At 41.3% G+C, this 53999-nt stretch overlaps 1 protein-coding gene across 1 annotated transcript; it reads left to right on the top strand.

The window, feature by feature from the left end:
• The first annotated feature begins 9688 nt into the window (after positions 1-9688).
• On the top strand, positions 9689-35159 carry LOC120023241 (potassium channel subfamily K member 10-like). The gene is made up of 8 exons (XM_038967285.1): positions 9689-9713; positions 10133-10545; positions 30563-30680; positions 31336-31496; positions 32439-32631; positions 33142-33284; positions 34473-34937; positions 35076-35159. The coding sequence occupies exons 1-8, from the start codon at positions 9689-9691 to the stop codon at positions 35157-35159; spliced, it is 1602 nt and encodes a 533-aa protein (XP_038823213.1).
• The last annotated feature ends 18840 nt before the right edge of the window (positions 35160-53999 follow it).

Raw genomic sequence — 53999 nt, 5'->3', positions numbered from 1 at the left:
AAGCTAATCCCACCCATCCTAAGAGAAATTTCATTGTGAATTCCTTTATTGTGAAGTTACTGTTTTTGCGGCAGTTTCCCAAACACCTAGTCATGGACTAAAAAGCAAGCTCAATCGGGAATATTAATAAAAAAAAATGTTTTATGACTAGGATTAATGTGTCCAGGAAACTACCCCTTAATGTACTAAAAATAGCTTGAGAATGTTCTCCTAGGCACCTGTAATGTGACTATGTTGATGTTGGTGAATTCCTGGCCTTATGTACCTATCCTGATGACAAAAGTTTGTTTTGATTAATTTAAACTGTGATCAGTGATTGAGACTTCCTTGATGTCCTTGACTCATCATGACCGGTTGTGTTGGTGTTAGTGTTAGTAGTGTTCATACAGAAGGGTGCTAGACAGTTGTTTCAGGAACATAGTATGTGGTAGTGTAGTAACTGTATAATATAGTGAAATACACAGAAAGCCTACAGTGTATATTGAAAAATACAATTCTTTACAAATCATGCATTTTCTCTCAGGTATGCTGACACTACTGTATTAAATGTACAAATTACATATAGTATGCAATGTATGAGATATATACTGCAACCAAGTCGCACAGTCCCCCACCTTGGGTGACCTCCCCCATCTCCCCGCTGGCGTGCATTTATGACATTTGGAAAGCAAGGACCCAGAGTGGCATTTATCCCCCTCTCTTACTGGCCACGCTCGTCTGTTAGACAGATTGAATCCTTCTTTTTTCTATTGAAGAGGGTGGTTTAGCACCTCTCGCCAATGCTCTCCGAGTCTCTGTGTATCAACAACACCTTGTCCTCCCCTTGATATCAAAGCACCCACCGCATAAAGTTGTTTAGATACGGCTGTGGAAATTAGAATTGAGGCTTGAATACAAAACAATTCTCACTGTTATAGCACTGTGGTAGCTACTTTTATGTCTGTTATAGATTATGGGGATATTATCTACATGCATGCTACGGCATCCACACTTTAATCGCTGGATGCTACTTATCATTGCGCACTTATGTTTATTACAGGTGATAGCTACAGAACTCACCACTGTGTTTTATATCAAAATGTGGGTTGGAATTCGCTGTCCATGAGACGAGAACAACATGCTCTCGTGTTTGTCTATAAAGCACTTCTGAATAATCTACCTTCTTATTTATCATCACTTATCAATATTAGAATTCCTAAAATCAGGTCTCAAGCATGGATTACACTTGAGGCCCATGCGATTTCCACAGAGTTGGGTATGGCTGCCTTTTCCTGTTACGCTCCTTGCCTATGGAATAGCCTGCAGACTAAACTTAAACTTGAGACTCTTGTCCCCGTTGCCCATTTAAAATATTTATTGGAGGATTTTAATTTTTATATTGCTTGTAATTGCTTCGGGTAATGCAAGTTCTTGTGCTGTTAGGGGAATAACCTGTGTGTAAATGTAATAATCTGCTACTGTATTTTTTTGTGTTATGTGATCGTTTTGTTTGTCTTGTGTAGTTTCTTAATCATTGTACCTAAATTGTATGTGTAAACAGGTATACGCAGGGCCCAGCTGTAAAAGAGACCTTGGTCTCAGTCTGTGTTCCTTGTGGAAATAAAGGTAGAATAATAATTGTCACATGGTGCCTTCAGAAAGTGCCTTCAGAAAGTATTCATACCAATTGACTCATTCCATATTTTGTTGTGTTCCAAAATGGATAAAAAATATATTTAAAAATAAATCGGTGAAAACATGGTTTTTGAAATATGAAATACAGAAATATCCAATTTACATAAGTATTCATTCCCCTGAGTCAATACTTTGTAGAAGCACCTTTGCCGGCAAATACAGCTTTGAGTTGTCTTGGGTATGTCTGTATCAGCTTTGCACATCTGAATTTGTAGATTTCATCCCATTCTTCCTGGCAGATTTTCTTAAGCTCTGTTAAATTAGATGGGGAGTCTTTTCAATGGGATTCAAGTCTTCAAGGACTTTCACATTCTTGTTCTAAAGCCACTGCAGCGTTGCTTTGGCTGTATGCTTGGGGTCATTGTCCTGTTGGAACGTAAATCTTTTCCCCATTCTAAGGTCGTTTGCACTCTGAAGTAGGTTCTCATCAAGGATTTGGCTTAGAGCTGACCCCATTTAGTTGACTGGTTGATTGTTTTGTCAATAGGCTGTTGGTTGACCAAGATTTGTTTTTGTAGTCGAGCAGTGGCAAATATATTTAAAAAATCACTTCACATGAGACACCTGTCCGATTTGCGCCCGTCTCAGTAGACGAATCCGTTCAGGAGACCGTGGCATTGGTCTAAGAAGAAGGGGAGTGTGGCTAAGATCAACACAGTCTCACATTCAATTCGCGCATATATGTACAAAATGTATTTCAGCAGATTTCGTGCGTTTTTGTGCGTTTTCGTCTGGCTTAATTCGTGAGAAAAGACACGAATTTATGTGCTTCTTAATTCGTGCGAAAAGACACAAATTTAACCAGTAGGCTACACAAGCCTTTGCAACAACCATATAGACGCGATAATTTGTATTTCATTTTTGTTCTTCTTAATGGCTAATTCAACGTCATGAATATACAGAAATGTTGTCTTTGTTTAACCATGTTTTAAAATGTGTCGTTGTATGCCTATATGTACTGTTTTAGACTTGCTGAACAGAATTTTTGAGAAAAGACGCACATTTACGTGCGACTTAATTCGTGGGAAATATTGTTTTATTAATGCCAATGCTGTTTTCTGTGCTTGATTTCGCTTAATACTTTGGATACTGGTGCACTTGTAATCAGAACGCCTTTTTGTCATGTAGGCAACCATACACGATTTTCTTCATAACCCATTTCATATTTCGTGGAGCCTAAATTACACAATTTTCTTCATAATGCATGTATTACATGTTAATGTAAAATAATGAATTATGTTGGCTTACACTTATGGCCTTTCCAAGGCCTTTCCATACCTTAAGGGAACATTTAGCACTCGCCATATGGTTAGTGAGAAACGCCACATTGCAAATGTACGGTCCCTTACTAGACGTCCGGCGACGTTTCTAAAATTCGCGGACGGCGTCGGGCCGTGCGCGGGGGAGAGATCTTTCAGGAAGTCATCAAACGAAATCTTTCGGACGTTCGGTTTCCGTTTTATAAAAATAACAAATTTTGGTCATTTTTCCGCAGTCTCGGAAATTCCCACCAGAGGGAAAATAAATAATATTGCAAATGCACAAACACATTGCAAATGCATGTGGCCTTTTCTCCTAAACGGAAAATATTTCGAAGACGTAATGGACAGTTGGCCCCGAACAAGATGGCGTCGAGGCCTCAACGCTTTTTGAGTTATGGCCATTTTTCTGGGATTAAAGGTCAAAAACGCAAAGTAGGGTGCTAATTTGACCGCTTCACGTCAAAGTACATAAGCATACAGTGTCAGGAAAAAAAGAACCAGCCATTTATCTATCGTAATTTAAGAGAAATCGTACATTGACAAATTGGTAATGTTCACAAAAAGGAGTTAAAAAAAAAAAAAGTTCCAGATCCAGTTGCAGTGTGTTCAGACGAACATTTTTTAAGTGGGTCTCGAAGCTCTGCCAGAATTCTGTGATTTTATGTGATTTTATGAAATAACACACACTCATTTAACCCTCTGTAAATAAGTCAGTTCTTAACATAAAGACTTAAAACTCAATATTATATAAGAGCCTACCCCAAGGAGTATATGTGTTCACTTTCAGCTTCCTATGTCAACCGGAAGTACCTTCAAATGGTGCCATAGGGTCAGTTTCGAAAGTTAAAAAGGTCAGATCTGCCTCCCGGGTGGCGCAGTGGTCTAGGGCACTGCATCGCAGTGCTAGCTGCGCCACCAGAGTCTCTGGGTTTGCGCTCAGGCTCTGTCGCAGCCGGCCGCGACCGGGAGGTCCGTGGGGCGATGCACAATTGGCCTAGCGTCGTCCGGGTTAGGGAGGGTTTGGCCGGTAGGGATATCCTTGTCTCATCGCGCTCCAGCGACTCCTGTGGCGGGCCGGGCGCAGTGCGCGCTAGCCAAGGGGGCCAGGTGCACGGTGTTTCCTCCGACACATTGGTGCGGCTGGCTTTCGGGTTGGAGGCGCGCTGTGTTAACTTCTTCTGGCTGCAAGCCCGAGGTCGGTACACTTATGACAACAGCCAGCTCAAGTGCAGGGCGCGAAATTCAAAATATATTTTTTAGAAATATTTAACTTTCACACATTAACAAGTCCAATACAGCATTTGAAAGATAAACATCTTGTGAATCCAGCCAACATGTCCGATTTTTAAAATGTTTTACAGCGAAAACAGCACGTATATTTATGTTAGCTCACCACCAAATACAAAAAAGGACAGACATTTTTCACAGCACAGGTAGCATGCACAAAACCAACCTAACTAACCAAGAACCAACCAAACTAACCAAGAAACAACTTCATCAGATGACAGTCTTATAACATGTTATTCAATAAATCTATGTTTTGTTCGAAAAATGTGCATATTTGAGCTATAAATCAGTTTTACATTGCAGCTACCATCACAGCTACCGTCAGAAATGGCACCGAAGCAGCCAGAGTAATTACAGACACCAATGTCAAATACCTAAATACTCACCATAAAACATTTCTGAAAAATACATGGTGTACAGCAAATGAAAGACAGGCATCTTGTGATTCCAGCCAATATTTCCGATTTCTTAAGTGTTTTACAGCGAAAACTGAACTGGACCCGCAGCTAGAACATAACTACGTATTATTTGTTTTATTATGGTTTAAATGGAAGGCGCTGTGAATTTTGGGCCTGCTCTGAAATATGTGATAGTTGGCTTCTAAACGAGTTGGAAAAAGTGAGTTTGGAGTCAGATGGTATCAGTTTGGTGTCTGAAAATATCTAATTGACTGATGGACACTGACTTGCTAGTTGACTTTTGTGCATTTGCAATATGTTTCAACAGTGAGGTACCATCACCAAAATCGACATGATGAAATTTAACACAACGAGCGATGGAGAGGAACCACTATCACTGCCCGGCCATCCCGAGGTCATCAGGCCATCAGGCCGAGTTCAACGAGATGCCCCGCTTGACCGTAGCTTGCTCGGTCTGAGCGCAGCGACAATGACAAGAAGATGACCCTTGACCTACATTTCAAGTCTTTTGCTTTTGGGAGACAGAGAGAGAACTGTTAAGGTTTAGAAGCACAATTTGACCTCAGGAACGTTCCTAAGGTCTCTGTGCAAGTCTAACCTTGACCGTGTGGCATTAACCCTTAACAGTTAAAAGAAGGTGTTTACATCAAACAGTTTACAATGACATCTCACCCCATAGGAACACATTGCCTGCACCCCTAAATTCAACCTGAAGCCTATGTGGGTTATGAATGTCTTATGAACCTGTCTTCAATGACAATCCATCAAGCCACTATGAGGACTACTGGTGTTGATTCTAAGCTTCCTGGAGCAACCGGAAGTGATAAAATCACCCTAAAAGTGTTTTGCCATACCCAACCAGCAGTTTGTGATATATAGTGCATTCAACCCTGTGTAAATCAGTCAGTTCTTAACGTATAGACTTAAAACTCAGGATTCTGTAAAAGCATACCCCGATCAGGATATGTATTTACTTATAGCTTCCTGTGCCAACCGGAAGTGCCTTAAAATGGGGTCATAGGTGCTGTTTCGAAGGTTTAAAAAAAGTCAGATCTTTCCAAAACTTTAAATGTGTGAATCGGTCAACCCTCATGAACTGTAAATCAGTAATTTCTCTAAACAGATGTCAAAGAAAAGCTCTCTCTCACACACACACACACACACACACACACACACACACACACACACACACACACACACACACACACACACACACACACACAGCAAGGATGGAGTGAAAAAGTATGGTGCTTAAAGACACACAGAGCCTTAAATGCTTTTAGGGGGGATCCAGACTTCCATACCCGCTCTGGGAGCACTATACTACCACCCCAAATCAATGGGTGCTGGCCTGAGTGATTTATGGAGGTTTTCAAAAAATATTCTATGTTTTTTCTTCTGGAAATATTGATACAAAAATATGTTTTTTCTTCTCGAGTCAATGGCCTGAGTGATTTATGGAGGTTTTCAAAAAATCCAGAAAAAATCCAAAGTCCAAACTTTTCGTGCACCTGGTATTTTTTTGGGGTTACCAGGCGTCATTTTTCAAAACGGTTGAAATTGCTTTTAGGGGGCATCCAGAGTGTCACATGACCGGATGAGGTAACTATTCTTGTTCTTCTTGTAACTTTCCGGTAGGCTAGAAGCTTTCCGGTGTTTTGCTGCTCGACACAGGTCGACGCAGGTATTGCACTTGATTTATCGTTATCGTAACCGTAGGTGCAGCCAAGTGGAAATACGAATGCTTTCTAGCTATTTCGTACTGACGGTAATTTGAACACAAGAACGTTTCTAGTGAAAAGGTGCTTACACTCAGAGCCATGTATTTACACTCAGCCACCCTAGCCTTATTACGGGTTAACGTTTTGGTAATTTTGGTTGGCCAACAAAATGTAAGACTACAATGACTGCATACGTTTCCCCAAATGTTATACGAAAAAAAAACGTTTTGTTATTGATGGACAATGGCAAGGCTGCCATTGTATTTTCAGTTACATTCTGGTCAATAAAAATGGTTTACACGTTTATTTTTTAAGAAGTACATGGAACTACAACCGAATAAAACACCATTAACCATCATGCATTGCTTACATTCATTCTATACTGAAAAGTCTGTTCAGAAAAATCGAAAACAGTACATATAGGCATAAAACCACAATGTTTTAATAGGGATTAAAAAAAGACAATATATATATATATAACCTCTTATGGTTATATGGTTAAAAAAAGACAAAATATCTATATATTCATAACGTAAAATAAATAAATACAGGCGATCGCGTCTATGGTTATTGCAACGGCTTGTGTGTCGCCTACTGGTTAAATTCTTTTTGACGTACTTTGACGTGAAGCGGTCAAATTCTTTTCGCACAAATTAAGTAGCACAGAAATTAGTGTATTTTCAAACGATTTGAACCACCCCAAAAATGCACAAAAACGCACGAAATCTGCTGAAATACATTTTGTACATATATGCGTGAATTGAATGTGAGGCTGGGCTGCTAAGATGCACAAGGTACATCTCTCTCCAGAATGCCATTTAATTGTTTCATAACTTCCTTGTGTGAATTGCTTGCCCTTTGATTGTTAGTGTTGTCGTGTCTTTGGCTATGCCAGATTAATTGCTATGACATGCTATTCTATAAAATAATTTCTCCGTAATTAATATTACCTGATTGAACTAATCATGTAAATGTTAATTAACTAGAGAGGGACACCACGAAAGAATATTTATAGAGCTGTTATCTTCCGAATAAACTCTTAAAGATTTAGTAATATTTTACTAAATAGCAGTCACATTAATCGTCATTTTATTCAGTCTCATCTGAAAGTGGTAAATCCTTGGTTATCTGCAAGAATCCTGTCTAACAAGTTGAATCAGCAATACAAAATTGGGTTTAATTATTTATTTACTAAATACCTAACTAATCACACAGAAACACACATACAATTAAATCATAACTTGATCACAAAGTGCCGTCATAACGGAAAACGTCCCTAGCGGGCAGAATAGATATGACAGCTTTTTACACAAAGAAAAGGGCCGGGATTTTAGTGAAAGAGCGGGAGACTGGAACAGGGCCGAAGCTGTGCTATCGTAAATACAGTATCTTATGCATTCTAAATTACCGCCCATTTGAAAAGGAAAATGCAATAAATATTTACTCTGAGCTGCACTTCAGTAGGTTGGTGGTAGATGGAAGACCGTATCGCCAACCCGAGTCCTCTGTCCTTTGAAGAATGTCTCTGGTGATCACTGGATACGTTGGTGTAACGTCGTGTGTAGTAGACGGGATACTCTGACTGTCCTTCCTAACCTACGTTTGTAGCAGCTGTTGCTAACTCAACGGCTAGGAGGTATCACTTCTGTAGTAAATACGAGTTCAAAGTTCATACCATTTACAACCAAAGTCCATGCTGATGTTGGCTTAGTTCTGTAGTTATTATCTGAACCATTCTGACATCGGATCGTCATCCTAAATGTACCCGGAACAGGAAGTTATATTTTTGTCAATGGCTTTTATAGTGGAGGGAGAGGGGTGTGTCTGAAAAGTTTATCACCCATGTCTCTTCACAGGGGCGGGCCCCTAGTTGAGCAGAAGCCCAAATTTATGAAAATCCAAATCTCTCATTTGGAAGCTAAAATTACATTTAATCTCTTCACAAATAATTTCATATTCAAACATTTGAATTAAACAACAATTCCGTGTGAATGCGATACCTCTGACGTTGAACCTTTCCACAGTAGAGTTTATGTCATTCTATCATTGATGAGAATGTGTCAGAGGGCAACCGAACTGACATAATATACCTTAAGTACCACCGCATATGTTCAGTTGGTCGGATTACCAGAATATAGTTCATTTCCCCCCACTTCTGATGTTCCCAGAATCTCTATGTTAAACAAGGGGTTTTCTTATGTCACATCAGTTATAGTAGGGAGAGAGAAAAAGGGGGAAAGAGGTATTTATGACTGTCATAAACCTACCCCCAACCCAACGTCATGAGTGTCTATCAATTCGCCATTACATATATCACCAGTAGTAGCCTACATTTAATGTTAATACCCATGATTTCTAATCGGCAATGTTTGTTTGGTTACGGTAATTAATGCATTCAATATATTATTATTATTACAGTCGTTTACTGTTGTCATTGTCGGAGTGGACACGCTATTTGCAGAGCTCACAACCCATGCTACACTTGTGAGAAACACGTTTCTTTTTTATTTCATTGCATTAACGAGTGTTTATAATTTATTCATTGTCTTTTGTTTGGAGCACTCCTGTCAATGTTGAGAAAGGACGCGCACCTGATTACGCATATAAAGTAGGTCTAGGCTACCTGGCCTGCGCGCAAATGTAGGCCTATAAATGTGCTCATTTGGGGATGTCTGATAGTATCTCTGATTGGGTTATCTCACCAGCACTAATGACCTGTGGAGCTTCTCAAAGTAAACAGTTTGTTTTTAGAATCCATTGAGAATGACAATAGTTCCTCAAGTATTAGAAACATAACTCCAGCTCTCTCTCTGATAACAACTCAGCATGAAAAGGAAACATGTAAGGTTCTGATCCAGTGGAAATACCTGATTACTTATTATCCTGTGCACAAATTGCATACATGTGCAGAACACTGAGGGCCAAGAATATTTTATACAATGTTGCAAGTTTGCTAGTGTTTCAAGTTCATTGCAGACAGTCCATCCACGAGGAGGGGGGTTGGAAAAAGTTTTTTTTCTTCTGGTTGATCTTGATCTCTTTATAAATACATTTGATTTGATATTATAACACACATAGTGTCTCTATATATGGAAGACTCGGTCAAGATTTTTTGTTGTTGGGTGGACAGCTCTAAACTTACGCTATTCATTGGTAAACGTTAATCAAATACAACCACCGACTGTTTCCTCATTGCTGTTGCTCTAAAATGGCAACTATGTGCTAATCCACATGTGCCAAATGAATCTCAACAAGTAAACCGTGAGGGGTTGTATTTGATTAACGTTTAATTAAAAAGTATGGATTTCAGCAAACAAAGAAAGGTATGCAACAACAGAGAACAAACCTAGGTACAGTGTTTCAGAATTTACGTTTTTTAAGTATCATGCAAAATGAAATAAAAGGAGTCTGAGGTTCATTTAAAAAACCAACTCTGTGGAGGTGTTTAAGTGCTTGGCAATGCTACTCCAGGCTATATGGAATGGGGCATCTGTCCAGGGCTGCAGGCTGGAGTAGCACACAAATGGCTTGTATCATTAGTCTGCTGGGATAGATGGATACAGTTATCCCATCTGCGTCTCTGTTAGTTTCTAGAACTTTGATACTGAAGTTGCAGAGGACCATGCCCCATACTGTAGCTGTTTTTGAGTATTATTCAGGGATGGAAAGGTGAATGACAACATTTAAGCTCCTAAAGGCTACATTCTCAGACGTTAATTATGAAAATAGTTTGCTAACTTATACTTTATACGCTCTCTACTTCGTTTAGTGGCGGTCCAGACCAACTTGGCCCCTCCCAAGAAGGTCCAATCAGGGATGATCCAGTCTAGCCTTGTCCAGGCCAGTGTGGCGGCCATGCAGAACCCCATGGGCTGTAATTCCAAGGGGGCCAACGGCCACTGCCCCTTACCCCGGCTCTCCGTCTCCTCCCGCTCCGCCAGCGTGGTGGCCAGCATGGACACAACCGGTGACCTCTCGGCCCTCCACTCTGTGATGAAGTGGAAGACAGTGGTGGCGGTTTTCGTGGTGGTTGTAGCCTTCTTGGTGGGGGGCGGCCTGGCCTTCCGGGCCCTGGAGCAGCCCTCTGAGAGCAACCAGAAGGACAGCATCACCCTAGAAAAAGCTTTGTTCCTGCGGAAGCACCCATGTGTCACGCCTGCTGAGCTGGAAGCACTGATCAAGGTGAGTGTTGCTGGGGATGTGTGTGAATGTGTGCATTTGTGTGTGCGTGTGGGTCAATGGCGAGTGGCACGATGAATGGTGATGGTTATCATGCCCATAGGGGCACAGGGATACGTGCCCCCTCAGATTTATCCTGTTTGTTTTTCTCTGTAATACACCTAGCCACCTAGCAATTTTTAAAACTAGATACCAAGAAGCCATTTCAGGTTATCAATCAAGTTAGAGTAGCTAGCTTGTCTAATTATCTTAGCTGGCATGCCTACTGGCATGGTTGGTAGACTTTAAAAAGCAAACAATAACTAAATAAGACTCACCATCTTTGACCCAGTTTTGAGCATAGATGCAGAGAAGCATATTTAGTTTATGTTTATATGAACACTAACCTCTTCAAATTCGATTCTATGTTCTGGAGCAATTTTGAGTACCCATGTCAATGTAAATGGACTTAGGTATTGGCACATCTCAAAAGTTCTAGATGTGCAGCAGTAGTGCAGATGTACATAGATCTGAGGAGTTATATAGATGCCCAGCTAGTGAAATGTAAAATAGGGTTGTTTGTATAGATGTTACATTATTAATCCTGCTTTAATAGCTTGTTAGAGTTCCTCCAGTGGTGCCCATGAGTCAGGATGAGTTATGAGCTAGGAACTTCCTTCCTATGAGCCTACCATGGACACACACACACACCCCACTGACTACACACTGGCCGGCTGTGTGTTCTAATTAATATGTATATGTCATGTGCCCTTCTTAAAGTAAACACAATAAGAGCCCCAGGGTTTGTCAGTAGCCATGGTATTAATCATGGTAGCTACAGTATAATGAACAATGACACATCATGTATATAAACATCCACTTCAGGCATCATGTTAGTTAAGTGGCATAATTGACCAGCCGTCTTATGTTACATAACTGTCAGCTTAGAAACAGGACTTGGGGGAATAACTGAATAGCTGATTGTCTGGGTAAGAAATGCAGCCTTACTTAAAAAGTTGTAACTGCTGCAACCTCTAGAAATGTCCTTGGGCCTGATATTGTGAATAATTAAGGCTATGTATTGATTTGTTGCTCTTTATCGACGCCCACATATAGGAAAATAAGCTGGTGGTCACTGGTCATGGCAGAGTTCATGTTTCTTTTATGTAACAACAAGATGTAGAAACAGAGCTTTGTTTGTGTGGGAAAAAGGGAAAAATTGTAAACAATGACAGAGTATTATTGGAAGTTGTTGTTTATATTGTACATACCAGTAAGCACACATCTCTAGCAGAACCCTCCAAGAATATACCTTAGACTGACCAATGATGCAAATCAGTCTCTAAGATTAACCTGGATCTGAGGACCTGCAGTTGATTTAAAGCTAGAATGATGTTTACTGCCTCCAGTAAACAGTGACCTACACAGAAACTGATTAAATGTGTCGGTTGGGCCTCTTTCTGCAAGGACCTAGGCTCATGAACCTTTCAAAGCGGTGAAAATAACAAGCAGAAAATACCAATCACAGACTGGCTCTAAAGGGCCATCCACACCAAGGACGATAACTATAAGGATAAATATAAAAAATGTTTTTTCTAATTCTAGTGAACAGGAGCGATCACACTACAACGATAACTACAAAAAGAGTGGAAAATGATAACGAGAGCTATCGTTTCGATCAATTTCAGTGATCTACCCATCTACCTACCTACCAAACAACCAGAGTGTAATTGGGATTTTAGAAATCAAAAGCGGACCAAGTCACATCAAGCTCTGAAATGACAGCTAATTTTCCCTTTTAATTTGTTTGAACTGTTTTCCATTGACAACTTCTTGTCAATATGGGGGCGCTGTTTTCACTTTGTAAAAATGTTGTTCCCAAATTAAACTGCCTCGTACTCAATTCTTGCTCGTACAATATGCATATTATTATTACTATTGGATAGAAAACACTCTCTAGTTTCTAAAACCGTTTGAATTATATCTGTGAGTAAAACAGAACTCAAGTTGCAGCAAACTTCCTGTCAGGAAGTGAGAAATCTGAAATCGGGCACTCTGTTCCAGGGTCAGTTTATTAATTTGCATGTAATCTATGAGTCGACATGCACTGCATACGATTTCCCCTAGATGTCAGTAAGCAGTGAGAATTGGAATGGCGTTGCTAGGCAGATCTGAGGCCGTATAAAGGCTCTTGGAACCGGGGGTGCACTCTTTTCAACGTTCGCCATGATGCAAGACAGACCTCAGGAATGCATTCTGAAAAGCTCTCGTTATATGAGTTAGATTTATCCGGCTCTGATTTTATTCGATGTAGGTGTTAAAAACATCATAATGTAGTTATTTTAAACCGAGTTATATCAGTTTATATCAGTATATTGCGATTTTCGGTATTTCATTTGTGCTGCGTTATAGTGAGTTGGGCACGTCTTCGCCACATGGCTAATGTTTACTGCTAATTCCAAAGTTGAAGACGACAATCTACAACCGAGCAACGATTCTTCTGGACAAAGGACAATTTGCACAAGATTCTGATGGAAGCTCATCAAAAAGTAAGAACTATTTATGATGTTAATTCGTTGTTCTGTTGAAAAATGTTACACTACTATTCCGCCATTAATTTCGGTGCGGTCTCGCTTTAACGCACGCTGTATGTCGTAGTAACGTTAATTTTAAAAATCTAACACAGCGGTTGCATTAAGAAGTAATGTATCTTTCATTTGCTGTCCAACCTGTATTTTTTAGTCAAGTTTATGATTAGTTATTGATTAGATTAGGTGCCTCTCCCAAGATTTCTCCCGACATTTTGTTGGCAGCTTGGCTACTATTCTCATTGTATAACCACGATTTGTGCCGCTAAATATGCACATTCTCGAACAAACAATATATGTATTGTGTAATATGATGTTATAGGACTGTCATCTGATGAAGTTTTGAGAAGGTTAGTGAAAATTTTTATATCTTTTGCTGGTTTATTCGCTATCGCTAACGTGCATGAATCAATGCTGCTGTGTGGTTGGCTATTGTAGTAAGCTAATATAATGCTAAATTGTGTTTTCGCTGTAAAACACTTAAAGAATCTGAAATATTGGCTGGATTCACAAGATCTTTGTCTTTCATTTGCTGTACGCTGTGTATTTTTCATAAATGTTTTATGATGAGTATTTAGGTAATTCACGTTGCTCTCTGTAGTTATTCTAGTTGCTTTGGTGAGAGTTGTGATGGTGGCTGCAATGTAAAACTATGATTTATACCTGAAATATGCACATTTTTCGAACAAAACATATGCTATACAATAAATATGTTATCAGACTGTCATCTGATTAAGTTGTTTCTTGGTTAGTGACTATTTATATCTTTATTTGGTCGAATTTGTGATAGCTACCTCTGCAGGAAAAAAATGGTGGAAAAAAAAAAAGTTGTGTCTTTTGCTATGGTGGTTAGCTAATAGAAATACATATTGTGTCTTCCCTGTAAAACATTTTAAAAATCAGAAATGATGGCTGGATTCACAAGATGTGTATCTTTCATTTGGTGTCTTGGACTTGTGATTTCATGAACATTTTATTATATGATATCCCTGTGGCTTTTGGCTAGGCTATGCTAGTCAGCTTTTTTTGATGGGGGGGATCCCGGATCCGGGTTTGTGACTCGTCAGAGGTTTTAAGGGTGCTGCTGCATGATTTCACCTGGTCAGAAAAATGGCTAGCTGACGTCAGATGGCGTTAGCTCTCTATGGCAAGAAGATCAATTTTTTTTTTTTTTTGAAACATTGTTGCCGAGGTCTGAGTGGCAAACAGCAAGGCTCATACAAACCTGTGCTGCTGCAAACTAAATGATAGCTAGAAGCACAAGGAAATAATGTGTTTAAAAACAGCATACACTCTTAGATAAAAAAGGGGTTCTAGACAGGTTGGTTGTTTAGCAACAAAACCGAAGCGTGTCATGTATACTCCTTCTCCGGCCTCTAGGTCATCAGGCTGCTGATTATCCCACACACCTGTCACCATCATCAAGCGCACCTGCGCCTCATGACACTCACCTGGACTCCATCTGGCGATTATCTTGATTATCTGATTATCTTCCCTATATCTGTCACTCCCCTTGGTTCTTTCCTCAGGTGTTATTGACTCTGTTTTCATGTCGGTGCGTTGTTTGTGTTTCTTTTATTTAATAAAACACTCACTCCTTGAACTTGCTTACCGACTCTCAGCGCACTCGTTACAGTGTGTGCAACTAGGGGGGAAACAGACAGGGTTGGCTTCGATCAGTGGTTACCAACCTTTTCTGAGTCAAGATCACTTTGAGTCCAAATGCAAGCCGAGATCCAACGCTCAGATTTTTTTTTTAAACATGACAAACTTAAGCCTATGCAACATTAACCAATTAAAAACAATTCTGTAGCAATGAGGTTTGTGCAGTAGGCTATAGGCCAAATATATTATCACTTGAATTGCCCTGTCAATGTTGTTCTTCTCAGACAATTTTGAAATTATATTTACAATTTTTAGGTATATGACCACACTGGTAATAGATCATTTGTTGTATTACTTGTGATCCACAGCTAAGTGAGCGTAATATAATATAATATACTATATATTTGTTTTACTGAACTGATGGCCTGCATCTGGTGGTCAGTCTGAAGGGGGGGGAGGTAGCAGTTGTGAGGCTGCCTCTCTCCTGACTCTCCCTCCCTCTGCTCTCCCTCCCTCCACTGAGAAAAGGGAACACAGTCTTCCAGCTGATGGTAAACTCAAGTCGCACTGCATTATTTCTGCCTCATGCACCTATTCATGTTATTACTCCTATGACCAGAGAAAGTTAAATATTCCTTGCTAATAATAAGCTTATCAGAACACTTTGGTATACTCATTCATTGCAGCTGCAGTGCTGGTTGGGAGAACGCACATTTTATAGCTTATATATGTTGTACAAAGTGTTGACTGTGCTGAAACAAATAAAAAAAATAGGAAGTAAGGCTTTATCATAGTTGTTTTTTACATAAGTGTTTGATGATCGACTAGAAATGCCTTGGAGATCGACCAGTCGGTGATCACTGGCTTAGATTGTTGACTACATGTAAACTATAATTAGTCTCCAATGTTTTATTAAAAACATGAATGAGCACTTGTCTCTCAAATATATTGTTACAGTTTTTGGTTAGCTAGCTAGCGAATTTGAGCCATATTAGCAATGACATGAAATCAGTCAAAACACCTCAAAACAAGACGGAACTAGCTGAAATGAGTGACTTACGATTCCCCACATGGCAGTTGTCTTGTCATTGTTGGTAGCTACATGTATATGTCCATCCAGTATCACAACAACCCAAGGACTTCATTGAAGCGTGCACATCGTTTTCCTGACTTTGTCAGCTAACCCATTGTGAGGGATCAGCCAGATGAAGTGGTCCGACTGCGCCCTCTCCTGGAGGTGGGCCGCAGTACAGCCACTACTGATGAGCTCACCTGAGGGCAATTGACTAATTGTTGTTGGTGCTCTCTTAAGGACCTGACTGAAGAGCAAAAAGAGGCAGAATGATTATGAATTCCACAGCACTATGATTCTCTGTTATAGGTTCAGCTCAAGCTGTTGGTTTGGCGTTTAGTACCAACTGGTTGTTTTTGTTGTTGTTGTTTGTTTGTTTGTTTAGGGGAGAGTTGAAAGAAAAACACCCAATACAGTCACGTCTCTGCGTCTCATTTCGTGCTGTCCCGCTTAGGATCATGTTAGTGAATGGGTACGGCCTTTCACCCCATCTATAGAACCTTTTGGTAAATTATAAATTTAACTGCCATTCTAATGAAAAAAATAATCAATTCCAGCATGATAACTTGAGGACATGGTTGAACAAATATATGAAGCCAAAGTCATATGATAAACTATAGGATAGATAAATAAATTGAAACATTATTCGAATTTGAGCACGTTTGTAAGCTAACTAACAAAAAAAGCTAGGCTACTTTAATTTGCCACTTTACAAGCTAGCCAGCTAGCTCTTTCAAATATACATATTTGTTTTTATGGGATATGCCAAATAGAGCTACAGACCCAGCCTGACATTGGAAATTAGCTAATTGTTTGTTTTATTTCAGTATTTCAGTGTGTAGTCATTTGAAGGGTAGCCTATATATCATGAAGCCATTAGAAGACTCTTGCTGTCTGAGAGGAGGTATTTATAATTAATTTAACTAGAAGTCTTGGTGATTCAGTAGCCTAGTTACAGTGGCTTGCGAAAGTATTCACCCCCTTGACATGTTTCCTATTTTGTTGCCTTACAACCTGGAATTAAAATAGATTTTTATTTGGATTTCATGTAATGACCATACACAAAATAGTCAAAATTGGTGAAGTGAAATGGAAAAAAAACATGTTTAAAAAATTTTTTTTAAAAGAAGGGAAAACTTGTCCGTGCATATACAGTGGGGCAAAAAAGTATTTAGTCAGCCACCAATTGTGCAAGTTCTCCCACTTAAAAAGATGAGAGAGGCCTGTAATTTTCATCATAGGTACACTTCAACTATGACAGACAAAATGAGAAAAAAAATTCCTGAAAATCACATTGTAGGATTTTTAATGAATTTATTTGCAAATTATGGTGGAAAATAAGTATTTGGTCACCTACAAACAAGCAAGATTTCTGGCTCTCACAGACGTGTAACTTCTTCTTTAAGATGCTCCTCTGTCCTCCACTCGTTACCTGTATTAATGGCACCTGTTTGAACTTGTTATCAGTATAAAAGACACCTGTCCACAACCTCAAACAGTCACACTCCAAACTCCACTATGGCCAAGACCAAAGAGCTGTCAAAGGACACCAGAAACAAAATTGTAGACCTGCACCAGGCTGGGAAGACTGAATCTGCAATAGGTAAGCAGCTTGGTTTGAAGAAATCAACTGTGGGAGCAATTATTAGGAAATGGAAGACATACAAGACCACTGATAATCTCCCTCGATCTGGGGCTCCACGCAAGATCTCACCCCGTGGGGTCAAAATGATCACAAGAACGGTGAGCAAAAATCCCAGAACCACACGGGGGGACCTAGTGAATGACCTGCAGAGAGCTGGGACCAAAGTAACAAAGCCTACCATCAGCAAGGGCATTGAAGATGAAACGTGGCTGGGTCTTTCAGCATGACAATGATCCCAAACACACCGCCCGGGCAACGAAGGAGTGGCTTCGTAAGAAGCATTTCAAGGTCCTGGAGTGGCCTAGCCAGTCTCCAGATCTCAACCCCATAGAAAATCTTTGGAGGGAGTTGAAAGTCCGTGTTGCCCAGCAACAGCCCCAAAACATCACTGCTCTAGAGGAGATCTGCATGGAGGAATGGGCCAAAATACTAGCAACAGTGTGTGAAAACCTTGTGAAGACTTACAGAAAACGTTTGACCTCTGTCATTGCCAACAAAGGGTATATAACAAAGTATTGAGATAAACTTTTGTTATTAACCAAATACTTATTTTCCACCATAATTTGCAAATAAATTCATTAAAAATCCTACAATGTGATTTTCAGGATTTTTTTTTCTCATTTTGTCTGTCATAGTTGAAGTGTACCTATGATGAAAATTACAGGCCTCTCTCATCTTTTTAAGTGGGAGAACTTGCACAATTGGTGGCTGACTAAATACTTTTTTGCCCCACTGTATATTCACCCCCTTTGCTATGAATCAAATCAAATCAAATCAAGTTTATTTTATATAGCCCTTCGTACATCAGCTAATATCTCGAAGTACTGTACAGAAACCCAGCCTAAAACCCCAAACAGCAAGCAATGCAGGTGTAGAAGCACGGTGGCTAGGAAAAACTCCCTAGAAAGGCCAAAACCTAGGAAGAAACTTAGAGAGGAACCAGGCTATGAGGGGTGGCCAGTCCTCTTCTGGCTGTGCCGGGGTGGAGATTATAACAGAACATGGCCAAGATGTTCAAATGTTCATAAATGACCAGCATGGTCAAATAATAATCAGGAGTAAATGTCAGTTGGCTTTTCATAGCCGATCATTAAGAGTATCTCTACCGCTCCTGCGGTCTCTAGAGAGTTGAAAACAGCAGGTCTGGGACAGGTAGCACGTCCGGTGGACAGGTCAGGGTTCCATAGCCGCAGGCAGAACAGTTGAAACTGCAACAGCAGCAAGGCCAGGTGGACTGGGGACAGCAAGGAGTCATCATGCCCGGTAGTCCTGACGCATGGTCCTAGGGCTCAGGTCCTCCGAGAGAGAGAAAGAAAGAGAGGAGAGAATTAGAGAGAGCATACTTAAATTTACACAGGACACCGGATAAGACAGGAGAAGTACTCCAGATATAACCAACTGACCCTAGCCCCCCGACACATAAACTACTGCAGCATAAATACTGGAGGCTGAGACAGGAGGGGTCAGGAGACACTGTGGCCCCATCCGATGATACCCCCGGACAGGGCCAAACAGGAAGGATATAACCCCACCCACTTTGCCAAAGCACAGCCCCCGCACCACTAGAGGGATATCTTCAACCACCAACTTACAATCCTGAGACAACGCCGAGTATAGCCCACAAAGATCTCCACCACAGCACAAACCAAGGGGGGGGCGCCAACCCAGACGCCCCCCCCCCCCTATGAAGCCCCTAAATAAGATATGGTGCAACCAATTGCCTTCAGAAGTCACATTATTAGTTAAATAAAGTCCACCTGTGTGCAATCTAAGTGTCACATGATCTGTCACATGATCTCAGTATATATACAGTCGTGGCCAAAAGTTTTGAGAATGACACAAATATTAATTTCCACAAAGATTGCAGCTTCAGTGTCTTTAGATATTTTCGTCAGATGTTACTATGGAATACTGAAGTATAATTACAAGCATTTCATAAGTGTCAAAGGCTTTTATTGACAATTACATGAAGTTGATGCAAAGAGTCAATCTTTGCAGTGTTGACCCTTCTTTTTCAAGACCTCTGCAAACCACCCTGGCATGCTGTCAATGAACTTCTGGGCCACATCCTGACTGATGGCAGCCCATTCTTGCATAATCAATGCTTGGAGTTTGTCAGAATTTGTTGGTTTTTGTTTGTCCACCTGCCTCTTGAGGATTGACCGCAAGTTCTCAATGGGATTATGGTTTGGGGAGTAACCTGACCATGGACCCAAAATATCGATGAACCTTTTGAGGATCTCAGGACCCATGCCAAATTCTTTTAGTTTCCTGAGGGAGAATAGGCTTTGTCGTGGCCTCTTCATGAATGTCTTGGTGGGTTTGGACCATTCTAGTTTGTTGTTGATTTGGACACCAAGGAACTTGAAGCATGGGGGTGTGCTCGGTCCTCCATTTCCTGTAGTCCACAATCATCTCCTTAGTCTTGGTTACGTTGAGGGATAGGTTGTTATTCTGACACCACCCGGCCAGGTCTCTGACTTCCTCCCTATAGGCTGTCGTTGTCGTCGGTGATCAGGCCTACCACTGTTGTGTCGTTTGCAAACTTAATGATGGTGTTGGAGTCGTGCCTGGCCATGCAGTCGTGGGTGAACAGGGAGTACAGGAGGGGACTGACCACGCACCCCTGGGGAGCTCCCGTGTTGAGGATCAGCGTGGCAGATGTGTTGCTACCTACCCTCACCACCTGGGGAGGGCCCGTCAGGAAGTCCAGGATCCAGTTGCAGAGGGAGGTGTTTAGTCCCAGAGTCCTTAGCTTAGTGATGAGCTTCGTGGGCACTATGGTGTTGAACGCTGAGCTGTAGTTGATGAACATCATTCTCACATAGGTGTTCCTTTTGTCCAGTTGACAAAGGACGGTATAGAGTGCGATTGAGATTGCGTCATCTGTGGATCTGTTGGGGCGGTATGCGAATTGGAGTGTGTCTAGGGTGTCCGGGAGGATGCTGTCGATGTGAGCCATGACCAGCCTTTCAAAGCACTTCATGGCTACCGACGTGAGTGCCACAGGGCGGTAATCATTTCGGCAGGTAACCTTCGCTTCCTTGGTCACAGGGACTATGGTGGTCTGCTTGAAACATGTAGGTATTACAGACTCGGTCAGGGAGAGGTTGAAAATGTCAGTGAAGACACTTGACAGTTGGTCCGCGCATTATTTGAGTACACGTCCTGGTAATCCGTCTGGCACAGTGGCTTTTTGAATGTTGACCTGTTTAAAGGTTTGGCCTCCACATCGAGAGCGTTATCACACAGTCATCCAGAACAGCTGGTGCTCTCGTGCATGCTTCAGTGTTGCTTGCCTCGAAGCGAGCATAAAAAGGCATTTAGCTCGTCTGGTAGGCTCGCGTCTGGCTTCCCCTTTGTAGTCCGTAATAGTTTTCTAGCCCTGCCACATCCGACGAGCATCAGAGCTAGTGTAGTAGGATTCAATCTTAATCCTGTATTGATGCTTTGCTTGTTTGATGGTTCGTCTGAGGGCATAGTGGGATTTCCTATAAGCGTCCGGATTAGTCTCCTGCCCCTTGAAAGCGGCAGCTCTAGCCTTTAGCTCGATGCGGATGTTGCCTGTAATCCATGGCTTCTTGTTGGGATATGTACAACATGTACAATATGTCACTGTGGGGACAACGTCATTGATGCACTTATTGATGAAGCCGATGACTGTGGTGGTGTCAATGCCATTGGATGAATCCCGGAACATATTCCAGTCTGTGCTAGCAAAACAGTCCTGTAGTCTAGCATCCACGTCATTTGACCACTTCCGTATTGAGCAAGTCACTGGTTCTTCCTGCTTTAGTTTTTGCTTGTTAACAGGAATCAGGAGGATAGAATTGTGGTCAGATTTGCCAAATGGAGGGTGGGGGAGAGCTTTGTATGCATCTCTGTGTGTGGAGTGAAGGTGGTCTAGGATTTTTCCCCCCTGGTTGCATATGGGGAGGCAGGGTAGCCTAGTGGTTAGAGCATTAGACTAGTAACCAAAAGGTTGCAAGATCAAATCCCCGAGCTGACAAGGTAAAAATCTGTTGTTCTTCCCCTGAACAAGGTAGTTAACCCGCTGTTCCTAGGCCGTCACTGAAAATAAGAATTTGTTCTTAACTGACTTGCCTAGTTAAATAAAGGTAAAATGTAAAAAAATAATGTGACATGCTAGTAAAAATTTGGTAAAACTGATTTAAGTTTGCCTGCATTAAAGTCTCCAGCCACTAGGAGCGCCGCTTCTGGGTGAGCATTTTCTTCTTTGCATTAAGGCCTTATTGAGTTGGTTGAGAGCAGTCTTAGTGCCATCTTCGCTTTGTGGTGGTAAATAGACGGCTACGAATAATACAGATGAGAACTCTCTTGGTAGATTGTCATAAGGTACTCTACCTCAGGTGAGCAATACCTTGAGACCTCTTTAATGTTACACGTCGCGTACCAGCTGTTATTGACAAAGACACACACCCCCACCCCTCGTCTTACCAGAGGTAGCGTCTCTGTTCTGCCGGTGCATGGAAAATCCCACCAGCTCTATATTGTCCATTTCTAAATTCAGCCACGTCTCGGTGAAACATAAGATGTTACAGTTTTTAATGTCCAGTTGGTAGGATAATCGTAATAGTAGGTCATCAATTTTATTTTCTAACAATTAGCAAGGAGAATGGAAGGCATTGGGAGTTTCCTCGCTCGCCTCCGGCTTCTCAGAAGGAACCCCAATCTGCGTCCCCTTTTTAGAGTTAACTGCACCTCAGATTGCATCCCAAATAAATGCTTCACAGAGTTCAAGTAACAGACACATCTCAACATCAACTGTTCAGAGGAGACTGCGTGAATCAGGCCTTCATGGTCAAATTGCTGCACAAGCAATGGACATTACACCGGTGGAAATCTGTCCTTTGGTCTGATGAGTGCAAATTTGAGATTTTTGGTTCCAACTGCCATGTCTTTGTGAGACGCAGAGTAGGTGAACGGATGATCTCTGAATATGTGGTTCCCACCGTGAAGCAAGGAGGAAGAGGTGTGATGGTGTGGGGGTACTTTGCTGGTGACACTGTCAGTGATTTATTTAGAATTCATAGTCCCACTAAGCGCAAAAAAGATTAGCGTATCACTGCAGAATGCTGTGGTAGCCATGCTGGGTATGTGTGCCTTGAATTCTAAATAAATCAGTAGTGGTTTCTTTGCAGCAATTCGACCATGAAGGCTTGATTCACGCCGTCTCCTCTGAACAGTTGATGTTGAGATGGGTCTGTTACTTGAACTCTCTGAAGCATTTAGTTGGGCTGCAATTAACTCTAAAAAGGGTTGAATAACAACCACAGTGGTTGTAGAGGGTACAACATGTCAGCACCTCAGGAGGAAATCTTAGTTGGCTTTGAGAGAGAGCGAGAGAGATAGAGAGTGGAGACCCCGCTCGAACGAGTCCGAGGGGGTGCAAAACTGGACAGGAAGATCACGTCAGTGACTCAAGCCTGGAACGACGTGACGCACCCTTCCCAGGGAAGTCATGGGATAGCGCCAGTGAGTCAGCCCCCGTAATAGAGGCAGAGTATACCAGTGGAGAGAGGGGAGCTGGCCAGGCAGAGACATTAAGGACGGTTCGTCACTCCAGTGCATTGCCGTTCACCTTGCACTCCTGGGCCAGACTACACCCGATCATAGGGCCTACTGAAGAGAGGAGTCTTCAGTAAAGACTGAGTCTACGTCTCTCACATGAATAGGCAGACCATTCCATAAAAATTGAGCTCTATAGGAGAAAGCCCTGCCTCCAGCTGTTTGCTTAGAAATTGTAGGACAATAAGGAGGCCTGCGTCTTGTGACCTTAGCGTACATGTAGGTATGTACAGCAGGACCAAATCAGAGAGATAGGTCGGAACAAGTCAATGTAATTCTTTGTAGGTTAGTAGTAAAACCTTGAAATCAGGCCTAGCCTTAACAGGAAGCCAATGTAGAGAGGCTAGCATTGGAGTAATATGATTACATTTTTGGCTCTAGTTAAGATTCTAGTAGCCATATTTAGCACTAACGGAAGCTTATTTAGTGCTTTATCTGGGAAGCCGGAGAGTAGAGAATTGCAGTAGTCTAATCTAGAAGTGATAAAAGCATCGATTAGCTTTTCAGCATAATTTTTGGACAAAACGGTTCAGATTTTTGCAGTGTTAAGAAGATGGAAAAAAGCTGCCCTTGAAATATTCTTGATAAGTTCGTCAAAAGACCGATCAGGTTCCAGAGTAACATGAGGTCCTTCACAGTTTTATTTGAGACGACTGTACAACCATTACGATTATTTCTCATATCAAACAGCAGATTTCTTTGTTTCTTGGGACCTAGAACTAGCATCTCTGTTTTGTCCAAGTTTAAAGGTAAAACATTTGCCACCATCCACAGGTGTGTTTCCTGATTTAATTAAAACCTGTTGAGGACAGAGGGCGCTTTGGGGGAAAATCGTGCCCAATTTAAACGGCTTCGTACTCAATTCTTGCTCGTACAATATGCATATTATTATTACTATTGGATAGAAAACACTCTCTAGTTTCTAAAACCGTTTGAATTATATCTGTGAGTAAAACAGAACTCATTTTGCAGCAAACTTCCTGACAGGAAGTGGAAAATCTGAAATCGATGCACTCTTCTAGGGGATGCCAATTAAAGTCCTTGATATTTATTAGTTTAGATGCACTTCATACGTCTTCCACTAGATGTCGACAAGCAGTGAGAGAAGAAATTGAGTGTGTAACTTGATCTGGGCTTGAATAATAGCTCTTGGCATGACGTGTCACCAGTTTCCTGTTTTCTGGAGAGCGCGAGAAGGAACCTGGATTTGCCTTCTGATAAGCTGTCGTTATGGACGACTAATATCTCCGGCTTTGATTTTATTTGATACATGTGACAATATCATCGTAAAGTATGTTTTTTCAATATAGTTTAATCAGATTATTGAAATTTTTTCGGGAGTTTTGCCGTGTTCCGTTCTCTGAGTTTGTTGACGATGGAGAGATTCGCGCCACTTGGCAAGTGTGCTTGCTAAATCGAGAGGGAAAAAGGCCGTTCTAAATCCAAACAACGATTGTTCCCGACAAAGGACCCCTTGTACAACATTCTGATGAAAGATCAGCAAAAGTAGGACCCATTTTATGATGCTATTTCATATATCTGTCGAACATGTTGTACTAGTCGTTTGCGCCCAGCTTTTGGGTACTCTCTCGCTATACCTAAGCTGGATGTCGTAATGAAGTTATTTTTAGAATTCTAACACGGCGATTGCATTAAGAACTAGTGTATCTATCATTTCCTATACAACATGTATTTTTTAGTTATGTTTATGAATAGTTATTTGGTCAGAATATGTGTGTCAGAAAAAGTGTCAGAAAAATATCCGGACGTTGTGGGAAAAAGATGCTACGTTAGCACAATGTATAACCACTGATTTCAGCTCTAAATATGCACATTTTCGAACAAAACATAAGTGTATGTATAACCTGATGTTATAGGACTGTCATCTATAGGACTGTCATCTGATGAAGCTTATCAAGGTTAGTCAAAAATTATATATCTTGCTGGTTTATTCGCTATCGCTAACGTGCCTATTGCTATCGCTAACGTGCCTTGATGAATGAATGCGGTAGTGTGGTAGGCTATTGTAGTAAGCTAATATAATGCTATATTGTGTTTTCGCTGTAAAACACTTAAGAAATCGGAAATATTGGCTGGATTCACAAGATGTTTGTCTTTAATTTGCTGTACACCATCGATTTTTCAGAAATGTTTTATGATGAGTATTTAGGTATTTGACGTTGGTGTCTGTAATTATTCTGGCTGCTTTCGGTGCAATTTCTGATTGTAGCTGCAATGTAAACTATGATTTATACCTGAAATATGCAAATTTTTCAAACAAAACAGATTTATTGAATAACATGTTATAAGACTGTCATCTGATGTTAGTTTGGTTGGTTCTTGGTTAGTTAGGTTGGCTTTGTGCATGCTACCTGTGCTGTGAAAAATGTCTGTCCTTTTTTGTATTTGGTGGTGAGCTAACATAAATATATGTGGTGTTTTCGCTGTAAAACATTTTAAAAATTGGACATGTTGACTGGATTCACAAGATGTGTATCTTTCATTTGCTGTATTGGACTTGTTAATGTGTGAAAGTTAAATATTTCTAAAAAATATATTTTGAATTTCGCGCTCTGCCTTTTCAGTGGAATGTGGGAGGAGTTCCGCTGGCGGAACGCCAGAGCCAGACAGGTTAAGCAATTAACAACCCATCATGCTTAGGGTGATGTATAAAATGCTGGGCAGGCCATTATTTTGGCTTCCATGGCTATGCCCCCATTGGATGACAATGCCCCCATCCACAGGGAACGAGTGGTCACTGAATGGGTTGATGAGCATGAAAACAATACCATACGCCTCCTATTAAGACACTTTATGTTGTTTCCTTTATTTTAGCAGTTAACTGTATAGGTGATTTCCAGATTCATTGGAAAACAGTACACGTATGCCTGAAAACAGCATGTTCTATCATGCTATCAAAACCGACGGCCGTATTCAACCAATCCAGGTAATCAGGTTTATAAAATAACAGATTATGGCTGTTTTTAATACTGAAATCAGCCCAATTAGATACACACACCGTACTTGATGTCCTACTTTTTAATACCAACATTAGAAGCACCTTCCTAATATTGAGTTGCACCCCCCACCCCCCTCTTTTGCCCTTAGAACAGCCTCAAGTTGGAAGATATCGAAAGAGTTACACAGGGATGCTGGACATGTTGACTCCAATGCCAACAGTTGTGTCAAGTTGGCTGGCTGTCCTTTGGGTGGTGGACCATTCTTGATACACATGGGAAACTGTTGAGTGTGAAAAACCCAGCAGTGTTGCAGTTCTTGACACAATTTGGTGCACCTGGCATCTACTACCATACCCCGTTCAAAGGCACTTGAATGGCACGTACACAATCCATATTTCAATTGTCTCAAGGCTTAAAAATCCTTCTTTAGCCTGTCTCCTCCCCTTCATCTGCACTGATTGAAGTGGATTTAACAAGTGACATCAATAAGGGATCATAGCTTTCACCTGGTAAGTCTGTCATTGAAAGAGCAGAGTCCTTAACGTTTTGTATACTCAGTGTATATGAGAGGGCATGTTCAGTGATGTGTAGAAAGTAATGCTCCTTTGCTGAAGATATGCGGTTCAGTCCATCTCGCTCCGTATATGTGACAGGAGGGTAGATATATCCATACTTCATGAGGGAGTACACATCACCACCACTTGACAGCATGAAGGACAAGTGAGGAGGTGTTCACTAAGCAGGCGTGTCTTGATCTTGTATTTGTATATTCCCATCAAGAAGGCTACAAGTGCTGAGGCAATTTAATTTGAATGCTCATTCTAATCCACGATTCCCTCCCCTGAAATGGCACTACTTCAGCAGAACTGACGTTTATTCTAAGGCAGTTAAAACTCTTTGGGCTGGCCAACATCCGGTGAAATTGCTGAGCGCGAAATTCAAAATACAAAATTCGTAATATTAAACATTCATGAAAATACAAGTGTCTTACATCGTTTAAAAGCTTAACTTCTTGTTAATCCAGCCTCTTTGTCAGATTTCAAAAAGGCTTTACGGTGAAAGCACACCATGCGATTATATGAGGACAGCGCCCCGCATACAAAAGCATTACCAACATTTTCCAACCAAGCAGAGGCGTCACGGAAGTCAGAAATAGCGATAAAATAAATCACTTACCTTTGAAGATGTTCCTCTGTTTGCAATCACAAGCTACATAACAAATGGTCCTTTTGTTCGATAAAGTCCTTCTTTATATACCAAAAAAGTCAGTTTAGTTGGCGCGCTTGACTCAGTAATCCACCGGTTTCCCGGAAGTTACCAATAAACTTCGTCCAAACAAGTCAAACAACGTTTCTAATCAATCTTCAGGTACCCTAATATGTAAATAAACGATAACATTTAAGACGGAGAATAGTATGTTCATTACCGGAGATAAATAATGAAGTGCGCACCCTCACCGACGCGCGCCACAACACTACAGCCAAAATGGGAGCCACCTTGAAAAACTACAAATTCTAGCTCATTTTTCAAAAAACAATCATGAAACTCTTTCTAAAGACTGTTGACATCTGCTGGAAGCCCTAGGAACTGCAATCTGGGAGGTATTCCATTGATTTCCCCATAGACAGGCATTTTAACTTCTCTAGGGTAGGGGGCAGCATTTTCACGTTTGGATGAAAAGCATACCCAAATTCAACTGCCAGCTACTCATCCCCAGGAGATAAGATATGCATATTATTAGTAGATCTTGATAGAAAACACTCTGAAGTTTCTAAAACTGTTTGAATCATGTCTGTGAGTATAACAGAACTTATTTAGCAGGCGAAACCCCGAGGACAAACCATTCAGATTTTTTTTTTTGAGGTCACTCTCTTTTCAATGAGATTTCATTGGGAAACCAGATTTCTAAGCGAATTGCTTGCAGTTCCTACGGCTTCCACTGGATGTCAACAGTCCTGAGAATTTGGTTGAGGCTATTCCTTTGTGTAATGAAGAAATACGGCCATCTTGAAGTCGAGTCACTCTAGGTGTGCTGTTTGATTGAAGCGCATGTCCAGAAGGCATGCTACATTTGGTTTTAATCCTGTATTGAACACAGATCATCCCGTCTTCAATTTTATCGATTATTAACGTTAAAAAATACCTAAAGTTGTATTACAAAAGTAGTTTGAAATTTTTTGGCAACGTTTACAGGTAACCTTTGAGATATTTTGTCGTCACGTTTGAGCAAGTTGGAACCTGTGTTTTTCTGGATCAAACGCGCCAAATAAATGAAAATTTTGGATATATATCGACGGAATTAATCGAACAAAAGGACCATTTGTGATGTTTATGGGATATTGGAGTGCCAACAACAGAAGCTCGTCAAAGGTAAGGCATGAATTATATTTTTATTTCTGCGTTTTGTGTCGCGCCTGCAGGGTTGAAATATGCTTCTCTCTTTGTTTACTATTGTGCTATACACAGATAATAGCATTGTATGCTTTCGCCGAAAAGCCTATTTGAATTCTGACATATTGGCTGGATTCACAACCAGTGTAGCTTTAATTTGGTATCTTTCATGTGTGATTTAATGAAAGTTTGATTTTATAGTAATTTTCATAGTAATTAATTTGAATATGGCGCTCTGCATTTTCTCAGGCTTTTTGCCAAGTGAGACAGTAGCGTCTTGCCTAAACTCAGATTTTTGGATATAAATATGAACTTTACAGAACAAAAAATACATGTATTGTGTAACATGAAGTCCTATGAGTCTCATCTGATGAAGATCATCAAAGGTTAGTGATTAATTATATCTCTATTTCTGCTTTTTGTTACTGCTCTCTTTAGCTGGAAAAATGGCTGTCTTTTTCTGTGACTTGGCTCATACCTAACATAATCGTTTGGTGTGCTTTCGTCGTAAAACCTTTTTGAAATCAGACACTTTGGCTGGATTTACAACAAGGGTAGCTTTAAAATGGTGTAAAATACTTGTATGTTTGAGGAATTTAAATTATGGGATTTCTGTTGTTTTCAATTTGGCGCCCTGCAGTTTCACTGGCTGTTGACGAGGTGGGACGCTACTGTCCCACATACCCTAGAGAAGTTAAATGGTGTCACCTCCCAAAAACATTTTTCCGGATGGATTCTCCTCGGGTTTTCACCTGCTATATCAGTTCTGTTGTACTCAAAGGCATTATGTTAACAGTTTTGTATACTATAGAGTGTTTTCTATCCAATACTATCAATTATATGCATATCCTAGCTTCTGGGCCTGAGTAACAGGCTGCTTACTTTGGGCACCTCATTCATCCAAACTTACAAATGCTGCCCCCTATCCCTAATTAAAGGTCCTCAGGGAAATATTAATTCATTTTCAATTTATACAATAAGTCCTTATTGTATACCGCACATAAACATTGTGATTATATGATGGAGAAAAATTTGATATTGTACTGCATTTTTGGAAACTAGAGTACAGATTAAGGAGAGTCTTCGGTGAGTGTGCGAGGCAATAGGAGACTGCAGTTCTTTAATGTTAATGTCCTGCCTCGGTGGACGAGCCTGTGATTTTTTTTAAAGCAGAAAAGACCATATAAGATTGAAGAGATAAAAGTCTTCCGGTAGGTGACAGTTTTCACGGACGTTCTGTGCATGTAGGATGAAATACCAAAGGAAGTGGAACAAACACTAGTATTTTAAGCAAGGTCACACACGCACAACAAACCACCAGATATTTTAACAGTCTTTGTAGTAGAAGAAGTTGGCATTCATGTAAGGATGTGCTAAGAATGGAGTTGTATGGTGTGAGTATTGACTGTGAAATGTTCCTTTGTTTATGTACACACTACACAAGATATTATGGACTAATCAGCTGTTTGGCATGCAGCCATCTTTCATTTAACACTCAGTAAAAACAAAGCCCATGATGTCCTGATAGTAATCATTACAAAGGAAGTGATCCCTCCCCACCAGATCCTTAGGGATGTACCCTAACAGTGTTTACCCAACCCTTTAGATTGGCTGACTCTGAGTCTCACACACCTGGCCAGACCCCTGCTACTGCATGCCTTGCACGCCACAAGCACACAGCTAACCATGTGGACTGTGGAGAACACTGATCACCACCACACCCTGTCCTGCTTCACAGCCTCTCCCTTCCATCCGTCCTTCCCTCCCCTCTCTCTCTCCTATCACTCCCTCTGTCCTCCCACCACTGGTGACCTTCCAGGTTCATCTGAAGAGATAGTCACAGTTGGGACCATCATCAGTCATCTGCTCTCACATGCATTAAATAACCAATGGTGTGTATGATGAGTTTATATCGGCTATTAAATGCAGTCAGACAGGTGTTAGGCCTATGGTTTTGTCTTTACATCGTCTGAGGGGTTGTTGGTACTGTCCTCTTTACTGTCTAGCATGTGTTGAAAGACAACTGGTTATCCATTGGTGCAAGATATCAACCAAATGTGTTTGGTTCTGGGTTAATTTTGTTCTTCATTTGTATGTTTAAGTAGATAAACTACACGTCGAACTGTATGCTATGTACCGGTTAAGATAACTAACTCTATGCTCTGTCTGTTTCTCTCTTCCTCTTTCCCAGCATGCCATAGACGCTGTCAGTGCAGGAGTCAGTCCGATCGGAGACACATCTTACAACTCCAGTCACTGGGACCTGGGAAGTGCCTTCTTCTTCGCTGGGACCGTGATCACAACGATAGGTATCCTCCACCACCAAACCTATTAACTCGTGACTTGCTCCTCTGATTAACTGAGTACAATAAAGCAATAGTACGAGTCTACTTTGACGTGTAGGCTATGAGGTAACCTACAGGTGCTGTGACTCAATGTACTTCAAGTGCAGCTCTGTCAACGTTACACAACTGTAATGCAATGTGTGCTAGCAGGGAAATGGATAAAAGAAAGACTGGAAAAAGAATGCATCGTTCACAGGATGTACTTCATGCTAATGTGTGTGTGTGTGTGTGTGTGCATGTTTACTGTTCAAGTCTCACAGTGTGTCTTCACAGTACATCATTTACTGATGATAATAGCTTTCTATCAGGACGTGGGAAGGAACAGTGTCACTAGGGTGTGTTTTTAGCAGAACATATGAATACCATTTAATCTGTTTATACAATTACTCTGCTTCTCTCACTGTGGATAGGGACACACATCCCACCGTGCTGGTTCAGATTAAGCTGTGCTCTAGTCATCCCCGCCCATGTTCAATCTCTCCATTCACTGCAGGTTGTAATTAATGTCATGTTCTCCGAGTCCAACCTGATTATTTCCTCTCTTGGTGTTTATTTACCTCTAACCTCCAACTCCTGGAACATAACACAGGCCTTGCATAACAAAACACCACTGTGACAGGTTACGGGAACATAGCTCCCAGTACGGAGGGAGGGAAGATCTTCTGCATCCTGTACTCCTTATTTGGCATCCCACTGTTTGGGTTCCTCCTGGCTGGCATCGGAGACCAGCTGGGGACCATATTTGTCAAGAGCGTTTTGAGGGTGGAGAAGATATACAGGGTAGGTTGGATTACTTGAGAATTTAAGGTTATGTACATGGGGATTTACTGAAACTGCAGATGAGCACATGATGCTTTAAGAGGTGATTCAAGTTAACTATAAGCAACTTTCGATCAGACTGTTAAATTAATTTAGACACACCATGTTTGATGAATTATTTGGTGAAGAAAAGGGTATTTGAAAATGAGTATTTGGCGCCTGCTATGTAACCGAGCAGTAACTATAATAACATAAAATGTTCCATTGACTCTAAAGAGGAAATATGCTTCCCACAGTGAAAACCAAGCATGTTACCTCCACCCCATAATGACCCTATTCACTGTAAACGGCACAATGGCTTTGATACAGTTATCCCTGTAAAGGCTATACGTCTGTTATCCAGGTATTAGGCCAGGCTCAGTGAATGGATTTGAACTCTTGTTCCCCCCCAAGGAGTTAACACATGAGTCAGGCTAGCTGGGGCTGAGATTATGATGTGCTCTTTGTAGTGAGGGCAGAGGTGTTTGATGGAGTATGGAGACTGAGAAGGTAGAGGGCCAGGACCTGATTGAGATTCTGTGAGCAGGCTGTATGTATCAAATGTCTCAGAGTAGGACTGCTGATCCCTGTCCATATAATCATATTTATTGTGATCTAAAAGCTTAAACTGATCCTAAATCAGCACTCCTATTCTGAGTTTCTGTGACAAAGGGGGAATTTGGGAATCAGGCTTTTCCTACTGGATTAATGGAGAGTGGTTTTGGATGCTTTTCACTTTGGTCTCTGGAGTGATTTGGCTAATGGATATTGATGCATAGGGCCATTGACTAAACTAATTATCCTCAAACATACTGTGTCTTTCAGCGGGAAATGTAGTTAATATGTATTTAGTAAACAGTTATATCTTTTGAGTTCTTGTTGACTTACCGTTCACCTCTGACCAATGTCATTTTTGTCCTGAAGCAAAAACAGAAACAAATAAGCCAGACCAAAATCAGAGTTACCTCCACCATACTCTTCATCCTGGCCGGGTGCATAGTCTTCGTCGGTGTCCCAGCAGTGATTTTCAAACATATCGAGGGATGGACGACTCTGGATGCTCTCTACTTTGTTGTCATCACGCTAACAACGATTGGCATCGGGGACTATGTGGCAGGTATGATAGTGTTGTAACAGGTTTACTGTGCCTTAGACATACATTTGTTTAGTTCTCTGTTTCTACTCACCATTTTCTCTTTTCTCGCATTTGCATTCAATCCACGTAATATGAAATTAGATTATCTCTATGAAATTAGCTAATGGAGTCTCCATCAACCCAAGAGGTTATGTACTTGTGTTTTGTTGTGTCGTCATTGCATTTGATAATCCCATGAATAATGATGCTATAATTGACTGTCTGTAATTATAACTCAGACAATCTTATCTAGGGGAATATTAGAGAAAGACTAATCCAAAAGAATTCAAAACCCAATTACAAACTTTGTGTTTGTCAAACTGAAACTTTCCGCCTCCCTGGTCCTACTAATCTGGCTTTAATTAAAATGTTTTTTTTTGTGCTACATTTTTTATTGTTGACAATAATTTGGCAGTAGCAGGCATCAATGTATATACGTAGATCATCCAGTAGTTGGCATCCAATGTAACAACTCTTCCACTGTTGTCCCAGGTGGGGATCGGAAGATCAAGTACATGAAGTGGTACAAGCCCCTGGTCTGGTTCTGGATCCTGGTGGGTCTGGCCTACTTCGCTGCGGTCCTGAGCATGATCGGAGACTGGCTCAGAGTGCTTTCTAAAAAGACCAAAGAGGAGGTGGGTGCTGCTCATTCAATTACAGTGCCTGTCATTACATTATCTAAAGCGGTGGAAACTAAAAGGTCACTCTTTCCCTCCCCTGCCTTCCTTCAGTGTCTGTTTTGTTATTATGCCTCGTTGATGCCCTTGTCTGGAGCCCCTGAGACACTCAGACAGACAGACAGACAGACAGACAGCTAGCTAGCTAGCTGTGTGGGAGAAGTGGTTAGATATCCATTACCCACTGGGCACAGACGCCAGTTCAACGTCTAGTTTAAAAAAAAAAATTGTTTTAAATTTAAATAAATTTTACCCCCTTTTCTCCCCAATTTTCGTGGTATCCAATCGCTAGTAATTACTATCTTGTCTCATCGCTACAACTCCCGTACGGGCTCGGGAGAGACGAAGGTCGAAAGCCATGCGTCCTCCGAAGCACAACCCAACCAAGCCGCACTGCTTCTTAACACAGAGCGCATCCAACCCGGAAGCCAGCCGCACCAATGCGTCGGAGCACCTGGCCCCCTCGGTTAGTGCGCACTGCGCCCGGCCCGCCACAGGAGTCGCTGGAGCGCGATGAGACAAGGATATCCCTACCGGCCAAACCCTCCCTAACCCGGACGACGCTAGGCCAATTGTGCGTCGCCCCACGGACCTCCCGGTCGCGGCCGGCTGCGACAGAGCCTGGGAGCGAACCCAGAGACTCTGGTGGCGCAGCTAGCGCTGCGATGCAGTGCCCTAGACCACTGCGCCACCCGGGAGGCCCCCAACGTCTAGTTTTGATTAACATTTGGTTGAGTTGTCAACTAACGTGAATTCAACCACCATGTCACCGTATTTACTGTAGGTTAAATGTTGTGAAAAAAAATATGAAATTACCTTATGTTGATGACTTTTTAAAATCCAATCAGTTTTCCACATCGATTCAACATCAATCACATTAAATGTTTTTGTTGAAATGACGTGAAAACAACGTTGATTCAACCAGTGTTTGTCCGGTGGGTAGTGTTTAGGCTGATGAGTGAATAGTGAGCTTACTGAGCTATTGATCTGTAAGTACAGTATGGATGGATACTGTGATATTGACTTTCTATGGAAGGAACATTGCTTTTGTCTGAGGGAGAATTTGTACAAGATCCAATCAATTAGATTTACAAAGCACACACCCCCCACCCTCATGCCTCAATCTCCATCTTTGTGTGATTTCAGGTGGGGGAGTTCAAGGTCCACGCCGCTGAGTGGAAGGCCAATGTGCAGGCCGAGTTCCGGGAGACGCGTCGGCGGCTGAGTGTGGAGATCCACGACAGGTTGCAGCGGGCCGCCACCATCCGCAGCATGGAGCGCAGGCAGCTGGGCCTGGAGCAGAGGACCCACTCGCTGGACATGCTCTCCCCAGAGAAGAGGGCCGTGTTTGTCAGCCTGGACCAGGGCCGCTTCAAGACCTCCTCCCAGGAGAGCATTGACACCAAGCTGAATAACTTGAGGTTGCGAGGGGCAGGGGAGCTTTGTTATGAGCAGCGGAGAGGCAGCGAGCAGACCCAGCAGGCCTCATCAGAGGACGATAAGCTCTTCAACCTCCGCTTCCGCTCCCGCTCCCTCACCAAGCTAACCAAGAGACACAAGAACCGTGACCTGAAGAGTAACATTCCCGATGATGTGCGGAGAGCTTGCGAGGCAATGGAGAAGAGGGAGGAGGACATGGAGGAGGTGAAGGAGGAGGAAGGGGGCGAGAGGAAGAAGGGCAACACCAGCTTGACAAATTTGGAATACCCAGATGAGCGCATTAAACTGAACGGTTTTGTACTGGCTCAGGCCAAAGAGAAGGAGAACGATAGAATGTTGGAAGGAAGAGAGCTTGAGTCCCAGCTAGAGTGTGCAGATACAGAGACTGAGTGAGAGAGAAGAAGCATTTTTTTATGTCTCAAAATGCGCCTTGCTGTTTTTTCTATGCTTAGACTGTTCTGAGTAAATGGGACCGTTCTGTTCAAAATACGTCACTGTGCCCTAGCAATGTAAAGACTAATGTTGCCAAAAAGTGGAGAGAAAAGAGACCGAGGCTATGGTCTAATTTGGTGAAGACCTCTTTTCTCTTGGATAGTACTGGACCTACCAGAATCTCCTTTCCTTTTTAAAGTAACACCCACTTGCTACCCAGCCCCACCCCACCCCCAACAATATCCAACAAAAAAGACGCAACGTGGGATATATCTTCTCTTTGTTACCTGAGGCTTATGTAAGCAAGTAACCCAGTGAACTAGTGTTTCACCATCCCAATGAAATTTGCACCAACTATATAAATCTTCACTTATTATTAATTCCACACCAGCTATTTTTAGCCCAGGCTGCCTAACAAATATGACTTGAGGGGGAACTGGATCGATATACAATGTGTGCATTTACTGAAATTATGTGTACAATTATTCGTACATTGGTTATGAAATGTAGCCCTAGGATAATCTACTAATCTTTTATAACAAAACCCTCTGATTGTGTATGGTTTTGACACTAAATTGGTGTTCTAAAGCTGTCAATGTGAAGTATAGAAACTTTAAAGTTCAGGGCCAGCTGTCCTGTTGTAATTTCAACCAAATGAAATGTACTGCATTAACATGTAGTACTGTTTAAGTGGAACATCTAGAAAATGAAGGGATTTTAAGGGCTGGGGTTTAAAAACAATTCAATTGAAACTATTTTTACTTATGAGGTTTTGATGGCCATTGAACTCAATTCATTTCTGTACATCATAAGAATGATTTATTAGTATGACATTGTTACTTTGTTCTTTGCTTGAAGATGATTTGATTCTGAATTATTTTACACAGCATATTTATGTATGTACTATAGTATCCATTCCTGCAGTTTAATGTTTTCTTTCACAGTAAATGGAATATGATTTTTCTTGTCCACACCATATGCTGTGCACTGTATGTGTTGGTGTTTTCCCCTCACACAATCAAACGATGCATTGCATTCACCCAGACAAAGGAAGGAACTTACCCTATGGGCTGTATTCACTTCACAGATCAATGTTTTTGGTCCTCTGCTATGTCTTTGTCTCATTGATGTACTTCCTGAGGTTTTACTCAATGAAATGTTTGTCAATTTGTTCCAATTTGCTATTTATATTTTTTGTTCATTTTTATTTTGCCCTATTACAGAATGGAGGTCTAGTAATCAGAAACACTTTTTGAATGGTGGCTATACAAACTTTACTCTGTCAAATACAATTACAGAATGTTTTTTGGTATGAATGAGGTAGCCTCCCCGCTGAGATTCGGATTAAAGCAGATTTTTCTAATTCATGATGTAACAAATTATTATTGGATTTTTAGTATTTGGAACAGACATTCTGTCTTTGGTCCCTGTGGTCTTTTGCATAGTCAAAGAAGGAGCTGTTGCTGTAGGGACTTAGGCTCACTCATCATATCAAAACCACAACCAAAAATATTGCATTGATTGCAAAGCATGTAGTCCTGATAATGAATAACTACTGTTTGTAACCTCTAAAAAAATGGCTTACCATGACAATGACCTTTCTAAGAACCAGAGTGGATTGTCTTTGCTCAGTCTTTTTTGTTGTTAACAATTTATTTGTGCAAACATTGCAGCAAATGTAGTGAGTGCCTTTCTGGGAATAAATATCACTGAAGAAAATTAAGCTACTTTTGTGAAATTGTTTCTTATCAAGTGTATCGTCTGTGACTCCATTCCCATGTGTCTCTTAAAGTCCACAACCACCATTATTTCCAAAACCTGTGATTAACATAATTGGATTTCTGATTGAGGAAATTGAGATTTGACTTCCAGAACAGTTTCACTTCGCTAGCTTTGCTTTCCGGTCACATTGTTGACCTTGGGTGAACTGTAAGTAATCCAGGAGAAATTGTGATGCCTATATGATCATAGACAGTGGCGACTTGTCATTCAGGGCAGGTGGTTTAGCATTAATACATGTCACATATCAGTTTGCAAACAAAACAATTAAATACAAAATTGGATTTAATAAAGCCGTATACAAACATGGTCTCTTTTTTTGCTTTCTTGAGTAAGGCATCTCCAAAATACAGGTGTTTCAGCCTAGCTCAGTGCTTTCTGTGGTGGTGGGCCAGTCAGCGGAAAATACGGAGCGTAGGGGTTGGCAATGTTCTCTTGTTGCGCCGTGAATGGCTAAATGTTCTGTCACTCATTGGGACACTACGTCACCGCAAAATCTACACGGAGAGCTCGAAAATTCAAGCCCTTTGGGTGTTGCCATAGAGCTACATTAGAAGTGCCCATCTAAGAAGGCTCAAGGTCATTGTCCACAGGTAAAATTACTTCAAATCACGTTATATCTACAGTAGCTTTGATTGGACTGATCATGTTAACATCATACTTTCAAAATATTAGCTAGCAAGCTAGCAGTCATCATGATGAATCGTAAACAATCTACTGGCAAATCCTTTTTAATCCTTGTCATAAGAGAAATTACAGAAACAACGTATCGGTGCTCATCGGCCATTGTACATACACAATACACAACAAGTTAGAAATCGCAAATTCAACAATGAGTGGTTTGGATGGAATCAGTGGCTTATTACAAGCATTGCAAAGCAATCACCAGCCTGCTATTCAGTGGAGTGGATGTGTGGCCCAAGTCTGGGTTTAATTAAGGGTCTCTTTTCCAAGATTAAAAGGATAAACATTCAACTCGAACTCGGGAATTCGAAATAAAAAGAACTCCGACTTGGAAAATAAGTTCTGAACAGTCTAGGATTTTCAACCGAGTTTGACCAGTTTATTCGACGTTTATTGGGAATTTTGGAATTTTTCGTTCAGTGCGCAAAGATTTCTTGGACATGTGCCCTCCACATGGCTAGCCAAAGTTGCTAATTCGACAGAAGAAATGGACATTCTAAAACAAAACAACGATTTATTCTGGAACTAGGACTCCTTTCACAACATTCTGATGGAAGATCATCAAATGTAAGAGAATATTTATGATGTTATTTCGTATTTTTGTGGAAAATGTTGGCTCCAACAAGGCGGAGAATAGGTGAGCGCTGTCTCACAATATTGCATGCTGTATGTTGTACTAAAGTTATTTTTTTAAATCTAACACAGCGGTTGCATTAACTTCTCACGAGTCACAAACCCGGATCCGGGATCCCCCCATCAAAAAAGCTGACTAGCATAGCCTAGCCTAACGCGACAGGGATATCATATAATATAATTTTCATGAAATCACAAGTCCAAGACACCAAATGAAAGATAAACATCTTGTGAATCCAGCCATCATTTCCGATTTTTAAAATGTTTTACAGCGAAAACACTATGTATTTCTATTAGCTAACCACGATAGCAAAAGACTCAACCGCATATTTTCACAATTTTTTTACCGCATAGGTAGCTATCACAAATTCGACCAAATAAAGATATAATTAGTCACTAACCAAAAAACAACTTCATCAGATGACAGTCTTATAACAGATTTATTGTATTTCACGTTGGTCTCTGTAGTTATTCTAGCTGCTTTGGTGAGATTTGTGATGGTGGCTGCAATGTAAAACTATGATTTATACCTGAAATATGCACATTTTTCGAACAAAACATAAATGTATTGTATAACATGATGTTATAAGACTGTCATCTGATGAAGTTGTTCAAGGTTAGTGATTAATTTTATCTCTATTTGTGGGTTTTGTGAAAGCTAACTTTGCGATGGAAACATGGTGAAAACATGGCGTTGTGTGTTTAGCTATTGTGGTGAGCTAATATAAATATATATTGTGTTTTCGCTGTAAAACATTTTAAAAATCGGAAATGATGGCTGAATTCACAAGATGTTTCTTTCATTTGCTGTATTGGACTTGTGATTTCATGAAATTATATTATATGATATCCCTGTCGCGTTAGGCTAGGCTATGCTAGTCAGCTTTTTGATGAGGAGGATCCCGGATCCGGGAGGGTGACTCGTTAGTTAAGCAAGTCAGCCATATCAGCTATGTTTTTTTTAAAGGCAGTAAATGAGGCTGCCAGACAAGGCTCTGTTGCTAGCCATGTATAGCAGTGGTAAGGTGTTGAGACTGCTGTTGGGACTCTGCTGTTGGGAGAGCTTTATGTAGGCCCTAACAGTTTGTGGGCACCGTTTGTCACCGTTATAGTTCAATTAATGTATTGTTGTGTTGTTTAGTGGCTTTGCTGGCATGCATCTATGCAATTTTTGGGGAGTTTTCCCCACCGAGATTTATATGCTAAAATTGCCACTGATCATAGCCTATGCCAGATGTAAGTATACTGTAGTGTGTGTGAAGACTTTGCAAAGACTCACTGAGTACTGTTTTTAGGGAATCGTCCTGGGCTGCTGGTTTCTCAGCAGTCATTCATCACTCAAAAAGTAGAGAAGAAACACATGGTTTGAAACTAATTAGCTTATTAGCTCACAATTTAAAAAAATGGTGTGTGTTTTGTTTGTACGTATGTACAACAAGCACCATTTTGAGTTCAACCTTTAAAAAACAAATAAGTTATCTACAGATACCAGTTACAAGAAACAGCTTAATGCTAAACAAATGGCAACATAATGCATAATGTTACTTAACTAATGACCGACAGAACATCTCCTGACATTGTGTAGGAGCTAGTTAAAATATACTTTTTACTCCATACATTTTCCATGACACCCAAAAGCACTCGTTACACTTTGAATGATTAGCAGGACAGGAAAAGGGTCCAATTCATGAACATATTAAGAGAACATACCTGGTCATCCCTACTGCCTTTGATCTGGCGGACTCACTAAACACACATGTGTTTACAAACTTTGTTTGTAAAATGTTGGAGTGTGCCCCTGGCTTTCTGTAAATAAAAAAAACAAGAAAATGGCACCATCTGGTTTGCTTAAAATAAGGAATTTGAAATGATTTGTACTTTTGCTTTTGATATTTAAGTAGTATTCACAGTATTTTTGCAACCTCATGGTGTGGATATATATATTATATACACACACACACACATACATAGGTATATATATATATATATGTATATATACACACACACATACATATACATACACATATACACACATTATGATAAATTATGATAATGCCCTTTTAGCGTAAGAGCTGTTTGAAAAGACCACTTGACATTTCAGAGTTTTTTTGGTGGGATGGAGTTTTGGCCTACCTGGTGACATTATTGAATAGACCAATAAGAGAAGAGAGTTCCAAACCTCTCTGCCAATAACAGATGTTTTTCAGTTTTCCCCTCCCCAGTCAGATCATTCCCAGACAGTCCTAGCAAAATTCTTGCTTGAGAAATTGCTCTTCGCTGGTTCGAATCCCCAAACTGACAAGGTAAAATATATTTTCATGTGCCTTTGAGCAAGGTACTTAACCCTAATTGCTCCGGGGTTGCCGTTGAACAGCAGACCATGGCTGTGAGGTTGTCTCAGGGAGAGTGGGATATGCAAAAAAACACATTGCCAATTAGGACAAATATAAGCACCCACTAAATGTATTATGATTCAGACAACTCCTCACAAATATTTGGTTCAGTTTGATGAGAGACACATTTGAAAACATGTCCTGACAATGCAGTTGCACTCACATCAAGGAGCTGGAAAAAGACCTCTGTATGGGTTCCACATATTCTCGAAAAGGTAGTGACTCCATTGTTAAATGGTCCATGATTAATGTCAACCAGAATTAAGTCTATAGTTGTCATGCTGAGTTGGAGTGCCGGTGGCTCACGGTTTCTCCTCTATTAGGGGATGTTGAAGGGACATTGAATGACATTGTCCCAATGACATTGAAGGGACGGGACCAGGGTAGACCAGGGGCTGCAGAGAGAGAAAGAGACACCCTGCCCATCTTTAGAAAATGTCTGAAACCCTACCTCTTCAAAGAGTATCTTAAATAGTCACGTTAGTCATCTTATCTGCTTCAGTAGGTTTAGTTCCTGTATTCATTAGCCATGTGTCATGCATTTTACATAGGTAGTCCCTCCCTGTCGGTCCATCTTGTAGTCTAGTTGTATTCAGTGACAGCATAGTGACAATTATTTTACCATATGGTATTGTATTGTATACTAATTAGTATATTGTATACTTCATTCTAGTATCATGTATTAGCTCCTGCTATTAATGCATCTTCTGTTGCATTTTGTTATCATGTCTTACATACTGGTTCTATAATGTGTTATGCTGCAACTCTTAATGTTGTGGTGATGCTCACACACTCAGGTGTTAACTAATATTCTTGCTTCATTATCTGCACACAGTGTTGCATTATGGCATGGCTACCGATATTGCATTCGTGGGAGCATGTGCATGTTAAGGCTCCGCATCCATCACCTTGCGAGGTGAATGTTGTGCTACTCATGCATTGTGGGCTATGTCCCGTATCATTTGCACATAATCGTGGGCATGGTTGCTACTATTGCCAAGAGCACGGTGACATACAGGCAACACTATCCACCCCTTCCACAGCATTGGGTTGGAGCGTCGCAGAACAATGGCAGATTCATTTTATCCAGGTGCTAACAGAACATTTCCGCAGATCTTTTAACCCACACGAGGCATTTACATGAACACTAGTTTATTTTCATTAACTATGTGCCGCTTTTACAGTTTATGTCTTGTGTGTTTATAGTGTATTATTGTGATGTATGTATTGGATGGCACAATCAAATGTTATTGTATGGTTTTTCCCAGATTGCCCCTTAACTGATAGAATGCTTGTTTATCCTGTAGTCTATTAATTAGTTCTGTCATCTTCATTCTCGCTGTAGTGCTCATGAAGCAGTAGGTTAGGCATACTTTAGGAGCATATTAAACCTTTTTGAGCTAGCGTCCCACCTGGCCAACATCCGGTGAAATTACAGAGCGCGAAATTCAAAATACAAAATTCGTAATATTAAACATTCATGAAAATACAAGTGTCTTACATCGTTTAAAAGCCTAACTTCTTGTTAATCCAGCCGCTTTGTCTGATTTCAAAAAGGCTTTACGGTGAAAGCACACCATGCAATTATCTGAGGACAGCACCCCGCGTACAAAAGCATTACCAACATTTTCCAACCAAGCAGAGGCGTCCTGAAAGTTAGAAATAGCGAAACAGCAAAACCCAGTAGACAGAGCAGAGGGGCCATCACACCCCCACCCATAAAAACAAAGACCTCCCATGTCCCCGAAAACAAAAACAAAATGTTTTAAACAATCCAAATATACTTGCACTCCTTGAACAGCCAACCACCCAGGTCCAACACTTACTCAACCCACACCAACCATGTCACCTGGATGCAAATTAAGAAAAGGAGAGGAAGAGAGACGAGACCAAATTGTTGGAGAACAGACAACAGTATTAAACAGGACGGCTAAGGAGAGGGTACACGGGACAACGCATCCGCCCCCTTAAGATGACAAATCGAGGGGGAAAAGCTTGAATGTACCGACACCACCGCATCAACCTTTAGTTCAGACACTGCATCGAGTGTAAAAAGGTGAGTGGGTTGTGATCAGTATATACAACTAGTGGCACTACACCCGTACCCACATTGAAGTGTTGGAGAGCCCAGATCAGGGCAAGAGCCTCCATTTCCACCACAGAGTAGTGTAGCTGATAACTGTTGAACTTCTTAGAGAAGTATGCCACAGGATGCTCAATTTCCTGGCTCTGACTGCAGCAGAACCGCCCCGGCCCCCAGCTGCAGTGTAAAAGGTTGCTGCGGAGCGGCCAACACAGGAGCAGTACTGAGAAGAGTTAACATCCTCAAAGGACTGACATAATGAAGTCCAAACAAAAAGTGTCAACCACAGGAGGGGAAAAAATACAAATGGAGCGTCCAAGACCTATTACCAGCTCAGCCGTAATCTTCATGCGGTTTCTGGCGGTGGGTATTTATGCACTTCAGCCCGCTGTCACTGAAAAAGCTCCCAGCAAGTGGATTACTATGAGCCATGGATGTGTTCCCGAGACAACTGCTCCAGCCACAGTCACCACACATAAATAGAGCGTACACTGCCCAACGTGTTGTAAGGGACACACGTCGCTAACCCTACCAGGGGAGAAGAGTCCAGGTAGCCAATCCACACTACCCCAAATCTCACTGCTAACACTGCACAAACACTAACCTGATGTCCCAACAATGAGCAAAGCAGGATCTCCAACCGGAACAGGGAATGGAGATTAACTGCATTCCTTTCTCCACTGCAGCACAAACCAGCACTACTTCAACACCAACCACAGGAGTGTAACTTAAGTAGCAACAGGCAGTATCCAAATGTCATAAATACTTTGTACATGCACCTCAGTATGTAACTCCAAATCAATGATACTCACAACATAACCCCATAGACAAAAGGGTTAGCCAAGCAATAATCATAAAACACTTTACTTTGAAATACCACCAACCAGTTAGCAAATGCTACCAAACAAACGCAATTCCAGGGAGTAACTCCAGAGATCCCAGATGAGGCCCCACTTATTACAACCTGGCTCAAGATTGTAACAAACAATGGGAAAACACACAAAGGAGTAAAGGAATAACAAACTGAATTTATTCCATAACTAAAGTAAACAATCAGATGAGGCATGACGGTCCGTAAATTAAGCATCAACCACCAAAGGTATGCATGGAGAGAGGAATCTATTGCTGAATGGGGAAACAATGGCTTTTTGCCACAGCTGAGCTTTCGCAGGTGTGACCCATCAGCACTGACGACTCTCCCAGCTCCGCCCACCAATCTCCTGCAGGAAGTAAGCACAGCAAAACCCAGTAGACAGAGCAGGGAGGGGCCGTCACACATACACATACAAAAATGTATTTTTGTCTTGAATACAAAGTGTTATGTTTGGGGAAAAAACAACACATTACTGACGACCACTCTCCATATTTTCAAGCATAGTGGTGGCTGCATAATGTTATGAGTATGCTTGTAATCGTTAAGGACTGGGGAGTTTTTCAGGACAAAAAATAAAAGTAATCTGCTTTTTAAAAGTGTCTGCTTTTCACAAGAAACTAGGAGATGAATTCACCTTTCAGCAGGACGGTAATCTAAAACACAAGGCCAAATCTACACTGGAGTTGCTTACCTAAGAAGAAGCCAGTGAATGTTAGTGGCCGAGTTACAGTTTTGACTTAAATCTGCTTGAAAATCTATGGTATGACCTGAAAATGGTTATCTAGAAATAATCAACAACCAATTTGACAGAGCTTGAAGAATTCTATTTTTTTTTAATAAAAAAAAAAATTGTAACCCCTTTTTCTCCCCAATTTCATGGTATCCAATTGTTAGTAATTACTATCTTGTCTCATCGCTACGACTCCCGTACGGGCTCGGGAGAGACGAAGGTCGAAAGCCATGCGTCCTCCGAAACACAACCCAACCAAGCCGCACTGCTTCTTAACACAGCGCGCATCCAACCCAGAAGCCAGCCGCACTAATGTGTCGGAGGAAACACCGTGCACCTGGCGACCTTGGTTAGCGCGCCTGCCCCACCACAGCAGTCGCTGGTGCGCGATGAGACAAGGATATCCCTACCGGCCAAACCCTCCCTAACCCGGACGACGCTAGGCCAATTGTGCGTCGCCCCACGGACCTCCCGGTCGCGGCCGGCTGCGACAGAGCCTGGGCACGAACCCAGAGTCTCTGGTGGCACAGCTAGCGCTGCGATGCAGTGCCCTAGGCCACTGCGCCACCCGGGAGGCCGGAGCTTGAAGAATTTTGAAAATAATAATGTGCAAATGTTGCACAATCCAGGTGTGGAAAGCTCTTACAGCTGCAATCGCTGCCAAAGATGATTGGCTCGGGTTGAATACTTAACTAATGAAGATAGTGTTATTTTTCATGAATCCTTTTACAAAATGTTAGAATTTTTCTTCCACTGACATGAGTATTTTGTGTAGATCATTGAGAAAAAAATTGACAATCCTACCCAGCAACCGAGGTTGCTTACCAGTCCCCTTCTCACCCATCCATCTCTTGTGTATCCCCTTATACCCCCCCCCCCCCCCCCCCCCCCCCAATGGGCATGAAAACAGAGAAAGTATGTTGGGGTTTTAACTGAGATTGTTCTTTACAGAGTCAAGTACAGTGCCTTCGGAAAGTATTCAGACCTTTTGACTTTTTCCACATTTTGTTATGTTACAGCCTTATTCTAAAATTGATGAGGAAAAACAATTTAATCAATCTGCACACCATTCCCCATTATGACAAAGCAAAAACAGATTTTTTAAAATGTAGGTTCATTTATTAAAAATAAAAACCTCAAATATCACATTTACATAAGTATTCAAACCCTTTACTCAGTACTTTGTTGTAGCACCTATGGCAGTGATTACAGCCTTGAGTCTTTTTCGGTATGACGCTGCAAGCTTGGCACACCTGTATTTGTAGAGTTTGTCCCATTCTTCTCTCAGGTTGGATGGGGAGAGTTGCTTCACAGCTATTTTCTGGTTTCTCCAGAGATGTTCGATCGGGTTCAAGTCCGGGCTCTGGCTGTGTTGTCTTGGCAGTGTGCTTAGGGTCGTTGTCCTGTTGGAAGGTGAACCTTCGCCCACAGTCTGAGGTCCTTTATTGCTCTGGAGTAGGTTATAATCAAAGATCACTCTGTACTTTGCTCCGCTCATCTTTGCCTCGATCCTGACTAGTCTCCCAGTCCCTGCTGCTGAAAAACATCCCCACAGCATAATGCTGCCACCACCATGCTTCACCATAGGGATGGTGTTGTTGGATGTTGTTTCTCATGGTCTGAGAGTCTTTAGGTGCCTTTCGGCAAACTCCAAGCGGGCTGTCATGTGCCTTTAATTGAGGAGTGGTTTCCATCTGGCCGCACTACCATAAAGGCCTGATTGGTGGAGTGCTGCAGAGATGGTTGCCCTCTGGAAAGGTTCTCCCATCTCCACAGAAACTTTAGAGCACTGTCAGAGTGACCACAGGTTCTTTGTCCACCTCCCTGACCAAGACCCTTCTTCCCTTTTTGCTCAGTTTGGCCAGGAGGGGACTCTAGGAAGAGTCATGGTGGTTCCAAACTTCTTCCATTTAAGAATGATGGAGGCCACTGTGTTCTTGGGGACCTTCACTGCTGCAGAAATTTGTTGGTACCCTTCCCCAGATCTGTGCCTCGACACAATCCTGTCTCGGATCTCTACAGAAAATTCCTTCGATATCATGGATTGGTTTTTGCTCTGACTTGCACTGTTAACTGTGGGACCTTATATATTCACAGGTGTGTGCCTTTCCAAATCATGTCCAATCAATTGAATTTACCACAGGTGGACTCCAATCAAGTTGTAGAAACATCCCAAGGATGATCAACGGAAACAGGAGGCACCTGATCTCAATTTGGAGTCTTATAGCAAAGGGTCTGAATACTTATGTAAATAAGGTATTTCTGTTTTTGCTTTGTCATTATGGGGTATTGTGTGTGCATTGAGGAAGTAAAGTGTTTGTTTAATCAATTTTAGAATGGGGCTCTAACGTAAGAAAATGTGGAAAAAGTCAAGGGGTCTGAATACTTTCCGAATGCACTGTATATGCAATGTACTTTATATCAAGTAGCCAGCAAGACAACAATATTTTGGCTATTGACCACGGCTGACACCATCATAGCAAACTTAACGAGGCATGGTACTGGCAGGTAAACTCATCGCCACTGAGGAGCTCTCAATAGTCCAGTGAAGGTTATTCTACCATTGCATCACTGTCGACTAGGCCTATATGTGAATACTAACAATGTGTAGCATGAGCTAATGCAGTCGTATGTCTATTTCTCCTATGACGCAATGCCAGGTACCCTCTATGAGGCAAGATGATCTGTCATCTTGGCAAATGGAAAATATTCTACCTATCTAACTAAGCAACCATAAGTAGCATGAACCCGCCTGCCATGAACATAGCCAACTGCCTGCAATATTAATGCACCGCTGGGTAGCTTCGCTGAGGCAGGATGAGCTGTCATCTTGGTATATGATATTCTACCAATGCAACGTAGATAGCTACTGGATCATAGGGTTGACACAATCATGATCATATAGCAATACTGCAGGAACTGAGGTAGGCACCACAATCTCAGAATCAATCAAATGTAATGTTGTAGCAGCAGAGGATCATGGTCTTGAAGGTGAAGTAGTAGATTGATGGGACAGTATTCCTCCTGAGGTCTCAACCACAATTTCAGTCTTTGCCCAAACCCACATTTTCCAAAAATGCATTCAGGTGCATTCAAGTTGTGGGTGGGGGGAATTGCTCATAAATATTAATTTTGGGGGTGGGTAAACACAGTTGTACCTGATCCCAACACTTTCTCACTAAAGCATACTTACCAAAGGTCCACTGGCACTCTGATAATAAAATGATGAGTATCACAGGAAAATATGGCTCTGGACAGTTAGCTCACAGTGGTAAGGTGGACTACTGTCACTTGGGTGTAAATTCGAATCCCACTTGGGGCGCAAAACAAATCTACACATGGTTAATATTCACACACAGTGTACAGTCTCGTCACGGCAGGATGACTTTAACTGGTCTATTTGATCATACATAAACAATGCTTTCTGTCGTAGCTACACAAAGTCATCTGGCGTATGTTTCTGCTGTTTTGGAAGATTGGTATAGCTTACTGTGCTCACTGCTTGTAGATCATTTTATATATTGACGCTTTGCTTGGGCAGTGTGCTACCCTGAAGGAGCCGTGCCTATATCGCCAAGACTTGCATTATTCATTATTTAATAAGTGGTTAAACATATTTCTATGTGGTGTTTCCTTTCTGAACTGTCGTTTCAAATGTACTATGTCAATAAAACGTAGTGAGGATGAAAATAAGAGACAATGAAGGACTGGTTGGGTTTTAAACTTATTTGAAACATATAAATCTGAGCTTATAATGATCGTATAAGAAGTTCTCAATGTAATAGACAAGTAGTAATTGGTATAGACAGCCAGGTACACATTGTGAACGAAGATCAAGAACAGAAACATCATCCTCTGCCAAACATTACAGTAGGCTACTCCGAAGGCAGGAAACACAGACAGAAACAGACTGACAATTTTATTCAAATGTTTTCCCCCACCAAAATACTTCAAAGTAGTCTGCGGGATAGCTAAAGAATGGGAGGAAGAGGTGCAGTAAAAGTGCTGGGAGCACAGGAAGGATGAATGATTAAGAGAGGTGAGAGGGAGTGTTCCTCTGAGACTGAGCCTGGAGCCCTGAATAGCCTAGTTCTGGGTAGAGCCGAGTAGAGTTGGGGTCAGCTCACCAGGAGGATTGCTGAGGAACCTGCCTGTCACGCTGTCTGGCAGGCATGGAGAGGAAAGATACAAGTTGAACCCACATAAACCTGATTTTTATCAAATGAACAACAAATGGTGGATGTGCAGAAAAGAGGCAGATAGGGATAGTGCAGTTTTTCTGCACAAGGTAAATGCTTTTATTTGCATAATAAAGAATAAATAGGTACTGAAAGCACTTATAATATTTACAAAATAATAAACAGGACAAAGAGCAACATAGGTCAATGCTCTGACAGGCTAACACATGCCTATAATTCCTGATAACAATTTGCATGCACAAGCATAGTATAGCCATGACCCCATGACTGGTCAATCACAACAGGGAATGAGGAGGTCTAAATACATTGCATTTCACCATGGAACATTCAATTCCTACACAAATGACCAATTCTGGCATTCTGACAATATCAATATATGTAGGCAGTAAATATAGGCTACATATTACCAATAGCAAACACTTCAGTCAAGCTCATAAACCATGCCTTAAGTTACACGTTTTAATGTTACTCAATTATCCTCCCCGGGACAATCAATAGGTTGGCATGAACCACAACACAGTCAAAACATGGCGCTCTCTTGTGGTCTATCTCACTTTGACTGACAAAATCTCCATCCAGGAGGAACCCCAATACAACTATGAAGATAAAAAAAGTATGTATTTACATTTCTTTAGCTTAACTCTTAATCACGATCACCTTGCTATTATACTTTTAAATAAGAAATGCATGAAGGGAAGGTAAAATAGCATGTGTAACAGATGGATAAGTACGGCTTGAGCTGCAGACAAAATGTTTGGCGCCAAAATGAGAGAAAAAAAGGAATCGGTGTGCACGACCAATGAATTATGGGTGTGTGTGTGTATTGGTAAAGTACATACAACTGTAGGCTACCAGACACTTTTATATACAAACCTATGAGATAACTTACACAAACAAAAAAGAACAGGAACTTCTTCTGCAATGACAAAGGACACTGTTAATAGGCTAAGTCAGCCAGCCAATGCTAAAAGCAGTTCTGGCAGGTGGTAGACCTCTTCTTGGTGCACTTTCATTTCCCAACCCAATTTAAGAGGGCAAAGACAACTCCAAGGGCAACAACACAAATAGAGCTCTTACTATGATTTAATACAACTCAAGGAAAGTGAAGATAGCTAATGATTGCAGCTAATTAACTAAGTAATGGAAATGACCAAACAAATCCTTGTAAATATTCTGTTAATGTTCCATGTTTAATGTTCCATACCAAGTTCTTATTTAGAGCAAAACTGAGTTATCACTCTTATTTAAATGTTTATTAGTAGGAAATAATTATTTTTGTTTGGGCATCTAGTCACTTCTCAAATAGAAACCAATGCACACTGTACAGAAGCCTGCCAATACAACTACACTATGGGTATTTTTATGCGTTTGTATTACAGCAAGCTTAGAGAGAGAGGGGAAGTGACTGTTTCAGTCTGGCTCCAGTGTGTAGTGGCTGCACATATAGAACAGAAGAGGGTGCCAAATACATTGAAACAAAAATGAGATCCCACTGCTTTCTGATTGTGAGTGACAAATATGGACTCATGCTTTGTCAAGAAGACACATACTGTGTTGCGGTTTCGATCATTGTGCCAGGAAATCATTACTAAGACATGATTTTCTGATAGCAATCACATTACCCTTGAACTAGTCATTTCATCCCTCCTTGTGACACTACAGAAGGATGAATTTAGTTCTTTACTTTCAGGTTTGTCTTGCTGTTTATTTACAGACTAGTGTTTCAGAGGTAACCAACTATACCAGGGGTCTTCAAACTTTTCTTGCCCAGGGACACCCTCTCAGGCAAACCGGCGATGCAGGGACCCCCATCATATGTTAGCAAAACAATTAAAATTCACGTTTTATTATCAGGTGAACGTCAATGTAAAGTAATCAACATTTTAAAATTAATAGATTTGGTAGATCGTTTTTTATTATTTTGATCTCCCCACATTATAAATTGGAAGAGGAAGTGTAAACTCTAACATAGCCTATTAGATAGAAAAGTAACTCCAAAACACATTTTCACTAATAGCAGCTGTTAGCCATGTGCACTTGCTGAGACTGGTACTAGCGGGTGCTTTATCAAAGCCTATGTCAAATCCTCCAGTAAGTGTAATTAGCTTAAATTAGTGTAATTTGTTCAGTATTAGGAGTTGAAAAATATAGCTGACAACATTAGAAAGATGTTCTCCTCTTTTCTACTGTAATTAAAAATGTGTGTTTATTCTGTTGTTGCTAGCGATATTCATGTATATATTGATATTTTCGCGTACCTGCTGCAGTACCTCAGGGGTCCGCGGATCCCCGGTTGAATACACCTGAAATATACCAATAGCACACAAAAATAGACCTTGACCACTTTACTACATCAGCATTGTTATTTGATCATATCTAATCAAATCAAAGTTTAACTGTCCACCTTCATGCAGTCCCAGTATTTGTGCTATATCATGTTAGAAAGGTAACAATGACTGAACAGCAGCATGTAAACTGAGGTATCTGAGACCATCAACTGGGCAGTAATGGGATTGTCTCTCTCCAATGTTCTGGTTTGAGGTTACATTACTACATTACACCACCTCCTGACCATTCCCCTTTCTCTTCCACTGGAGGTAGTGTACCACCTGTGTGACATTTGCCTTGCCCAGCCTGGTGATGAAACAGTAGAGGAAGGGGTCAGCCACGCTGTTGAGTGCTGATATCGCCATGCTGACCTTATAGGGCAGGAAGAGCCAGGAGGGGCTCCCACAGTGCTCCAGCAGCCCCCGCAAGAGCATCATAACGTGGATGGGTCCGAAGCAGAGCCCCAGGGTGAGCAGCACCATCGCCAGGAGTTGGGACACATGTCTCCTCTCCTGCTCCTTCGTGGCCTGGTTGGCACGTACTGCCACACAGATCCCCCGGCAGCAGAACAACACCAGCAGGACAGGAAACAGGAAACCCAGGACGAAACGAGCCACGCTGACCTGTAGCAGACTGTCCCTCAAGGGGAACACGTCTAAACACATGGCTCTCTGCTCATCTGAGTTGTACGAGTCGATCCAGATGATGGTGAAGGCGTTGAAGGAGACCACCAGCACCCAGATAGCCACGCTGATCATCACGGCCGTGTCGAGCCTCCTCAGGATGGGGTACTTTAGCGGGTGGACCACAGCCAGGTAACGGTTCAGAGCAATACAGCAAAGCAGCCCATCGCTGGTGTAGAAGTTAGTAAAGAGGATTATGACGGAGAGAATGCACACTGCATCCCCGTGAAACCAGACACCATGCCACATAAAGTCCACCCAAAGAGACAGTCCCACAGTGAATAGGAGATCAGACAGGGCCAGGTTAAACAGATAGATGCCCAGGGTGTTCCTCTTTCTGATGTGCTGCCAGGAAACATAGAGGAAAAAGGAGTTGGAGGGAATCCCGATGATAATGATGACCAGGTACATAAAGAGAAAGGGCCACCTCTCTTCAGGGTAGTCAGCTGGATTACACAGTTTGTCTGGGTCATATGTGGTGCTCAGGCTGAAATTCTCCATCCCAACTGTGGAGTTCATGGCCCCTCACCTTTCGGGAAACAAAGCAATACAACACAACATGACTCGATTTCTGAAGTGTAGCAAAGATAATTTCAAGACGGCATCATTTAAACATGAAACATCCACTTATTAGTAAACATCCACTTATTGGATATCTTGCTAAAGTAACCCACAGTAAGTACCATATCAAGTACAGTCAGGTTCAAAACTATTGGTACCCTTGATAAAGATGAGCAAAAAAGACTGTCTAAAGGTGGAATGGAGCCCTTTTAATCTCAATACCAAATAATGTCTGGGTTAAAAGGAAGTACCATACTGTAATTATTTTAAATTAAAATGATTAACAAGAAACAAAAATAGCATCTATATATAAAGATTAATTTATCAAGCAAGAATTTTGCTAGGACTGTCCGGGAGTGGTCTGAGCGGGATGGGGAAAACTGAAAACTAGCTGTTATTGGCAGAGATGTTTGGAACTCTTTCTTATTGGTCTGTTAACTAATTTCAGGCAGTCTTTTCCAACCTCATAATGTGGAAATATGTCTATAAAACACCGGAAGTGGCGCAGCGGTTTAAGGCACTGCATCTCAGTGCTAGAGACGTCACTACAGACACCTGGTTCAATTCCAGGCTGTATCAGGGAGGCGCACAATTGGCCAGGCGTTGTCCGGGTTAGGGTTTGGTAACGGTAGGCTGTCGTTGTAAGTAAGAATTTGTTCTTAACTGACTTGCCTAGTTAAATAAAAGATAAATTAAACAATCTTGACTGCGCTGAGCATTTTAAAATAAATAATACGAATACTGAGCTGTATTGTATGCTCAATTATACATTTTTTTTTAAAGGGTTTGGGGTTTAACAAGGGTTTGGTGTCATAATAAGGATTAAGCAGAAAAAAACTCCATACCAACTGTAAAATATAGTGGTGGATCTTTGATGTTATGGGCTATTTTGCTTCCACTGATCCTGGGGCTCTTGTTAAGGTCAACGGCGTCATGAACTTTACCCAGTACCAGGGCATTTTAGTCAAAAATCTGGTTGCCTCTGCCAGGAAGTTGAAACTTGGCCGCATGTGGATCTTCAATCAAGACAATAACCCCAAGTACATATCAAAACCTACAAAGAAAGGGTTAATTGACCACAAAATCAACATTTTGCAATGGCCATGTCAGGACTTGAACCCCATTGAAAACCTTTGGCTTGAATTACAAAGTGCAGTCCATAAGCACAGATAAAGGATATCAAGGATCTGGAAATATACTGTATGGAGGAATGGTCTAACATCGCTCCCAATGTTTTCTCCAATCTCCTAAAATATTTTAGAAAAAGGCTCAATGCTGTTATCCTCGCAAGGTGAGGTAATGAAAGGGATTGAAAACGGGGGTGGTAATAATTTTGACCACTGTAGTTTTTTGAAAAATATATCTTACTTGTTAAACAAAATGTATTTCTCTGAGAAAATCTATTAGTATAATTGTCAATATTTTTTGAGCATACAATATAGCTTTTATTTTATAGTTTTTTTGCTAATATCTTTCAAGGGTGACACTAATTTTCGACCTGACTCTATGACCATACAGTAACATGTAAAAAGAAGTACTCACAGTTGACCGTATACAGAAGAGCGCTCAATAGACCTTTTAGTTATTGATTATAGAAATCAAATTATTAGTTTGTTTCTCCCAAACGATAACCCTCTGGACAGACTCGGTACACACATGTAATGTCATTCATAGGCTTGGTCAACAAGCTCCAAAAAACAGGTAGAAAGAAACCACTGCTTCGTGAGACCTTTACTTTACTACAATGAAGATGTGACAACCAATAACATGACAAACAAAGAGAGAGAGAGGGCTAGTCGTGTGGTGGACTACACTGTAGCTTTAGTTACAATCACCATTTGAGCCATTAACTTC

The sequence above is a fragment of the Salvelinus namaycush genome, chromosome 28 (assembly GCF_016432855.1).
Source record: "Salvelinus namaycush isolate Seneca chromosome 28, SaNama_1.0, whole genome shotgun sequence".
NCBI lineage: Eukaryota > Metazoa > Chordata > Actinopteri > Salmoniformes > Salmonidae > Salvelinus > Salvelinus namaycush.
The sequence above is the reverse complement of the archived record's forward strand: the minus strand, read 5'-3'. Positions and strand labels throughout refer to the sequence as shown.

Bases quoted from the DNA above. Each gene is read 5' to 3' on its own strand.
- LOC120023241 (XM_038967285.1), top strand. From the start codon at position 9,689: ATGCAACAACAGAGAACAAACCTAG. The intron at 33,285-34,472 runs GTGGGTGCTGCT...GTGTGATTTCAG, and splicing joins CTAAAAAGACCAAAGAGGAG to GTGGGGGAGTTCAAGGTCCA. The intron at 34,938-35,075 runs GCAATGGAGAAG...GTACTGGCTCAG, and splicing joins ATGTGCGGAGAGCTTGCGAG to GCCAAAGAGAAGGAGAACGA.